The sequence below is a fragment of the Myotis myotis genome, unplaced genomic scaffold (assembly GCF_014108235.1).
Source record: "Myotis myotis isolate mMyoMyo1 unplaced genomic scaffold, mMyoMyo1.p scaffold_m19_p_13, whole genome shotgun sequence".
Taxonomy (NCBI): domain Eukaryota; kingdom Metazoa; phylum Chordata; class Mammalia; order Chiroptera; family Vespertilionidae; genus Myotis; species Myotis myotis.
In genome coordinates, this window is record NW_023416317.1 from 26035920 (window position 1) to 26108008 (window position 72089).

Genomic DNA, 72089 nt, shown 5'->3' on the forward strand with positions numbered 1-72089 from the left:
ATACGTCAGACAGAAAAGGACAAGAACCATATGATTTCACTCATGTGGCTTATAAAACAGAAAACAAACACCAACCTCACTGAAGCAGACAACAGAAGGCTGGTTACCAGAGGGGAAGGAGAGTGGGAGGAGGACAAAGAGGGTCAAGTACAAGGTGATGGGAGGAGACTAGACCTCAGGTGGTGAGTACACAATAACAGTACACAGATGCATTGCAAAATTGTACAGCTGACATTTATATAATGGTATCAACCAATTTACCCCAATTAATTTTAAATTGGAGAAAGGTTTTCTGTGCTGGAGACCTATGACTATATCTCTTTAAGGTCAATTTAGAACAGGGGTCCTCAAACTACGGCCTGCGGGCCACATGCAGCCCCGCCGGGTGTTTTTGCCGCCGCTGTGTGCATAGGAATTAGTTCATTGTTTCTTTTTAAACTATAGTCCGGCCCTCCAACGTTCTGAGGGACAGTGAACTGGCCCCGTTTAAAAAGTTTGAGGACCCCTGGTTTAGAAGATGACATCATAAAGAATAATGCTTTTACAATCCCAGAAACAGTTGACCTGGATAGATATTTCTAGGGAAGTTGCTTATCTTCCCTTTACACCAAACCAGCATCCAAGAGAACAGCTGAGGTGGTGAGTACAGGCCCCAAGCGGAATTTCACCTGCCTCGGGATCCCAGTGCTCCCTCGGCCTCTGCCCACGCCTTTCTGCCTGCCTGGGGAGAGGCGCAAGCCCCTGAAAGCACCCCCATCTCCCGTGTTCCAACGAGCAGAGCAGGGTGCTTCGTGGGCTCATGGGCCGTAAGAAGGAAGGTACTGAAGGGTTCGGAGCAATTTGGGGATCAGAAGGAGGTCAGGTCTTGAAGATACACTATGAAATGATTAAGGAAGGCATTTTCACATAAAGACTCTGTTGAGTTCAATAGGTAGGCCAGTAGGTGACGGTGATGGGGGTGGCGGTGATGGGGGTGGCGGTGATGGGGGTGGCGGTGATGGGGGTGGCGGTGATGGGGGTGGCGGTGATGGGGGTGGCGGTGATGGGGGTGGCGGTGATGGGGGTGGCGGTGATGGGGGTATGGCATGTGCAGTGTGGAAGTGAGGAGCCCGTGCCCAGCCCCGGATCCCAGGGATTTCCTGGAGCGATGTGCCCGAGCTGGGGCCGCGTCCCCTCTGTTCCTTCTGTCCCACAGTGCCATTTCTTAGTGCCATTGGGCCAATGCGTCTCAGCACCCATGGGCAGAACACTGAGTCACTGGGTCCTAAGCGAGTGCCTTTGCTCTTGTGACCATGTGGGAGACGGGAGGGACAGGTGGGAGTGTCGTTGCTCCCACCAACACAGCCACTGGGCACTCTGCCGGCCAGGGAGGCTGTCTGCGGAGCCCAGGAGTTGCCCACTTCAATGCCCAGCTTCCTGAGCTGGGCTCGGCGGAGGTGACGAAGCATCAGAGAGAAAACAGCCTCAACTAAGAGAGCCTCCCAGGAGACAGTCCCACTGACAACCAACTTTCAGTTCCCACTTCCAGAAGCTACTTTCCCCCTCCTTCGGGCAGATGGACGGCTGCTGTGGGGCCACCCGCCTCCCATTTCTGTCTTCACCGGAGCCCTGGCTCCTCTTACTGCTCCTGGCACACAACTCTCCCCGCTCCCCGTCCCCTCCCAGTTCTTGCCTGTAAGGAGGGCTCCTCCATCTGCTCTCACTGTGGCCGCTGCCAAATGCCCGGGAGCTCCCCATCGCTGCCAGCTCGACCTCCTTCCTGGGAGGCCCTCCCAGCTTCTTGCTGAAACTTGCTTTTAGGTGCTTGTCTCGATATGAAAGGCACCTGTGGTGAGGGAAGGCCTGCGTCAGGGAGGGCGAAACCCATCCCATTTAATGCAAAGCAGGGCTTGTCATAACCACCTTCTCACTTTCATGCAAATCACTTTCTGGAATTTCTGGCTCTGGCACAGTGGCTCTTACCCAGCCACTTCCTTCTCGGTGCTTACCGCCTGCCTTGCTCGAGGGGCCTCAAGTGCTTCGGCACCTACTGTCCTAAGCCCAGGATTTTGTTTTCTTCCTTCATGTCCTAGCACTTGACTGTGGGCCCCAGGGCCGATTAGAGTTCATGAGAAGAACGTGTCCTGAAGCCCGAATTGCACCGTCTCCGCAGGTTCTGCTAATGAATAAATAGGTGTGTTTTCAGCCCCCAGGGTTTGTGTTGGATCTTTTTAAAATCTTTATTGTTGAAAGTATTATAAATACTCCCCTTTCCCGCCCACCCCACCCCTTCTAGCCGACCCCACCCCCACCCCAGGCCTTCACCACCCTGTTGTCTGTGTCCGTGTGTTATGCATATAATTGTGTGGGATCTCGACTGTGAATATGACAAAAAGTGCTCTTACAGGGCGTGTTTTGAAAGCACCTGAGTCTTGTCCGTGGAGCTGAGGCCTTTTCGCCAGGAGAGCGGTTGTTCTGCAGGCGGGGCCCCCGCCCATCTGACCGTCATCTCACAGTGAACAGTTTCCCTCAAGTTTTATCAAAATTCAGTTAACAGTTAAAGATGGAAACAAACACGACAGATTTCTATTGCAGTAAATGCTTTGGGGAAATTATGTTTAAGAACAAAAGCCAAGATGAGCACATTGGACCTCTTGGAAGTCGGATAGAGGCATGTAAGTGACGCAGACCCGCAGCAGGCGGTCGCGTCCCCCCATCCTCCTCCCCTCAGACAGGCCAGGGCGAGCTGAGGGGACCTGCTACCCCGCCGAGTGGTGTTGACTCAGCCCCTGGCATGTGGGCGGAGGAGGCAGGAGGTGCAGTTCCCACACTCCTGGGCTCTGGCTCCGTGCTCACCTGGATCCCTGGAGACCGCCGCCCAGGAGAGGGATCTGTCCTCAGACATTTCTAACGCCAGGAGGCTCAGGGCCGCTGTTACCTCCCTGCTGGGCCCACACCAGGAAGCTTGTCTATATAGATTATGCCTGATTATGGCGATGAGAGAGGCCGGGCCAAGGGAATCAGATTGCCCGGGAACAAGGGCTCCTCCATATCCCCACCTCCCTGCTGAGTCCCTTCCAAAGGTTTCTCAGCGCCTGGAGGGCTAAAGCATGAGCTCACTGCAGGGTTGGGGGTTGGCCCAGAGGCAGGTTCCTGCTGGGGCATCTGGGACACCCCCCCCTCCCCCCAGTCACCCTGACAAGGGGCAGACAGAGAAGCAGATGGAGACAAGCTGGGGAGAAACACCACGGGCAGAGGGAGCTCGCAACTGAAAGCTTCGGCTCCGGGTAGCATCAGCCAGGTGGCATGGGGGCGCTGCAGGGCCAAAGGGCCTCAGGGCAGCTGCTGCGTCTTCCTCCGGGTGCCGAGGAGGACGGACACCCCAGCATCTGCTGCAGCTGCTGGTAACCAGAAGCACAATCTCTTGTGCGTTGTTGTGTCTTGTTTAGGTTTTGTTTGCAAGACTCAACAAGTACCAACTGACCCACCAGGAGTCCCTGATTCAATTAAAGTTCTGCTGGCGATAAATGGATGACTTCTACTAATTTGATAAACATGGATGAGCTGCCGTTTGAGGAATTTTAATCATATATATTCATTCTACCCATAAAATAATTCCTACGCATAATCCTATACCAAAATCCCAATTTTTCTGTAGGATGTTGTCGTGCTCAATAAGCAGTTTTAGAACACACTCTACCGTTGATAACTTTTATGACCAATTTTTAAGTGAAGAGAGACATCACCCTCAGTAGGAAAAAGGAGGGAGTGGGTGTACCATGCACACCTTTGCCTGCCTGCCTCCCTCCCGTGAGACACTGTGTGTGTGTGTGTGTGTGTGTGTGCGCGCACCCGCACAGACTGTGGGTGGGTGAACGCTCCTAGGCTCAGGCACCGAGAGTCGGCACCCATGTCACTTACCTGTCAGGAATTCTCAAGGTTCCCTGTCAGCTGTGAGGAAAACCAGTGAGAACCTCCTTTCATGGACATTAGAAATCCTATGAAAATAACCGACAGTCCGGAAGTTGTGATACATGGACTTCCATCTTTATAAATCCAGGGTCTGGTACAGTAGCGGATGGATAATGCTAGGTTCGCAGTGTTTATTGAAAGAATGAATGAGTGTGAACTAACCGTTCTCACTGCCGCCGGCTTTTTCCACACTCAAGTGTGGGCGGCTGCTAACAAGAGAACACTTGCCGGGAAGCCAGGGAGCATGGGAGGGAGGGAAAGAGCTTTCTCAAGGACAGATGAGTGAGAACTACGGCCAGAAGCCCATGAGTGGCGCTGGGATCGCTCCTCCCAGGAGAGGCTGACTGTAGAGGACAGTGAAACACCTCCAAGGTCACGGAGCCACCAAATCACTAGCAGAGAGAGGCTCTCACTCAGTTCTGGGGTCCCCGCCAGAGCTCCCCCACCCGATCCCTGTATCCAGGGAGGGAAATGCCCTAAAGACCGTGGCAGCCAACACCAGGCATCAGCTTGTGACCTTCACCCCCACCCTCTTAAGTTCAGAGATAGTCGTGTTTGAGATCCCGGTTTAAAAGGCGAAGAGACCAGGGACATTCGCTCAGAGCCGGGCACAGGCTGCTTCCCTCATCTGTACCCACAGGGGTAGTCACAGGCCAGGGATGCACCTCTCTTGGGGGAAAACTCGTCCAGCCATTGGTTTGTGAGTCGAACTGGCCACTAGTCTTTGAGCGAGATGCTTCCCCACTGGCTCCGGGAACTGCCGCAAACCTGAGCGGGACCCCATGCTGAAGAGCTGGCGGGCAGTGTGAGAGCAGGAACGGTGCTGGGCAAGTGAGGGCGCCTGTGGCCAGGGCATGAGCGCAGCGGGGAAGAGAGAAATACATTGTTCCCAATAACTAGTAATAAGTTCAACAATAGTAATAAGTTGCTGAAACGATTAGCGCTAATTTCCAGGCACTACTCCAAGCACTTCGCCCTATTTAACAAACACACACCTGAAAACAGAGAGGTTACGTTATTGTCCAAGGTTGCAAAGCTTGAGCAAGGGCAGAGGGAAGGATTTAAAACCAAGCAGTGTAGCTCCAGATGGTGCTCTTAAATAGAGTAGAGTTGATCCAAGCCCCTGGAAGGCAGTCTTCAAATCTGGTACATGAACGGCTTAAGTTTTATACAGACAAATCCAGGTGAAACGGGGTGTCTGTCATTCGGCGCAGAGTCGGTGGGAGGGGTGGGAGGTGGTCAGTTCTTTGGGTTTAAAGGAGGATGAAGATGACGAGGACCATGAAGAGGACTCAGAGGATGCAGGGGAGGTGCAGGGCATGGATGAGATGAGTCACCTGATGATGAAGAGGTTAAGGAGGTGGGCGTGAAAAGCAATGCACAGAACCAGGACGAGGGGATGATCTCGCACAGCTTTCTTCACTAAAGAGGTGCCCTCCAACATCTTACACGTTTTACTTAGCTGGAAGAAAGGAGGGGCTGGGAAGGACCTTGTTAATGGTCAGGCCTGCACCGTACTATCCTCAGAAAGTTGGACTCATGGCTGCTGGCTCTTGTCCTCCTACAGGGCCACAAAGACCATGACTACGCCCCCGTCCAGACTGGCTTGCGCTGCAGGGCTGCCTCATCTAGCTGCAGGCCAGGGGCCCACCAACAGAGGGCGCCACTCCTTCTCAACCTTTGGATGGTATTTCACAGCTGAGTAGAACCTGTCCCAGGCCTTAGTTCCCTCCGATTCCCATTTCCTGCAGCCTTTGCCCTGGCTCTGAATTCCAGGCCTGCACAGACCATGATGACAACAAGGGCCTTATGCTGAAATGTGGTCCTCCAAGCAGCAGCGCCTGGGGACTTGTTAGGGATGCAGAATCCTAGGCCCGACCCAAGCATTGCTGAATCAGATATGCAGTTTAAATGGGATCCCTTGAAGAGTCATAGACCTGCTAGGTTTGAGAACTACTGGGCTGGAGGATATAATCTTCATTGGGAAAGTGGCCATATTAGCTTTCTATTTGCTGCCATAACAAATGACCACAAATTTAGTGGCTTCAGACGGTACACTATAGATCTCCCATTTCTGTCAGCAGCCTGGGCTCAGTGTGGCTCTGTTGGGCTCCTCTGGAGCCTCAGGGACAGATATGACTTCCAGGATTCATTTCCTCTGGTTTTCCACACGGTGCCCTCCACCTGCAAGAGAGCAGGCGTATCCAGTCCTCCCCAGCTTCACCGGACTTCTGCTTCAGGCTCCTGGGATTGCATCAGGCTCCTGGGATTGCATCAGGCCTCTGGCAATGATATTTTCACCAGCACAATCTATCCCAAGGCCAGCTGATCAGTAAGCAACCTTAGCTTTATCTTCAAAGTCCCTCTTGCACCTGATATAACATAACCACAGGCATGACACCACAGGCAATGGGTCCAAATCAAGACTCTTCATCTCAGGAGGGGACTCCCAAGCACTTTGATTTTTTTTACTGTGAATTTTATAGGTCGTTTGTCAAGCTTTAAACCTCTACATCCCGTTGGCTTCTTCCTCCCGGGTCCTGAGTTTCACTCATTAGCCACTGCCCACCACCCACCCTGCTAGGCAGTATCTCTCAACACATCTGGGTTCCCTCTCACCCCAGGAGAGCTCTCATCAGAGGGGCACAGAATTCTGCAGGAAGTCCACCCCTCTCACACCATCCCCAGCCATCCTGTTCCCTGGAAGGATCACAGGGAACATGGCTAATAACAAAAAATATGATGCTTGGCCAGTGTGGCTCGGTGGTTGAACTTTAACCTATGAACTAGGGAGGTCATGGTTCGATTCCCAGTGTCGGGGATGCTGGAGGCAGCCAATCGATGATTCACTTTTATCACTGACTAGAGGCCCGATGCACAAAATTCATGCAAGAGTAGGCCTTCCTTTCCCTGGCTGCTGGCACCGGCTTCTCTCTGGCACCTGGGACTCGGGCTTCCCTTGCAGCCCCGGCTTTGTCCGGAAGGATGTCCAGCCTAATTAGCAGATTATGCTTTTATTATAAATGTTTCTTTTTCTCCTTCTCTCTTCCTCTCTGAAATCAATAAAAATATGGCAACTCATGCCTACTATTTCTTGTCACCCTCCCTCTTCCTCAGCTCCTACTGTGGGGCTGTGGCCTGCAGGGCAGGAGCACTGGGCAAGTGTGGCATCCCCCAGGCTCACCGGAGCTGGCACCCAGCCTAGCCTCCTGGGGTCGTTTGTCCCCAGCAGGACTGCACACGGCTCCAATTCCAGAGACTCACATTTGAGTAGACAGAGTGGTCAGATCTTCAAACAAATCCAGAGCTAATGACAGCCTGTCTCTAGCTGGTCCGTCACGTGTCAAATCCAATGGGTTCTCATGAAGGCTCTTCAGAGCGATGCCAAGGCCACACACGACCTGAAGAGCCTGATGTGGGAGACATCCTCTTATCGTGCTGTCTGTTTTCCATGCTTAAATACCAGCCCTCACCAGTCTTGACTCCCAAGTGAATTTTGTTTGTAAAAAGTCATCCTTAACGGACAGGTCCTGCCACTTCTGACCAGAGTTAAAACTATACTCCTGGCTCCTGAAAGTCAACCCAAAAGTCATTCCTGAAAAGCTCTGAAGGTTGAAACATGGTAGCACAGTTGTCTAAAGGGGCTTATTTGAAGGACAACAGTCACTGGGGTGTGAGAAAATTTGGTTTGTTAAAAAAGCAGACACACTGCCTTCTAGTCATGCCCGACACCCCTCCTTGCCAGCAAGGGCATGAATGAAGCCTTGCTGCACAGTCTGCCCTCTGGAAGCCGCGCGGGAGGCCCGCGGGCAGAGCGCGTGAGGATGCACCGCCAGAACAACTCCCCGTGTGGGGCTAGGCCAGTGGTCGGCAAACTCATTAGTCAACAGAGCCAAATATCAACAGTACTTCTTCAAAATAGACTCGCCCAGGCCGAAAACCGACTTCTGCGCATGGGCCACGAAGTTTCAATCGCACTGTACGCGCGCCCGCACATGGTATTTTGTGGAAGAGCCACACTCAAGGGGCCAAAGAGCCGCATGTGGCTGGCGAGCCACAGTTTGCCGACCACGGGACTAGGGGATTTGGAAAACTCAAATGAAAAAATTCCACATGGCCGAAACCGGTTTGGCTCAGTGGATAGAGCGTCGGCCTGAGGACTGAAAGGTCCCAGGTTCGATTCCGGTCAGGGGCATGTACCTGGGTTGCGGGCACATCCCCAGTAGGAGATGTGCAGGAGGCAGCTGATCGATGTTTCTCTCTCATCGATGTTTCTAACTCTCTATCTCTCTCCCTTCCTCTCTGTAAAAAATCAATAAAATATATTTAAAAAAAAAAGGAAAGGAAAAGAAAAAATTCCACATGGACCGTTTCGAATTCACGTCTGTGACTCCCTCTCATCTGAACCTGCTGCACGGGCTGTGGGCAGACAGCAGACTGCCAGCTCCTTTCACCACTCCCCTCCACTGGGGAAACAAGGGCTCCCGCGCAGCAGCCAAACTGGAAACACAGGAAAGCCAGGCTCCGGGAGTCTACTGGACCCTCAAGAGGAGGGCGAGCCCTTGGGAAGGGACGTGTACATGGACTACATGCTGGCACTGTGCGCACCTTTTCTCCTTCAATCCTTGCAGCTCTCAATATTCAGTGACGAGAACTGCTTAAGATTTATAAGCACCAAATGTACATCAGGATTTAAAGCCGACTCCTCCTCCCTCTGGCCCCAAATGAACGCCCGTGGGCAGGTCCTGTGGAAATTTCCCTTCCAGGCTGCACCTTCAGTCCTCCCAGGCTGCACCTCCCGGGACAGGCAGACAGTGCTAGACTCACTCCCTGAGGAGGCAAAGCTGCCTACCTTCAGCCCCTGGTCCAAGCTGTGGTCTATGAGTAAGCAGTAGACACCGCACTTACAGGTTGTTGGATATGCAAAAGCTCTCATCCGAATCAGAAGCTGCATTTAAGACACCCAGTGAAGCTCCAAGGAACACCTGAAATGGAGCAGAAATGGACTGCGACTGTCCAGGGCTCCCTTCGTCCCAGCCCACGCATCTGACTCAGACCCGGCTCCTTAACCATAACTGCCGTCACCGTGGTAACCACCGCAGGTCTCAGAGCCTGTTCCCTCCTAATTCAACATCTTCGAGAGACCATGTTTTTTCATCTCTGCAGCATCAGAGTCCAGCAAATCATCACCTGGCCCACAGCAGGCCTGTGATAGAGTTGTCGAACTCCCCTAATTTTAATAGAAAACAAACAGGAAGAGTTGGGTTGGTCAACCACGGTCAGACAGCAGTCTGAGCCACGGCGGAACCACGCAGGCACTACTATGATTCAGTGATTAGGTGCATTCCCATTTTCCCCTCCAAAACCCAACATTCCCCCACTTTGGATACTCTTGTCTGTCTTCAGTTGCTCAGACGTCGAAAGTGACAATCTGCTGTCACTGAGGTCTGAGTGACAGAGCTCCGGATGGGGCCGAGGGCCACTGCCCAGCGCGGAGGCACCTCGCCTCGGGACCCAGGCCCACAGGCCAGGCGCGGCCCAGAGCACTCGCGTTTTTCCCAGACAGCCATCCCCGAGCCAGCCAGCGGGGCCCCCTTCTCCTGAGTCGCATCAACACAAAGAAAACCTCGAAAATATCCGTTTTGCTTTTTAAGCAGAAAATAAAAAATAGGCTTAAAGAAAAAGCACGCCTTTTTCAGTAAAGGAGAAAGTCCCTCATATTGTGACAAAGGCTTGAGGAGGAGGGAAAATTTCAATGACACCAATCAAAGAATGCTGAAATAGAACTCTACTGTGTTGTTGGAAGTGTTTCCCCTCACAATTATAAAGTCCTTTTTATTAGTCAAAATCACAGTCACCTTGATTAAAAGGATGGGACACGCCATCCTCAGCAGAAAATGATAGTTTATAGACCCCCCCCCCCCCCATACAGTCCCAATTAAAAACTAGAAAAAAAATCTTCCCTCCTTCCCTACGATGTCATGGTAGGCTGGCTCCTTCAGTGGCACTGTAGCTCCAGAGGGGCCAGCTCACCACAGCACCCTCCACTTCACCTTGGGGAGAGGAGGGATGCTGGTGGCCAAGGAGGTTAAAACATTAGTTCCAGTAAGACCAGTTCCCAAACATGCATGTCCTTCCTATCCCCCAAGGCCTGGGACCATGGAGAATAGGGGACAGATATGAGCCCAGCTAAAAGGAACAATTTGAGGAGGTTAGGAGAAGTCCAACATACCTTCTCCCTTTTCCTTCTCAAAAAAAAAAAAAAGGAAAGAAAAGGCAGTTTTGGGTCTTTATCACTCCAAAAATGGTTCCCCTCAGACATGAGAAAAAGACCAAGAAGTCCAGTCTGGGGCGGGGAAAACTCAGAGCTCATCTAACCTTGCACCACCATTAATGTCACCTTCATGGCAATGGCTAAGCTAGGCCCCTTTTCTTGGCCACCTGCACTGTCCAGAACAGCAGATGGAAAAATACAGAGTGAGATCAGGGGATCACCCCAGGCACAGGGGTTCCCCCCCAAGGTTCCCTCAATCATCGGGTGGGATGTGCAGGGCAGAATACACCGTCACCTGACTGTCCTTCTGCTGTCGGCACGAGAGGCTGCGCTGGATACTTTGGAGGGACGCTCCAGCTGTAATAAAGGCCCAGAGCCCCATGGAAACAGTGACTGCATAGATGGGCAGCAGGCTGGCCTCGTACCATGGGTTCAGGAATGTCAGTAGATGACTTCCAACCCCCAGGCCCAAAGTCCAGTACCGTCTCCTCTCACAGGCATCAAAGAACACAACTCTCCAGAAGGTATGAAGCAGGATGATGGCTGCTGTCAGGAGAGCGATGCCAAGAAGTAATAGGGTGAATCTCCATGGATCCCAACCACACCTGGCCGAAGTGCATCGGCCAAAATATTGATAACAGAGAAGACACCACTGATGATACTGAAAGAAAGACCAGACGCATAGGCCATCTGGTGGATGGAGAAGGGTGATCTTCCATCCTCACTCAGCAATGCTAACCCCTCATCTGCCTTCTTAAGCAGCTTGTAGTAGGCAAAGCAGAACATCTCCTGTAGAAGGACAGAGACCACAGCACCAAAAATCAGGAGGCCATACTGGAGCTGGGCATCTGACGGGTTGGTCACATGGACCAAGATGAACCAGACCACAGAGACCAGGAGCAGAGAGACCTGCCAGAAAAATGCCCCTGCGACCAGGATGATGACACGAAGTGGGTCCCCAGGCACAGTGATCAAGAGTGCAAAGTCCAGGCCGAAAGCGACAAAAGTGCACCCGAAAAACACTGCGGCCCCTATTGCTGGTCAGCTGGGGGCAGGGTGGAGGCCTGGCCAAGAGAGGCAAATGGGAGGAGCACGCCCGCCAGAGTCCACGTGGGGTGGCGACCTGACCCGTAAGGGGCGAGGTGCAATGTCACCCTGGGGCCCCGGGGAAGGGGTGGTTGGAAGTTTTGAGTAAGTTTCATGTTTTATATTTCACCATTTATGTGGGGTTTTCTTGAATAAATCTTTATTGTTCAGATTATTACAGTGTTCCTCTCCCCCCTCCCCCCATAGCTTCCCTCCACCAGGTTTCCACCTACCCCATGCCCTTATCCCACCCCCATTGTCCTCGTCCATAGGTTTAAGATTTTTGTCCAATCTCTTCCCCCACCCCCGAGAATTGTCAGTCCACTCCCTTTCTATGCCCGATTCTATTATTTCACCAGTTTATTCCATTCTTCAGATTTTTTATTCACTTGATTTTTAGACTCACTTGTTGATAGATGTGTATTTGTTGTCACTTTGTTGTTCATAATTTTTATCTTTACCTTTTTCTTCCTCTTCTTAAAGAATACCTTTCAGCATTTCATATAATACTGGTTTGGTGGTGGTGAACTTTTTTAGTTTTTCTTGTCTGTGAAGCTCTTTATCTGACCTTCAATTCTGAATGATAGCTTTGCTGGGTAAAGTAATCTTGGTTGTAGGTTCTTGCTATTCATCATTTTGTATATTTCTTGCCACTCCCTTCTGGCCTGCATTTCTGTTGAGAAATCAGCTGACAGTTGTATGGGTACTCCCTTGTAGGTAACTGACTTTTTTTTTCTCTTGGCATTTTAATTATGATGTGGCTTGGTGTGGTCCTCTTTAGATTCCTCTTGTTTGGGGTTCTCTGTGCTTCCTGGACTTGTAAGTCTATTTCTTTCACCAGGTAGGGGAAGTTTTCTGTCATTATTTCTTCAAATGTTTTCAATATCTTGCTCTCTCTCTTCTTCTGGCACACCATAATTGGGATGTTGGTATGTTTTGAAGTTGTCCCAGAGGCTCCTTACACTATCTTCATATTTTTGAATTCTTTTTGCTTTTCTGGTTGTATGTTTTGCTTCTTCATATTTCAAATCTTTGACTTGATTCTTGGGATCCTTTTGTCTGCTGTTGGATCTCTGCATAATATCCTTTATTTCAGTCAGTGTATGCTTAATTTCTGATTGGTTCTTTTTCATATCCTTGAGGGTCTCACTAAATTTCTCTGAGGTTTCTAGAAGATTCTTGAGTAACCTTATAACCATTGTTTTGAACTCTATTTTCAGTATTTTGCTTTCATCCATTTCTTTCATTTGTGACTTCTTTGTGCATTTTTGCTGCTTCCCTGTGTTTGTTTTTATGTACTGGGTAGCTGTTCAGTCTCCTTGAGTTGATAGAGTGGCCTTATGTGGTTGGTGTCCTATTGGGCCCAGTGGCTCAGCCTCCCAGTCACCTGAGATGGACGCTCTTGGTGCACCCCTTTGTGGGCTGTGTGCACAGTTTTGTAATTAACCCTTGATTGCTGTTGGTATCACTAGGATTTGACCTCCAGGTCTATTGGCTGTGATGACCAGCTGTGTCTACACTGGAAGATCTGTTGCGCAGGAGACACCCTATGGGGCAGGACTTGCTTTCGTGGGGCTTTGGTGCTCACTGAGTCTGCCCCTTGAGTGTGTCTCTTATGGATGTGAGGAGTTGTAATCCAGTATAGTCTCACTCTGAACACTGGGTACACTGGCTCTTGGATCTCTGAAGAGGTGCAAGGTCAGCCACTGTCTGAGGCCACCCAGCAGGAGCTACAGAGGCATCTGCAGATTCTTTCTCTTTGTATGGGGTTTGGAAGTGCCCAGACAAGGCCCAGCTGTGAAGCAAGGCCGCTGTTGCTGCCAGGCCTTGGGCCTTCTTTTGGAATCTCTGGGGCTCTCTGACCCAGCTGCTGTTTGTTTTAGGCGAAAGGACAGGCCATTCATATGCAAAAGCCGATGCACACAGCTTGTGTGGCGCGGGGTCTCTGGGAATCACCAGCGTGGAGCAAACAGCAATGGCTGCCCTGAATCAAAGTCCCTGGTTCTCTGTGTCCCACACACCCATGCAGGAACAATGATCGCTGTGAGCACCTCTGTAAGCCGCTCTTGTGTTCCTGTCCCGATGCCAGACAGTCCGGTTTCTCCCCGTGTGTGTCTGGGTCCCCCAGAGTCTCGCTAGGAACTGGAGTTCAGAGCAAGCAGAAGCTTGTATGGACCTCCCGGTTTAAAGAACAGCACTTCCAGTGCCTCTGCACCTCTGACCGGTCTCAGTGAGCTTTCTTCACCTCTCCAGTTGTGGAACTTCCACTCAGCCAGCTTTCCCACGGTTCTGGGTGGTAGTTGTTCTGCCGTTTAGTTGTAATTTTGATATGGTTGTGAGAGGCAGCGAGTATAGGTGATTACCTATGTCGCCATCTTGGTGTTTTTTTTTTCCCTTCACAATTTATGTTTTTTATTAGAGACAACAGTCTACTAAATAAAAGTATTAACAAGATATTTCACAATTTAAATCTTAGGAATTTAATTCCATTAATAAAAGTGGGTGCATATTCGTACTGGGTAACCTAAAAATGCTGTTTCATCTATGGTCTAAAATACTTTTCATAAGAAATTTAGTCCCAGCACTAATAATTCCATCACTACTTTTTTTTTTTTTTTTACATGTTTTATAATGAACAGTTTGTGTTATTTTTTTAATAAAAGAGAGAAATACTGATTTGAGAGAACAAATCAATTGGTTCCCTCCTACACACACCCCGACAAAGGCCTGGGCCAGGGAGGAGCCTGCAACCAGAATTGTGCCCTTGACCAGGATCGAACCTGGGATCTTTAGGTCCACAGGCAGACACTCTATTCACTGAACCAAACCGGCTAGGGCAACAGTTGTTGTTCTTAATAGTAACTTTACAATAAACTCAAGACAACCTTTCAAATCTGCTTTTATTTTCTTTTTTCCTCCGCACACACAGAACTTCTCCCCACACATTTCTTGCAGCTGTAAAGTCACTTCATGCTGGTCAGGTACCATTTTACCTCTAAAACTTGGTTGGCATCAATATATGACAGTTAACCAGTGTTAAATCTATAAAATATTTACATGGCACAGCACATTAAGCTTTAGACACTTGGCAATTAAACCACATAAAAAAATAGGACAAGACCCACATGTTCAGAATCAGGTGTTCACAGTCCCCATCTGACGACTGTACAATGGTTCCAAAGGCAGCAGAGGCAACAGGCAGTTACTTCAGAGGACACCGAACACTACGATTGGGAAGCACATTACAATGTTACCGCAGTGTCATGTACCACCCCACCTCTTTCTCAGGTGGTCTCATAATTCTAGAATGTCAGGTCCGGCTGATACAAAATAAAGACAAACAACACAACATTTACTCTGTGGACATATTCTAACTCCTACTATGCACGCATTGTGATTTTGAAAGCAACTCGTCCTAAAAACTTGTCACGATCATCATAGTTTTTCAGGTTTTTTGATCCAACAATCTTGCACTCGACTGTTACTTCTTTTGGGGTACTGCTAGCAGTATAGTTGAGCTGGACAGCAACTAATGGCTGTAGATAACTCGCCTGGTAAATAAAGGAAAACATATCAATTCAAATTCAAAATAACTTCATCAAGAGTTAAGTTTATTCTGTAAAATTTTAAAACCAAAGTTTTAATCTATTAATTAGATCTATTATTTTCCATTCTCTACTTTTCCCCCTTAAAACTGGATGTTCATTTATTTTCACTTAATTTTTATTGATAAGAGTATTTATGACTATGAATTTCCCTGAGTACTGTTTTAAAAGCATCCCATGGGCTGTGATTATATTGCTTCATTGCCAGTATTTTTTAGATATCCTACAATTTTGGTTTGAATTTTCCCTTTCACTCAAGTTGTTTAATAAAAATGTTGACTCCCTCCCTCTTTTGAGAGGGGCCCTTTTATTAATTTCTTTGGCTAATCCTCACCTGAGGATATTTTTTCCACTGGTTTTTAGAGAGTGGAAAGTGGTGGGGGCACTGATGTGAGACACCAATGCCCTTGACGGGGAACTGAACCCATGACCCTCCAGTGCGTAGGGTGATGCTCTAATCACTGCGCCACTGGCCAGGGCTAGGATCTATTTTTTAACAATAAATTTTGCGACTGTTCTAGGTGTGCTTGAGGATTTGTATTGTATTACCTCCGTATTATTCTGTTTGATAAATGTGCATAAGATCCACCTTACTTGCCCTAGCTGGTTTGGCTCAGTGGATAGAGCGTCGGCCTGTGGACTCAAGGGTCCCAGGTTCGATTCCGGTCAAGGGCATGTACCTTGGTTGCGGGCACATCCCCAGTGGGGGATGTGCAGGAGGCAGCTGATCGATGTTTCTCTCTCATCGATGTTTCTAGCTCTCTATCCCTCTCCCTTCCTCTCTGTAGAAAATGAATAAAATATATTAAAAAAAAAAAAAAAAAGAGATCCACCTTACTCATTACGTTAGTTAGGTCTCCTGTATCCCTACTTACGATTCCTGTGTAATGTGGCACAAATATACTCAGTTGCTGTACTGTCATTATGATTTCTAAATACAATTCTTCACTGAAAGGCACTAGGGCCTGATTCCAGGGTTAGGAAAGGAAAGTAAGAAGTGCTCAAAGAATCCTGGGGGCATGTCAAAAGGACATAGAAGCCAGCCTGAATGTTTCCCACCAGCCAAATCTGGGTCTAGCACCCAAGTAAGTGATTATAACAGATTATATATAACCCCTGAATAAGAATCCATGAAAACATAATGATACACATAATAAAAGAGAAGAAAAAGTTCTTTCTTAGAGTAGAATGCCAACTAGTAAATGGAAAAAGGAGAGATAGAATTAGAAAAACATTTGGGCCCTAGCTGGTTTGGCTCAGTGACTAGAGTGTCAGCACGTGGATCAAAAGGTCCCAGGTTTGATTCCGGTAAAGGGCATATACCTCGGCTGCAGGCTCCTCCCTGGCCTGGGCCCTGGTCAGGGCATGAGCAGGAGGCAACCAATCAGTATGCCTCTCTCACATCGATGTTTCTCTCTGTCTTTCCCTCTCTCTAAAAATCAATGGAAAATTATCCTCAAGTGAGGATTTTAATAACTAAAAAGCAAATAAAACTTTGTTAAAAAAAAAAAAAAGAAAAACATTGGGAACAGCTCTATTAACTGATTTATGCAAGAATCAACAAATGCTAAGGCTATGAGAGAAACAATTTTACAGACTCCAAGTATTCTCCCCAGATAATATTTATTGATTACAGTGGAGAAACCTGGCCGACACCAGTTGGTAACCAGGAGTTCAAGGTTACTATCACCATTAATGGGACTAATCAATACCAAGTCTCTCCTGAGGAACATTTTTAAAAGGAAGTAACATTTCTTCTGAGGCATACCTGCCAAAAATGTACAACCTACATTTAATCATGAAGAACACCAGACAAGCTCAAACTGAGCAACACAAACAAAACAAGCCAAGAGAGGCCTGTACCGGTTTTTGAAGCGTACAAGGTTTGAGGAGTGCTCCAGGTCACAGGTGACTGAAGATGTTAACAGTGTGATATCCCGGGGCTGGAAAACACTTTTCTTTTCCAATGAAGGACATCACTGGAACAACCGCTGAAATCTCAACAAGGCCCAGCAACTGGACAATAGCCTCTAATAATGGTAACTTCCTTTGATGACTAGATTATGATTAGTAAGATGATGCCATTATTTTTAGGAAATAGCACTCAAGCATTTAGTGTAAAGTGGCATCATGTTTATAACTTTGTCCCAAATGGTTCAGGAAAAAAAAATTATATATAAATGGAGACTGATAAGACAACTGAGGTAAAATAGTAACATTTGGGAAATCTGGGCAAAAGGTCTATGGGAATTCTTTTTACTATTTTAACCACTTTATGTTTGAAATCATTTTAAAATAAAAGTTTTCTAAGTATATATACAGTATGATCCCAATTTTATAAAATGATTTATAAACATATACTTAAAAAATATGAAATAAATTAGGCCACAACATAGTTATCTCTGGGTAATAAGCTTTATTTATTTCTTGACTAATTCTTCTCTACATTCTCTAAATAAACACATCCTAAATAATTAAAGTGATAATGGTATTTTCTACTTGAATTTTTTGTTTTGAATTGTAGACAAGGAATCTTCATTTGCCATCACCACTTGTATTTAAAAACAAGAACAAATGATGCACAAGTTACACAAGACAGGTCTACCTGTCCCAGACAAGTGTCATTTTAATGCAGATGTGCCTGTTCCCACTTAAGAACTTCTAAATACTTACATGCAGTTTTTTCCCATAATATGGAAAATATTTTAAGTCTATGTTTCCCTCAGGAGGATAAGCTAGTAGAGTTGTTGTGTTTTCACCCTATAGTTGAAAACAAAAGAAACCCTCTTTAAGGTCACAAAAAAAGTGAATTTTGAAATGTATTTATTACACAGCAGTATCAGTTATGAACAGTATAGGGAAACTACAATGCTATTCCAAGGACATTAATCACAAGTGCAGTTTTGAGGAGACTTACTCATCTTGATTTAAACCCCCTGAAATAAACTGTCTTTACTTTTCTTACATTTCCGGTTGCGCTGTATGCTTTCCCATGAGTACCTCCTAACGTACAGCCAGATCTATCCACACACTGTCTGTGAAAGCTTACTTTTCCTCCGACCCCTAACTGCTCGTGCCTCGGCCACTTGGCAGCAGGAACACACCATAGATCTAGGACCAGTGCATTCCTGAAACGATAAAATGCTGTGCTTCCAGCTGGAAGGCAACAGCTGCCACAACCCAGAGTGTAGTGCTCAGGCCTGGGAAGCAGCAGGTCCCAAAGTTTCAGGTGATTAATAACCATGGTAACTGTAACCAGAGGGGGGAACTATGGTGACATGACAAAAACTATTAGGAAAAACATTAAGTAATCCAAGCAAAAAACCACACTTAACCAATTTAAATACCACATTTCCCTTAAATAAATTTATGAGCACATGTATATCAATTAAAAGTATTGAGTCGACTGGAATTATATTCCATGTATTTAAAAAACAGACGAACATACAAATCTAATCACCATCTATATATAAGCCAACTCATTCATGCTATTTATTAGCTAACTCTGGTATTCTTATTTTTAAAATATATTTTTATTCATTTCAGAGAGAAAGGGAGAGGGAGAGATAGAAACATCAATGATGAGGGAGAATCATTGATCGGCTGCCTCCTGCATGCCCTCTACTGGGGATCGAGCCCAAAACCTGGGCATGTGCCCCAACCGAGAATCAAACCATGACTTCCTGGTTCATAGGTCAACCGTCAACCACTGAGCCACACTGGCCAGACCAGTACCCTATCTAATAAAAGACAAATATGCAAATTGACCATACCTTTGCTATGCCCCAAGCCATGTCCACCAGCCAATCAGAGCGACTATATGCAAATTGACACAACCAAGATGGTGGCCAGCAGTCATGGAGCTGGAGCAAGCAGGAGGCTTGGTTGCCCCCGCGATGGAGGAAGCCAAGCTTCCTGCCTGCTCTGGCCTCTCCTAAAGGAGTGGCTGGGGGCCTGGGCCGCTGGGAGTGGGGTGGGAACTAAGCAGCCAGGAGAGGGGTCTGGGCCACCGGGAGCAGGGTGGGAACTTCCCGGGGTGGGCGTCAGGCTGCTGGGAGCGGGGCAGGAACTTCTGCCATGTCGCCATGGCAACGTGGCATAAGTTTCTGCCCCGTAGCTGCTTGCTCATTCACTTACTTGCTCATTCATTCACTCACTCACTCAGTAAACCCTCTCAGGTCCCTGGCACTAGGCCAGGCACTGAAGGTGAAGCAGGATAAGACAGAGCCATGTCCTCAAGATGTTAGTAATTCAGTAGGGCGAAGCATGCACATGAACGAGGCAGTTGTACGCACAGATGCACTGTACTGGGTTCGGGGAGGGCTGTAACTAATGCCAACTTTGTTCTCTTGATAAAATGGGGCCTCGGGAGCCAGGCTGCCCCAAGCCTGTAGGCCTGTGCCTAGGCCTGGAGCAGCCGGGGTCCCGGAACATGACAGAGGGTGCAGGTCGGGCTGAGGGGTCTGACCCCACCCCTCACTCCTCCACCCCTGTGCACAAATTTTGTGCATCGGGCTACTAGTTCTTAATAAATGACTTATAAATACCTCGTGTAACACATCCAAAATAGGTCTAATTTTAATGACTGTAATTTTAACACACTAGATAACAAATAGACAATTATTAAAATCAGTGGTAAGTTTACTTAATACAAATTAAAATAAAACCTTACTAAATGCTTCAATTCTAGATTTGAGTAGTAATTTCTATTTTTGAAAGCACATGAAACAATGAAGTGTAATTATTAACTGTCATGCAACACATGTGCATGGGGTGATCCAGGGAAGATGACACAAAGCAGTGACGATGCTCCACCGGAAGGGCAAGTTCTATGAGCCAGAGCGCAGGTGTGCGGGGAGAGCAGCGAGAACAAGGCTAAGAGAAGCAATTCCAACACCACCCTAGCATCTGTACTCCCTTAACATTAAAAAAAAAGAGTCTAAAATAGCATTTTATCTCAGAGAAAAAAATTATTGTTTGGTTATGAGTGCTTTTCTGCACTGCTTTGTATAACCTAATTCACAGAAACACATAGGTGGTCCCTAAAATATAAAAAGTTTCCTTTGGGTTACAGTTTATTGTGCACTTCAGTACGTATTTCCAGCCACATTTAGCTGATATTTACCTCATTTATTGATGCTAACAACCCTTAAGAGGGCAGGAGCCCCAGCTGGTTTAGCTCAGTGGATAGAGTGTTGGCCTGCGACTAAAGGGTCCTGGGTTTGATTCTGGTCAAGGGCATATGCCAGGGTTGTGGGCTTGATCCCCAGTGTGGAGCATGCAGGAGGCAGCTATTCAATGATTCTCTCTCATCACTGATGTTTCTATCTCTCTCTCGCTCTCCCAATTCAATAAAAAAAAAAAAGAAAGGAAGAAAAAAGAAAGAGGCAGGATCAATTACGGAGAGGGGAGCTAATGTCAGAGTTAAGGTCACAGGCTCAAGATTGCCCACCTGTGACAGACTCTTAATTGTTCTCTTGGTCTGTACCTAAATCATACTGTTGGCAGGCTTTTACTTAAACTTGATTTTATACCTTCTGTAAAAATAAACATTTAGAGATGATGAAATATTGAAATGCATATCTGAATGATGATGAGCTATTTTAGGGTAAAGCATCCATGTCATATTTTCTAAGCATATAAAATGGTACCATATTGGAAACTGTAAGTAACTAAGTACAAGAGTTTATTAATAGCCAATAAGTTCTACTGAAAACAAAATAAAGTTTTAAAATTAAAATTAATGTATTTTCTTTTATACAATCCTAACTCATAAGCTACTTAAAGAATACACATCAAATGTTCTAAGTAGCGATTATTTCTGGTTAGCAGTTACCAATTTTTTTCTTCTGCATTAAAAAAATTTCCTCAAATGAACATGATTCATTTTTGTAAGGAAATAAAATACCAAAAGAATGAGTGACACAAACATGTTAAAGACTACCTGTAAGAGCATGTTCTGTCACCAGTGTTTGTGCAGCAAATGTTTCCATCTGCCCCACAGAGACACTAAAATGTATGGACTCCTGATTGCGCTTCTCTGACTAGCCTAGGAGTAAAACGCAATTTTACCAGCATTTCTTCCAATTCCATGTGCTTTTACTCAAAACAAAAATATTTCACAACTACAAAAAGCAGTGCAAAAAATCCCATCTGTTTTGATTACTTTATGTACTTTACACATAACAAAAACCATCTGAAATCTGAGTCACTGGACCAGGATTTTTCATTGACATTTCCCCAAACTCTTCTAGAAGCAAAGGACACAGAATAGATAAACAAGGAGAAAAATCCATTTAAAACCCTAAGGGATGAGGTACATGGAGGTTTTTTATATTGGCCAAAGGTTCATAAAACTGAAACCTTAGGAATGGGTTCTATAAAGTTTGTTCTTCTGGACTAAATGTGTGTGTGTTTTCCCTTCTTGGTGGTGCTGGCTCTATAGACCACCATCCCAAGCTTATCTATGTTGTCTGCTCACATACAAAAGCAACAGGTCCTGCAGACACAGGTACACGGTCAGGAAATGAGCACTTCTACCTGGCTGAAGCCTAGCAACCCAGCCTCAAGAATTTCTACTAGAAAGATTTGCAAGAGTCACAAAGTACAGCTTTTCTTTTGTCTCGAGAGATGATGGTAAATTTTTAGAAGGACTTGTTTATCAGAAAAGCGTGGCTTCAATGTAGCATCTGGTTAAGTGAGATTCTGGCTTTTTATCCAGTTTCCTGCTGAGCTGAATATGGCATAAAGAGATAAAGTGAATTGCCTATGGTGATGTGTATACCTCCAACCTAGACGAGAAACCATGCGCTTCCCGATTTTTTATTGTACTCAAAAGGAGATAGTAAGGGTCCTCTAGTGCAGAGGTTCTCGAGTGTGGGCCCCAGACTGGCAGCATCACCTGGAAGCTTTAGGTAAAATGTCAATTTTGGGCCTAACTCCAGACCAATGGAGTCAAAAACTTCAAGAATGGAAATCAGCAAGCTCTCCAAGTAGTTCTGCTGGATGATTGAATTTGAGAACCACCGAGCAAGAAGTTTCTGCCCAAATACAATTCCATTCATGGTTAACAGGAATTACTATTTTTTCCATAAGCAACTTTAGAAATGATTTCAATGTAATGTTTCAAGTAAAATATTTCTGACACAACTGGAGTTAGAATGTCAATATTTTGCACAATGATATAATTAAATTTAGAACTTAAAAAGTTTCCCCTCAGAACTGTTACCCATTATTTACATATTTGTCTTCATTGCACTTGCAGCATAGAGAGAAAACAAAACAAAAAACTATGAGATGAAAACTGCACAGAACTCTTAAACAAACAAACCAACCCAAAACAATCACACACAAAGTCAGGACAGGAGAGAAAAGCAATGCCTCTACCATGTTGCATTAAATCTCAGGTGTCACTGATATACACCAATTGATGTACTATTAAGAAAAAAAAATACATGGTAAGACACCATTGATTGTAAAGCCAACCCCAATTTCAGTGTTATTAAACTGGAAAAAAGGTGAGTCTTAGTTAGCATCAATGAACTGTGGAATATGGTGCTGTAAAGCAATGCACGTGAAATCAAATTCACACGAAAAACAAGTCTTTCATCACAGAGAAGGGCTACCCACCAAGCTTGGTGAAATTCTATTCTTCTAAGAATGGCACTACAAGGACTTTTAAAATGTGACAGGGAGGGGGGATGACTAAAATTTATTCGACTTTTAAAGTGTTCAGACACACTAGAACTTTAACGAAAGTTGGGTTATTTCTTGAATACTAACCTTAGAATTACCAGTGCATTCTATCCTTGGTTGTCCTTGAGGCTTTAATCCAATTATCTAAGGTAAAAAAAATTTGTGATTAATTGAAACATCACAAATGTTTACCACAGGAACCAGGAGTGCAAGAGTTGAGATTAATAGTAATTCTGTGTATTGAAAACCCATTACCTGTGCCTTTTATGCTAATTTCATTTTAGAGGGCTAGAATGGACTTTTCAATATAATAATCTTACCAACTGGCTATCTTATTACTGTACTAGGGCAAGTCAGGAAATACATCAGTTACCAAAGAATTGACCAAAGCACAGTATTGCACTTGCTACCCTTAAATTAAGAAACAACCAAACAGACACCTTTAAATTTCATTATTTATATGAGCAAATAATGCAAATGATAAGAATTGTAGAGGCACAATATAATTACCTTTTTTCATGAAAATATGTTAGGTCACAATCCTCCCATTTAGATCATGCTTCCAGGGAGCCTGACCAGAGTCCACATCCATCTGTCCCACACAATGCACACACAGGGGATAATCCCATTTTAAGACTCTCAGCACCATTCAGTTCTATGGAATAAGGCTACCTGCATGTTTGTAGTTGACATAACTAGCTCTTGTATGAATGATAACAGATATTTATTCATCTATTTTGTGAGGATTTTGGCATTCTGAATTTATATGCATTTTATATGTGCCTATAAAATGTAAATATTTCTCACAGAAGACACTGCATTATGCTTACTTTGTTAACCTTAATTCTTAACACAGTTTTCCTGGAACACCCTCAATCATTTACTGGTGCCTACTATGTGTCAGGCAGTGTTTCAGAATGACCTCTGGAGTGCTGTGGGATGAACAGACGCTGTCACCACTGTCCTTTGGGGGAGGGGAAGGATGGAGCTGGAGGGTGTCAGCATGGGTGTGTTAGGATCTAGCTGGCTCTCCCTCCAGGGAAACTCCTTACTTAGTGCCAACTCTGGAAGACCTAAGCTGTACCTTTATTAGGGATGGTAGCAATTTGCTTATTGGGTGTGATATGTGAACTCAGGATCTTGAAGGGTCTACACCTATTTATGAATCTACCCTTTCTCTGAGTAAATGTCCAGGAATTACCTCACTTTTCAAGGGGAGACCTTGTGGGCCTCAACAGGGTAACTGAATCAGAACACAACTCTGCAGCACAACGTTCAGAGAGCAGCAGTGCACGGGGGTTAGGGATCACTTCATGGCAGAAGGGACGCAGCTTCCTTTGCACCATGACAGAGAGTGTGATCACTTACATGGGAGAGAACGTTAGCCTTTTAATTTGCTGATGGCTATACAATTCAGGCACCTCTTCTGCACAACATAGCAAAATGCTACAACTGAGCTCATTATAATGCAGCTTTATTTGTATTTCTATTATTTAATTGTACAGTATATTACAAAAATATGCTTTCCTACTAAATCTAAGTCAAAACTTCATATATTCCCCATGGGATTTTAAATTGCTTTACAACACAGTATTCAAAGATGATACTGAACATTAACAAAACCATGGTTGGGCATGACACCCAGAACACCTGCCCCTAGAAGCATTCATCTATGTCTGCGTGCATGCAACTCTCTCCAAAGGGGAAAAGCAGAAGTTGTTTTACTCCCTATACTATGATTAACTTGTGAACCAATCTTGTTTGCCTTTTGTATTAATTTTTCCAAAGGTCAATCAATATCACTGTTAGCCCTTTACACAAGCTATCCCAAATGAGACATTTAAAAAATACTTGCCAGTTTCTTAATAAGGGTATTAGAAAAAGCAGCAACAGCAGCAAAATATGTACATACTCTGTTCATTTTCACAAGAATACAAGGGTGTCCTTGGGAGTAGCCGAACTCAGGATCATTCTCCCCACTGCATGCTTCAAGTAAGTTAAGAGGAAACTGACATGCTTCATAAACTGGACCCTTCTGTTCAGAGAGGGCTCCATCGGTGCAGACTTTAAGATTCTTCTGTGCTTCCGAAGCATATGCTACAAAGGAAACATATGTGTGCACAGAACAGCCAAAAAAAAGATCTTCAACACATCTAGGAATATATGTCCTCCTTTGGACAACATTCTTGGAACACAAAAACAGCGAGGCTAATTACTAGATAATTTTAGGGGAAGAATATTAAGTTTGTTCCTTTAACTGTTAAGAGCTATCTAGTGCTCTGAAGTTTACTGCATTTCAACACTGATACACGCTGGATTATAGATCAATATCTTTTGTCATCATGAGGTGGTTCCAGCCATGGCTACAGCATTATCTGAATGACGCCTCTGTTCCTAGCCCAAGATATAACAGTGAGGACCTAAAAAGGTACTGTTGCTGCCCTTAAGGAGCTTACAGTGCAGTGGGGAAGATAGGTGTTAAGTATAAAATCATAATCGAAGGGTCTCAAGATAGACAGTGCTATGCAGTCTATACTAACAGGACCTGCAACAGAGCCGAGAGCTAATGTTAACTTAGAGAAAGGCACTGTAGCAGAGATGGAGGTAACTATTGACTCCACTGCTCTACTTTCCTCCACTACACTTACTACCTCCTAACCCACCCAGGGCAAGAGCGCCACAAAGACATTTTTCTTTTGTTTATTGATGGAACCTAGAAGCGTGCTTGACACAGAAAAGGCATTCATAAAAAGTATATGTTGAATGAACAGAACTGCAGCTAGAAAGGTGTAGCAGGAAACTACTGTTTTTATTACAGACCTTTCTTTATTATTGGGTTTTTAAACCATGGTCATATCTCACAAAAAATAAGTATATATCCTATCTAATAATAGACAAACATGGTAATTAACCATACCTCTGCTATGCTTCCCATTGGCTAATCAGCAGGATATGCAAATTAACTGCCAACAAAGATGGCGGCCAGCAGCCAACAGCTCAAGCGAACATGAGGTTTGGTTGCCCCGGCCGATGGAGGAAGCCAAGATTCCCCACCTGCCGCAGCCCAGCTCTGAGCTCCAGATGCAACACTGTTGCAATTATAGAAGCTAAACAAACCCCAGATACCAGATTTCAGCCAGCTGGCCTTGGAGCTGGAGCCGCAACAAAGTTTCAATTACAGAAGGCAAATAAATCCCAGAATTTTTTTAAAAAAAAAAAAAAGGAGAGACTGGGAGCTTCAGTTGGAGGCTTGGCCTGCCTGAAAACAGCCCTCAGCCCCTCATCCAGGCTGGCCAGGCACCCCAGTGGGGACCCCCACCCTGAAGGGGGTGTGGGCAGCCTGAAAACAGTTATCAGCCCCTCACCCAGGCTGGCCAGGCACCCCAGCGGGACCCCCACCCTGATCCGGGACACCCTTCAGGGCAAACCAGCCGGCCCCCACCCGTGCACCAGGCCTCTTTCCTCTATAGTAAAAGGGTAATATGCAAACTGACCCTACCAGCAGAAAGACTAGGAATGACTGGTCACTATGACACACACTGACCACCAGGGGGCAGATGCTCAATGCAGGAGCTGCCCTCTGGTGGTTAGGGCGCTTTCACATGGGGAGCTCTGCTCAGCCACAAGCCAGGCTGACGGCTGCCAGTACAGCAGTGGTGGTGGTGGGAGCCTCTCTTGCCTCCTCAGCAGCGCTAAGGATGTCCGACTGGTTTAGGCCTGCTCCCCGCTGGCAAGTGGACATCCCCCGAGGGCTGCCGGGCTGCCAGAGGGATGTCTGATTGCCATCTTAGGCCCAATCCCCCCGGGGAGCAGGCCTAAGCCAGCAAGTAGTCATCCCCTGAGGGGTCCCAGACTTCGAGAGGGCACAGGCCGGGCTGAGGGACCCCTCCCCCCCGCGAGTGCACAAATGCACCAGGCCTCTAGTTTAATTATAAAAGGAAAGAGACTTAGGAAGATAGCTAATGGAAGATGTGGGATTCAAGAGAGGATTTTGATTTAAAATAAGAGTTGAGGGCTTTTGCATGCTGACAGGAAAGATCAATGAGGCTAAATGTACAAAAGGACTGTAAGTAGCATATTTCTGAGACAGTGAGAGGGATGAGATCCAAGGCCTGGCTGGTACAGGTGAAAGGCAGCTTCCTCATCAGAGGAGGAGGAATACCAGACAAAATGGCTACAACTGTCAGTTTGTTTTACTAATAATGGGGAAACTGAGGGGAATTCCTATCTGACCCTCAATTTTCTCTTAAAGCAGGAATATGTTATTCTACCATGTGCCACTTAATGATGGGGGTCTGTTCTGAGAATGTTGCCTTAGGTGAGTTCACCACTGTGCAAACATCATAGAGTTCACTTATACAAACTTGGATGGTACAGTCTACTACACACCTAGGCTAGAGGGCATAGCCTATTGCTCTGTAGGGGAGAAAAAAACGATTTGTCCTGGTCTTCTGGGTTCTTGGCTGAAACATCCCTATAATAAAAGACAGATGAACAGGAGAAAAACAAACAAGGTTAAAAACATGTAATCTCCTATATACATGGAAAGACCCACGAAAACTGAGCAACTTGTCAAAATAGCCTGAAGCTACCACCTTAAATGCCATCATCAGTTGAAGACAAAGAAGATGCTGGGCTTGGGGGTGTCAGATATGGGAGGTCCCCTGGAAAAGCACCGTAAACAAGGGTAAGGTTGTTGCGCAGGTCTGCATCTCTGTCTTCTGCATCGATGAGAGTGCCCAGAGATAAGGTCAACCCCCTTACAAATGGGGATCATCTATACAAATGTAAAGGTCTTTTACTAAGGGCCACTTCTAGTTGGTTTGCAGAGCTGCTCCCATGGCTGCTGTTTCTCAAAATTAACCAGCCTAAAGTAATCCTATGCCAGAGACATTTTGGGGTGACAAATTCAGTTCCTCTATAGCTCCTGGCTACATATTTGCACAGCACATTGCTGTACTGAATACTGTTGGCAACTGTAACACAATAGTATTTGTATAATGTGTTGCCCTACGGCCTTATGATGGCTACTGTGTCACTAGGCAATAGGAAATTTTCGGCTCCATTACAATCTTATGAGACCACCATGGTAAATGCAGTCATTGACTGAACCATTGTTATGAGTTCTAAGGGAAAAGGCAGGAAAGTAGAGGTTGTAAATAATTATTCAGAGAAATTCTATAGCCCTGCCAAGTAGCAGAGCAAGTCCAAGAAGGTGACCAAGTATTCCAGTGCTAATTAGTCCTGCTGAAAATCTTCAGCCCTGCCCTTGTGGCTCAGTGTGTTGACCAGGTCATGGTTTGATTCCTGGTCAGGGCACATGCCCAGGTTGTGGGCTTGATCTCTAGTAGGGGGCATGCAGAAGGTAGCCGATCAATGATTCTCTCCATTATTGATGTTTCCATCCCTTTCTCCCTCTCTCTGAAATAATAAAAACCTATCTTAAAAAAAGAAAATATTCTTCAGCAGCACCTGGTGGCTCAGGGGGGCAGGCTCTAAGGAAGAGCTTCATCCATTTGCAATTTATGACCAATAGATTGAGAGAGACAAGAGGTTTTAGAGTAATGGCAAGAGTAAAAAACCATGGAACTAAGCTTGATAAAAGGGAAATAGGGGGATTGGCTGGGATAAAAGGGCTTGAAAGTCCCAAATGAGGCAGAAGAATAGTGAGGGAAAGTTAAATAAGCAAACTAGAAGAACAGAGGTTGTGGTAGGAAAGCCTCACAGTGATTTTGGCAATGGAGTCCTATATGCTTAAGGAGTGCCTGTAAGTGTGCAGCCAAGGAAGAGGTGAGGCAATCAAGAAACAAGAGGCCAGGGCATTTGATGATTATTCATGTGAATGTTAATACCATGAAATTAGGACAAGCAAACAGTAAGAAAAAAACTGGGCCAGGGCGGGAAAGATTTACAACTGGTTAACTCCAAAAAACTCAAAACTGATACATAGATTTCTTTTCTTTCTTTCTTTTTTTAATAATAAGCAACATTCCTAGTCCCCCACACAAGCACAACATTGGATGCAAAAGATCCAAATACTTAGAGGCATTATTTTATATAAGATAGCTTTGCTCTACTACTCAAATACTTTCCATATTAATGCAGATATAAATGTTATGTCTCAATGAACTTACTCACATACTTCTTATAGGATAAAAAAAAATTAAAAGCAACCGCTTGTTTGGCTTAGACCCTTATGTCTTTCCATAAGTTAGAATATTAGAATATCATGACTAATCATGAAATCTACTTACAAGTCCTTAGTTGACTGTTTGACAGACCAAAAAAAAGCAAAATAAACTCTAAGAATAATTTTCTCAATGTAATCATAATTTTGTATGTTTCCATAATCACTAAACACTTTTACCTCACTCTAAGAAAACACACTTACGCGTTAGAAACTTCTTAAGGTCTTCAATATACCCTTTATAGGACTCTGGTTCAGACACACTAAATGAATATTCCAACGCTGTCACTGGTTTTGGAAAAACCGTAAGTCCTATAAAGAGATAAAAGAGAAAGGGGTAAATTAACTGCAGAAATTCCTTCTCTCCTCTTACCCCTAAAAGGACAGATCTCAGTAAAGTACATGGAAATTTGTGTTCGCAGGTAGGTTGAAACTATCAAGAACCTCCCACTTCTGACTAGGAAGGTCAACATCTGTAATGAAGAGAATTCCAAATCCTCAAAGTCACCTCCGACCAACTAGATACCTCCCTAAATCTGATTGGCTACAGTTAATTACAATTGCTCTGTTCCTTAAAAGATGCAAGTTTTACTTTGTACTTTCTATATTCATTTTTCTATCAAATGTTTTTAGGTTTTGCCCACTTGTTATTAATATATGGAGAAAATTTTTAGCAAATTAAATCTAAACACTTTTGTCATTCAAATTACAGCTGCATGGGAACATTCATAAAGAAAACTTACCTTATTCAGTAAAAGAGGCCTATATAATTTTAACTCTAGGGTTAAATATTCTTCCTTTAATAATAAACATTGCTCTCTATAAAATGTTGTTTCTCATACTGAACTTGGAGTAGAAACACCAACAATTTATCAGGAGTCCATCCATGTGTATAGAACATGTTGCATGAGTTTATTAACAGAAAATGTAAGCATATTTATCTGTAAGCAATATAATCAAGCTTCTAACTTTAAGCTTTCCTCATTTAAAAAGCATTATATCGCAAGCCCTGTCCACTGTTTCTGTGCACCTAGTTAACACACCTTTCAAATGCCTCTAGAGCAATGGTTCTCAACCTTCTGGCCCTTTAAATACAGTTCCTCATGTTGTGACCCAACCATAAAATTATTTTCATTGCTACTTCATAACTGTAATGTTGCTACTGTTACGAATCGTAATGTAAACATCTGATATGCAGGGTGGTCTTAGGCGACCCCCTGTGAAAGGGTCGTTCGACTGCCAAAGGGGTCGCAACCCACAGGTTGAGAACCACTGCTCTATAGGGTAACCATCCTCAAGAAAACAAATAATTTTGTTAAAAATTTTGTTAACTATCCTGTAATCCAATCCCCGGAGCCTTGCTTTCTCTCCCCTTCTTGTAATCTTCCTTACATTCCCTCCTTAAACTGCAAACTATCATTCTGGGGAGCATCTGAGATCTTGCTTCCCAGCAATCCCATCAGTTTGGGCTAAAAGAAACTCTTACTAAAATTCTCTACAGGTTTGGATGTTTCTTAGGTCGACAGTAGAAATAAAACCTCTGACCATCCAATGTAGGAGAGGACAACCTGTGTATGTCGGATAGTTTGTTTTTCTTAAGGTTTTATAGCAGGAATGAGACATACTATACTGTAAGTAAAACACAGCTTGCATGTAACTATAAAAACACCTAACTTTTGCCCTGGCTGCTGTGGCTTAATGGTTAGAGCATCAGCCTGCAAACCTAAGGGTCTCAGGTTCAATTCCCAGTCAAGGGAAGGCATGTACCTGGGTTGCAGGTTTGTTCCCTGGCCCCCAGTTGGGGCAAGTTCTGGAAGCAAACAAGTGATGGGTCTCTCTCTCTAACCCCCTCCTTCCCTCTCTTCTATGCTCTCTGAAAATCAATGGCAAAAATATCCTTGGGTGAAGATGAACAATAAAAAACCCAAAAAAATTTTAAAACACTTAACTTTTAAGAAAACCCCAAAATAAAACATGCAGATTTCTAAATTAATTTTAAAGTAAAACATGAAGATATCTATGCTATTTTAAAACTGCATTATTTTACATGACTAATTTCTAAGAGAATTTTAAAAAATAATTCAACTTACAAAAACTCTGTATGAACATCTAAAACTGAATTTCTGATACCAGCTACTTCTGAAATTGCCTAGCAATGCTCTCAGAGTCCTAGTTCCTGCTATTTAACAACCCATCTGAAATTCTTAAGTAAAGAATCCACAGCAGGAGAGTGCACTACAGCTGTGTTTTTGACATAGTAAACTCCAAATAAAGATCTTAGTTTACCCCAAACCAAGAACAATAGAATGTGAGGTCTATAATAACTCTTCTCTCTTTCCAATATACACCACTGGGATATGAATGTGTGCATGTCTATAAGGGTGTGGCTAGGCAGTACGTGGTAACAAACATGCACACCAATTTGAAATTAGCGTTTTACTGGGTACAAACACATTGACATTGAAATGATGGTCATGGTTTAAAAAAACACACCACCACACAACTTAGAAAATACAAGTAGAAGAAAAACAAAAATTGCCCATAATCCCTTTATGAAGAGAAAATCATGTTTAGCAAATTAATGGATATCCACCTAATATTACACATACATATGAATGCGCGTGCATATACATACATACATTTATTTATTTATTTATTTACTTACTTACTGTAATGATACATTAAGTACTCTTGGTAAATAGTTTTAAGAAACTCAGTTTAAAACTGTGTACTTAAACTATATTAAACATATTTTACTGCTTATATTATTCATGCAATTATAAACAGAGTTTAATATTTCTGAAACAGATCAGATTGTATTCAATGGTAATTAACTTTAGCCAAAAAATAATAATTATCTTAGAATTAGTCTAGGTTTAAAGAAAACAGCTACAATGAGAGATGAGGAAAAATTTTAGCATGGAGCTCATCTGATACTCAGTCAAGTAAACTGAAAGGGTTAAGAGTTATTTATGATGTTTTAACAAATACCAGCTGCAAACAAAGGAAAAGCCATTAGAATAAATTGAAGAAAAAATAGTTGGGGAAATTGGTTCAGTATGGCTGCTGACATGGCTCAGAATCCATGCAGTCAGAGAGGATCTAGATCTGGGCTCCTGTCTTGGCACTACTAACATGCTAACTGGGTAATTTTTTGTTGTGGTGGGTGGTCCTGTGCATTGTAGGATGTTTATTTAGCAACATGCCTGACCTCTACTCAAAGCGGGACCACTCTGATGTGACAAACAAAAATGTCTCCATACATTGACGAATGGCCCCTGGAGGGCAAATGCCTGCTGGAAGAGAACCACTGCTCCAACACAGAAACCTCCAGCTAGATCCTCACGTTCCCGGGCCTGCCTGCCATCCAGATCCCACTCCTCCATTAGAATCTTCCATCTCTACTGTCTCTACAAGTTGTTCACATTTTAGGGAAGATACATTGGGATTCTGGCACATTAGTATTTTCTATAAAAATTGCCAGCACCTTGAAGACAAGGGCCATATCCAAGAAAGGCAGAGCCGGCATTCAAAGACTGTTTCAGCCCTAGCCAGGTAGCTCAGTTGGTTAGAGTGTTGTTCCGACACACCAAGGTTGCAGATTGGATCCCTGGTCATGGCACATACAAGGATCAACCAATGCCCTGCCCTGGCCAGTGTGGCTCAATTGTCTGGGCAACATCCCTTGCACTAAAAGGTTGCTGGTTGCAACATCCCGGTCAGGGCACATGTCTAGGTTATAGACTAGATTGTTGGTGGGGGGTGTGCAGGAGGCAGCAGATCAATGTTTCTCCCTCTCCCTTCCTCTCTCTCCAAGAATCAATTTAAAAATTAAAAAAACAAACAAACAAAAAAAATGATGCCCAGCCAGTGTGAGCATTGACCCATGAACCAGGACTGGGTCTGATTCCCAGTGTCGGGCACGAAGAAGGCAGCCAATCAATTATTCTCTCATTATTAATGCTTCTATCTCTTTCTCCCTCTTCCCTCCTCTCTGAAATCAATAAAATTTATATTTTTAAAAAGGATCAACCAATGAATGCATAAATAAGAGGAACAACAAACCATTCTTTCTCCCTCACTTCTCTCTAAAATCAATCAAAAAAAAAAAAAAAAAAAAAAGGAAGAAAAAGAGGGTTTAAAAATAACCAAAAAAAACCACAGGAAGACAACATGATTTAAACAATGTTTCAGTTAAGATTTTTTCTGTACTAAAGTATCCTGGAGTTTTCCCCCCTCTTAAGATTATTAATAAAGTAGAATCATTTTGTTCTCCATTGATGTATCATTATTTAATATTTACCACTTCCACACTAAGCAATTAAAACCATGAAGCATGTATTTTATAAGACCAAGGCTCTGACCTGAGTTGGAGCCAAAATATATACTTTATTAAGTAAATTAACTCAGGACAAAGTGCAACTGCCACACATATTCATAAAGGCCATTCATACTTAAAATTACATCAGTCAAGTTTGGCTTCACTCTAATTCTCAATATTTATTTCTGCTTACTCTGGCAAAGGATGCAAAATTTATCAGCCCAGGTCTTTGTATCAGTATGTAAATATTAAAGGTCTTTGTATCCGTATGTAAATATTATACAACAAACAAAAATCAAACGTTCTCATTACCTAAGGCCAAGGTTAAACTATCTTATCTGCTATGTAAAACATTTGATAGAGATAAAAGCCACAACAAGTGCAAGTTCATTACCTGGACTAGAAATCTGGTCTCGATATTTTGGAACTTCATCATTCAGAGTCTGAAGCATAACCCACATTGTGAATGTGAAGAGTGCAGCCAGGAACCCATAAAAGACTAGGTAGAAGAGCAAGATCAAACCTGTAAAAGAAAATAAAACTTATGAAATTTTGGAGATACACACATAATTGTGTGTGCATGTGTCCAGACTAAAACACCAAGCCAACCACGGCAAAGTCAGGATTCCAAGCTTGCCATGCACACAGCCAAAATGTCTCCATATTCAGAATATGAATTTGCCCAAGCAAGGAGTGTTTCAGCAGGTAGCACCCACCCATCCTGTGACCCCCTCCTCTCCGCTAATACATCCAAGTACAAGTAGCTTCTACAGAGCATTCTCTAGTTCAAGGTCAGAGCTTTAAATTCCAGCACAAAGGGGAATGTTTCCCAAACTGGAACTTGATGCCTTCCAGAACGATAAAAGATGATTTTAGGTGGGACAAACCCAATCTGTACATGTTCCAGTAAGTGGCAAACAGAAAAGAATTAGTACATCAACCCACATTTCACACAATAATTATTTGCATAAATTTAAGTGTTGAAAAGTGATTTAAAAGAATAGCCAGGAAATGTGTAGGAAGGCAAATCATGGAGACGGTATCTCAATGAATGAAGTTTAGGAAACACTGGTTGAATGGAAGGCTCATGCAAAACTGAAGAGGACAAGGCCAGAAACAAGCACCCCAACCAATGGGACGTCACTACTCTACTGCTGGGCACAAGCGAGAGAGAGCAGATGCAAGGCTCCACATCAAGGGCTTAATCTGTTTTCCTTCACAATCTGAAAGCACTATGATAGATCTATCCTAAACCAGTGATTTGTTTTGAGAACATCTAAAAATAATTATTTCTCTCAAATGTCTATATTTGAGGTTCTAACATCAGATGTGGTCACCATCAGAATTACATATTATAATATTAAAGTCACACATTTATAAACATTTAAAAATTGATCAAAAAATATTGAACAAAGCTTCAGGTATAGCAATAGTGAAGAACACTTAATTCCACACAGTTGATTAACATCAGCTTTATTTCCCACTCTTAATAACCTACTTTTTTGTTTTCTCACTCTATTATAGCAGAGGGGCTAGAGCAGGGGTTCCTAACCTGGAATCTATGGACTTCCTCACCCCCACTCTCCAGCAAGGATTAACTTCAGTGCTTCTGAAGTCTTCTGTAATAACATATTTCTAAATACCACCCCCCCCCTCCCCAGCAGCCTAAACATTCTTCTGATTCTCAAAAGACCCCATGACCTCAAAGCAGATTGTGGCAAAAGCTAGGTAACTTTTATTTCTGCAGGCCAGGAAACTGTCTCCCTTTCCCTCCCTTTTCAAGTAATGGTGAAATAGTTAACATACTTGCATTTTAATTTAGATTAGCATTCTCCCATCCCACCCTGCCCCAATTACCAGGAGGCCAAAATAGGGAGCGAGAGGACAGAAGGAAGAAAGGAGAAGAACATGTCACCTTCAGACAGCATCACTTCCCTACCACATGCAGCAATCCTGTTGTAGAAAAAAAAAAAAAGGGAAGACCAATCTCAATGAAGTGATCAGCGAAGTACAGAAGGAAAAGAAACACATACAAAGCCCAAAGGCTAGTTTAAGACACAGAGGAGAGAAATGAGTCTTTCAGATCTAGATGTTTGTTGGAGCCACCGATAAAATCCTCCACATTGCAGTCCAGAGTGGACAAATATAGAAATTTAACAAGTGTGGGCTGTGCTTCAATAAAATCTCATACAAAAACAGATTGAGGATATAGTAGTTTGTCAACTAATGCAGTGGATATTTAAACTGGAGACGTTCCAAACAAAAGTGATGAGTATAATTATTTAGCACCATTTTTAAGTCATCTCAAATATTTTTTTATCGTACCATTTTCAAAACTTGATTTTAAACTTCCAGGAAAAATACTGTAAATAAAATTTATAAACATGGTTTTGAGAACATTCTATTCACCTATGAGTGGAATTGCTAGGTAACTATGTGTAGTCTTTTGAGTAAGTGCCAGACTGTTTTTCAAAGCAGCTGAACCATTTTACATTCCCACCAGCAGGGTTCCAACTTCTCTATAACCTCACCAACACTTCATACTGTCTGTTTATACAACCATCCTAATGGGTGTGATCTGCATTTCTCCAATAGCAGGTGATATTGAGTATCTTTTCATGATCTTATTGGCTATTTCTATCTTCTTTGAATAATTGTCTATTCAGATCTTTGGCCCATTTTTAATTTGGGTTGTTTGCTTACTTGAGTTCTAAGATTTCTTTACATATTATAGATACAAGCCTCTTGTCAGATATAGGATGTACAATTATTTTCTCCCTTTCTGTGGATTGTCTTTCCACTTTCATGACAATGTCCTTTAAAGTCCAATTTATCCACTTATTCTTTGGTTGCTTGTGCTTTTGGTGTCACATCAAAGACACCATTGCCGAATTCAAAGTCACGAAGACTTGCACCTATGTTTTCTTAAAACTAATGAGCATGGCCCTAGCCATTTTGGCTTAGTGGATAGAGAGCGTCGGCCTGTGGACTAAAGGGTCCCTGGTTCAATTCCAGTCAACAGCACATGCTTGGGTTGTGGGCTCGATCCCCAGTAGGGGCGTGCAGAAGGCAGCCCATCAATGATTCTCTCTCATCATTGATGTTTCTATCTCTCCTCCCTTCCTCTCTGAAATCAATAAAAATATAAACACACACACCCCCCAGAAAAACTAATGAGCATGTATTATTTTAATAATATATACACACACATGCACTCAAATTTTATATATTTACTAAAATAAAATGATGGCGGCATAAAAAGATTAAACAAGATTAAATAACCTGCCCAAGAGTAACCTACCAGTAAGAGAAACACCCAGACCCCTGGCTCTCTATGTGGTATCCTACTTGGCCTGCTCTCCCTGGAATCCTCAGGTTGTTACTTTTTTGTAATAAAAACTCCTATTCTCTGAAAAATGTATCATTCAAGCAATCTGTGTTACTCAAGGTGATAGAGATTTGCATAGAATAAAACTGTTCCTTCCCTTCAAGAGTTCAGCTATCATATTGTGATAGACATGTAAACCAAGAATAACAGATATCAAGTGTTAGGGAGTAAAAAACCTCAGAAAGAATTAACTGTCCATAGTAAGGAAAGGGAGTTCACCAGGGAAGGCCTCCCAGGAATAAGCGCGTTGGCTCACCAAAGATGGAGAACAGGAGCTGTACACCTAATACAAAATAATATTGAATGTAAACTGTAATTTTAAAATTTTAATTAAATTCAATAAAAAATAAATGGAAAGCAATTATATGATTAAAAAATAAATAAAGAAGAACAGAGGAAGCTCTGTATCAAAAGCTACATGACCAGATGACTCCACAGCAGGAGCAGCCAGGTGAGTAAACTGTGCTCCTTCCTCCAAACATACATGCTCTCTGGTGCCAAGCAACTAGGAATAGTAGCAGCAACATCTACTCTGAAGTGGGAGCAGGGAACAAAGGTCTTAGGCTTAAAAAGTGAGCAATGTCCTAGATCAAGCATGTCAAACTCGCGGCCCACAATGAATATTTTTGCAGCCCAGCCAATACAATGGCATGTAATAAACGTTTTAATAAAAATTTCGTAACTTCATTTTTACAATATCCTGTTATACATAATTATTAATAACCAACTAAAACGTTCGCTAATGACTGATTACTATAATCGTGTTGCATTCATTTCCCTTATGCGCCTTACATGCAGGTGCACCATTTCTCTCCACTAATACTAATATAAAAAGTGAAGCTTTTGCTTTTTTTGCGGCCCACTAACAGCTAACTATATTTTAGCAGCCAATTGCCACGTCATTAGTCTTGTACTGACTTGTTTTGTGTGCACAACAGGAAATGTTTCGCTTTCAGAGTACAAGAAAAATAGGTTTATTTGCATTACAGTTATTAATTTGTGCAGTTATTCAGTGTCTGATAAGTTAATGTTCAAGAAAAAATATTAATTTTTTTAAACATATTTTTATTGATTTCAGAGAGGAAGGGAGAGGGAGAGAGAGATAGAAACATCAATGATGAGAGAGAATCACTGGTTGGCTGCCTCCTGAATGTCCCACACAGGGGATTGAGCCTGCAACCCGGGTACGTGCCTTTGGCTGGAATTGAACCTGAGACCCTTCAGTCCGTATCCACTGAGCCAAACAGGCTAGGGCAAGAAAAAAATATTAATTTTTATTAAAATGTTCTATTATGTTAACAATTATTCATTTATTTCAGCCCTTTGTATCCAGCATGTCTCTATCGAAATAAACCTACGTTTCTATAAAAAGTGAAGCTTTTGCTTTTTTTGCGGCCCACATAAACTTAAACCTTGTTTATTTGGCCCGTGTTAGTCTTTGAGTTTGACATGCTTGTCCTAGATGGATTGGTAAAACACCTAGGAGGACCACAGAACCAATAATTACAAAATATGTGAGGAAAAAAACTAATCCAGTGAAGTATCAAATTCAACAAGGAAAGTAACTAACACCTGAAAAAACTGGGTCATAACAGCAAATACAGCAGGGAGAGGAGAAGTGTAAATATAATGAAAATATAAACTAGAAGGTGAAAGAATGGTATTTTAAAAATTAGTTTTCATATTTTGATTAAAATAAAAAACTTAGTAGATAAGCTGAGGAGCAAGTGAAAACTACCCTGCATGTTCACCAGATGCTAGGAATTTTAAAGACTGTTCGGACCAAGTGATGGCCCAGGCTTGGACAACTGAAATTCTCATACACTCCTGGGGGGGATGTACCAAAACAAAACACAACACAAAGCTATTTTATAAAACACTCTGACAATTTTTCTAAAAGTGGGCAAACCATACCTATGATAAAATTCAGCCAATATATTCCTAGATGTTTGACCAAGAAAAATGAAAGCACATGTTCAGTATATACTCACAGATGCTTTATTTGTAATCACCAAAACCTGCCAACAACGCAACTGCACACACCAACAGATTAATACATTCTGCCTTATCCACAATGGAATACTATTCATAAACTACTTCTCAAAATTATGCTGAATGAAAGATGTCAGTCCACTCTCCCCAGAGTACACACACAATACATGATTCCATGCATTTAAAATTGGAGAAAGCACAAACCAAAGTGTTAAAAAGCAGATCTATTTTTGCCTGGAGACCGGGGGAGACACAAAGGGGCTAGAGGAAATCTGGGGGATATGAATATGTCAATTATCTGGATTAGAGTGAGTTTCATGAGCACAGTGTATGTATGTGCTTATATGTGAGTATATAACAAAACTCAAGTTGGACACTTTAAAGACCATATATCAATTACATGGAATAAATTTATTTTAGCTATGGGGAAAAACAAAAACTTGGAAGAGTTAATCTAGAGCAGTGGTTCTCAACCTCCTGGCCCTTTAAATACAGTTCCTCGTGTTGTGACCCAATCATAAAATTATTTTCGTTGCTACTTCATAACTGTAATGTTGCTACTGTTATGAATTGTAATGTAAACATCTGATATGCAGGATGGTCTTAGGCAACCCCTGTAAAAGGGTCATTTGACCGCCAAAGGGGTCGCGACCCACAGGTTGAGAACCAATGATCTAGAGAATTGACCAGACAAAGAAAAAAATCAGTGAGCTGAAGGATCAAGCCAAGGTATTCTACAACACTGGACAAAACAGCAGAGGGGGAATGTAAGTATGGAAATTGTTGAGATGTGGGAGCCAGAACCAGAATATCAACAAATCTAACAGGAATTCCACCAGAAAAGAGGAAAGGGAAGAATGCTCAAAAAAATAACAAATTTTGTATCTAGATTGGCAAAGATTAAAAAATACTGGAAAACATTCTGTATCTAGACACAAACCGGTAATATTTCAGGACACCAAAAATAAAGACAAAAATTCTTAAAGCTTCTAAAAAGATATAAAACAGCCCTGGCCGGCTTGGCTCAGTCAATAGAGCATCGTCCTGCGGATTGAAGGGTCCCAGGTTCGATTCTGGCCAGGGGCACATGCCTGGGTTGCGGGCTTGATCCCCAGTGGGGGGTGTGCAGGAGGCAGTCAGTCGATGATTCTCTCTCATCACTGATGTTTCTATCTTTCTCTCCTCCCTTCCTCTATGAAATCAATAAAGAAACATATATTTTTAAAAAAGATATAAAACAGGTTACCTAAGGCAGAGAAAGAGAACAGATATCAGATCTCACAAAGTAAAAATGAAACAATATGTTCCAAACTGAGGAAAAACGAATTGTGAACTAAAATATCAATCTACCAAGAAAACAAAAGAACATTTCTAGACATACAAGGACTCAGAATTACTACCCTCAAATCCTACATGAAAGAATCCTATATAATAAAGAACTAATATGCTAATTAGACCGGGAGGTGGAACAACCTTCTGGAACCACCAGTGGGCAGGGGGCGGGGCTGTGAGGCAGGCACGGCTGCAAGGGCCTACTCTTTGACAAATTTTGTATATCAGGCCTCAAGTTGGCCATATAATACAAAAAACCCTAAGTGGGAAACAGTACCTCAAAATGATACATACCACTTGCTTAAATTTAAAACACTCCGAGTTATGGAATTCTGTAAACGTATGTATAAAGAGTGGTTTTTAATGGATCATAAATGTACAAAGTAAATTCATAGTGATTACCTTCTGAATAAGGGAGGGATTGGAATTTCTTTCCTAACCAGGTCTAAGGAATAATTTACATACAATAACTTTCATTGATTTCAACTGCACAACCCTAGTGAATGTTGACTGTTGTATAACCTGTGAAACCACCACTATACTAAAAATGCAGAACACTTCCATCACCTCCAAAAGATTCTGTGTTCTCCTTGGCAATCCCTATACCTCCGAGTCAGTCAATGATTTCTTTGTCACTATATTAGTTTGGATTTTACATCAAGTTAAAAATTTAAATTTGTTTAAATTTAAAAACAAACTAAATTCCCCAAATAGTATAATAACAATAATTTAGTAGTCAAATAATAAAAACATTCTCAAAGTGGGTTTAAAAGATTCCAGTAAATGCTATTTATAGAAAATCTAAAATTAAAACATAATGGTTGAAAATAAAATGGCTCAAAAATAAATGAAGATGTGGTATTTTTACTGTAAGCAAACTAGAATTTAAGTCAAAAAGCATTAGTAAGGCAAAGATATTTTGTATCAATAAAATGTAAATAAAAATCAAGACAGCATAATAGCCATGAACCTTCATGATGCTAAGTGCTTAAAATATATAAAAAAGAATTACAAAATTCAACACTATCATAAGTAGAGATTTTAACATACCTTTAAAAAAAATCCTCACCTGAGAATGAATGAATGTTTATATACATATATACATATATATACATACATACATATATATATATATATATATACACACACACACACACACACACATCCCCCAGAAGATGTATTTTCCCACTAATTTTTAGGGGGGCAGGGTGAAGAGAGAGGGAAAGAAAGAGAAAAATGGGTGTGAAAGAGAACACTGACTGACTGGTGAACTACCCCCCCCCCCCCCCCCCCCCAAACACCGCAACAGACCAGGGCTGGGGATTCTGGAGATTGAACCTTCAACCTAGGTCCTGGGCCAATGCTCTGGCTTCAACAGCCCTAGGGCTTAACATACCTCTTGAAGATATCCACAGGGGAGCAAACAATACCAAAAGACCAATATTTTTTAAACACAACTAACAGTGTTCTAATATATGTAGAACATGATATCGATCAGAAAATTTATCAGAAACATTGTTTCAAATTGATCATAAATTACAAAAATGAAAACAAAAATAAAAAACTAAAGACACATTCACTAAATTCAAAGTAAATATAATTAAACATTTTTTTAAAAAAAATAAACTTCTAAATAATCCTTGGATTAAGAAGAAGAAAACCTGAAATACTAAAAATTCAAAACAATAATGTAGTCAGAGCAGAACAAAAAGGAAAATCCATACTCTTACAGGCACTCATCAAAAAACAAGTAAGACTAATATAAAAGCCAGGATTTTAATTCAAGATTAAAATAAATTCAAGGAAAGTGAGCGATTTAAGATAAAAGCACCATTTAATACAAACAAATGCAAAAAAAAAAATCAATTTTCAAAAAAATAGACTCTTTTCTACACATAAACCATCCTTCCTGTATGTTCATAAGTTATTTAAGTGTTTTTTAAAATATATATTTTTTTATTGATTTCAGAGAGGAAGGAAGAGGGGGAGAGAGGAAGAAACATTAATCGAGTGCCTCCTGCATTCACCTCACTGGACAATAAACCTGCAACATGGGCATGGCCTCCTGGTTCATAGGCTGACACTCAACCACTGAGCCACTTCGGTGGGGCACCTAGTTAGCATTATGCAAACACCAAAAGTGGACAGCACTCACACAAACCACACATTTATTCCAAACACTTACATAGAGCAATTAACGACACAGGACTGGAGATACAGATCAATAAAATATAATATCCAGGAAGGAATCCATGTAAAATGAATATTTGCATGTAACAAAGCTGGCATATCATTATCAGTGAGGAAATATTTTGGAGTAAGTGATTAGGAAAAGCCTTTAAAAAACTGTTAAAATTTGTGATGTTTATTTAAAACAAGGAGAATTTTAAAAATAAACAAATTAAGAGACAAATAGAGCAAAAAGATGAGTGAGTGACTGAAAAAAAATGGAAACTGAGTAAACATAAAAATATGCTAAGTTGAATTTTTAGAGAAATTGGAAATTAAATGAACCAGATACATACCAGCATCCCATAAAACTGGCAAAATTTTTAAAGAGTGATGATGTCCAAAGCTCAGAAAGTTGAAGGGAAACATGTTTTTTATCTGCTGCTGGTGGGAGTATAAACTAGTACACTTTTTTAGAGATAGTCTATTAATAATAAAAAATAAGCACATATATATGTATATAAATATATGCTACACACTGCTAATTCCATTTCTCAGTATCCAACCTAAATAAATAGTTGCACACTGCAGCAATTTTACGAGAAAAAATGGAAAAAATCTAAATATTCATCACAAAGAAACATACATGTATTTTGGATATATATTATGTATGTATGTATATATATATATATATATACACACACACACACACACACACACACACACATATATATAGATAGATATCTACAATGTGGAATATTATGCAACGATTCAAAGGAATAAGATAAATCTATGTTTATTGACATGGAAATATGGCCAACACATAGTAAGTGGAAAAAAACAAAGAGCAAATTCTAGAAGATACATTTTTCCTATTACTCGTGTAAACATGGAAAAGAAAATTATTCTTATATATTCTACACACAGATATACATATATAAATACATTGAAAAAGGACTGGTAGGAAAATTGATTAACAATCATCTTCAGAAGAGTCCACGATTGGGGGAAGGAAATCAAGAGAAACACAAATGTATTCATGTTTTCCTTTTTCTCCAAGATTCAGTTAGGAATATTTACAAATATTCATAAGAACTGAACAAAATGTAAAGACCCATAAACCCACCTAGATTCTCCAGTTTAACACTCTTATTAAACATATTCACCATTTATCTAATATTTTTATGCATTTTAAGTTGCAGATGTCAGTAGACTTCACCCCTAAACACTTTAGCACGCATATTAACTAAAATTGAGAGAGAAAAATTACATTAGTGAAACATACAATTCTCTAATGTACCAATAGGCGGCTTCTGACAAATGCATTCACTTATGGTTCAACCCCCTCCCAGTCAATCCCCATGCCTTAAAGGCAAACACCAATTTGGGCTTTTTTTCCATCATAGGTGTTACTTGTTTTAGAATTTCACAAGTGAAATCATATAGTATGCATTCTCTTTGGTAAAGCTTTTTTAAACTAAGTCGTCCAGGTTTTGTGTTATCTGTAGTTAGTTCCTTTTTACTGTTGAGTACTATTCTATTGTGTGGACATACCGGTTTGTCCATTCTTCTGCTGATTCAGGACACTTGGGCTGTTTCCAGTTTGGAGCTACTATGAATATTCCTATACAAGTATTTTAGTGGATACATGCTTTCATTTCTCTGTAGGAGTAGAGTTGCTGGGTCATGGAGTAGAGGTATATTTACTTTTGTATGAAACTGCGAGACCTCTATCCAAAGTGGATACTGCAAGTATTATATTTTAGAAAGTATTACAGTTAATTAACAGTGGTTACCAAGGGTAGAAACTGAGGATGTCAACAGACTTACTGATTATCCACATCTGTATTGTAAAAATCCAAACAATGGTATTACTTTTGTTATATGAAAAGAACAAAGCCAAGAGTCCACATCCCACGTAAGACCAGTTCAGGCTTCTGAGGTCAGCCCAGACCACTCTTAAGTTCTAAAGCAGAGGTCAGGAAACCATGGCTGCTGCTTGTTTTTGTAAATAAAATATTGAGAAACAGCTAGGCCTATTCGTTTATATACTGTCTGTGGCTACATTAAAGCTACAATAGCAGAGCTGAGCAGTTGCCACAGACACCATGTGGCTGGCAAAGCCTAAAATATTATGTGGTCCTTTAAAGAAAAAGTTTGTCATCTCTTGTTCTAAAGCATTTACATAAGTTTTGTTTTTCATTTCAAAGTGACATTTGAAACTGTCTCATGCAATTTTTCTCTTATAGAGGAAGCTAAGACCCAAAGATTTTAAATGAGTTATCTAAGCTAAGATGGAGATGTGGAACTAACATTTAGGTCTATATTCTGAGTCCTAATCAGATCATCTTCTTAGTATTTTGTGTACTTCTCTAAGATTCATAAGTAAAAAATGTATTTATCCCAACAGGCTCACTTTTACTATGAAGCCCTATCTGGAAATTTCTAAATGAATTAGAAGTTTAGTAGGACAGACTCATTGTGAGCTAAGGGGAATTATGCCTTCATGTACATGTATGTATACAAATAAGACTTTCAGTGTGTAGCTATACCAATTGACCCGCAATACTCCCAACTTTAGCCCAAGCAATAGGTGAATCACAAGCTGAAATTAGTTAAGTGACAATTTGCTCATTAAAAAAATAGTAAAGGGGAGCATTTGAAATTGTGCTCCTCAGCATATACCATCAGTTTGGCCCAAATAAATGCATGAAAATTCTCTTAAAAAATAAAAATAAGGGTGTACTATGCGCTAATTATTGTAGGGATATAAAATGCAGATGTATATCATACTGTGAGAACAACCAGTTAGTAGGAGCAATCCTAATAAATATGCTAATTAACCCCCATGCCATCGCAAAGATGGCGGCACCCACAGCCAATAAGGAATATGCTAATTGACTGCCACACCCTCAAAGATGGTGGTGCCCACAGCCACAAGATGGCACCGCCCAGTCCCCCCAACCCCCCAGGGCAGGCCTGAGGTGCAGGCAAGCCTCGGATGGCAGCTGCCCAGCTGCCCGAGGCTTGCACTGCTGGCAGTGGCAGCAGCAGAGGTGTGATGGGGGCGTCGCCTTCCTCCTGCCTGAGAGCTCCTGGACTGTTAGAGGGGGCAGGCTGGGCTGAGGCCCCCCCATTCCCTTCAATGCATGAATTTTCATGCACCGGGCCTCTAGCATAAGTAAATAAATAAATATAGATATAAGCAACTTTAACCCAGGATACAAATTTTTAGGTTCCATGTGAGATAAATGTGACATTATTTTCATCTGGGGATCATCAGAGACAGCTTAGGGCATGGCTGCTAATCAAGCTAGGTCTGAGTACGGAAGAATTTGTGATGCAGAGAATGGCCTGGGAGAGGGAATGAGTAGGGTATTCCAGACCAAGGGTCTTCATCTACACCCATCTGAGTAGAACATGTGGTGAATGGGAAATAAGGTGGGAAATGACAGGTTATAAGGCTGGAAATTGAGTTTTAAGACAGCCTGGAATGCCAGGCTGTCTGGAACTTATTTAAAACTTCTGAAAGCAGAAGGGATCCATAGTTTTGGGGTACAGGAAATAGCATAATCAAAGCTGCAGCCTTAGAAATAATCTGATAGCACTGGTTTAGGTCACAATGACTGCAACTGATTCCTTGGATCTTTTGGGGATGCAAATGGGTTAAGAGCCAACGTTCCTAGAGTCAACAACACTATTACTTTTTAAAAAGCTGGAAAGGCATTTGTCTATGTTAACTTGGAACAACTTTTAAAAAAGCTCTTTATCTGGTGCTTTAAGATTTTTAATCAGAGAATTTATAAGAAAAGGCACGACCAGATCTTGATAAAGGGGCAGAGTTTGGCGGAGTCTTAAAAGCTAAGAAATTTCTAACAGGTGGTTACTAATATGAAGCTAGAAAATGATCACTCAGGTTTATGGGATATGCACAAAGCGACTGGAATCTGAGAGATGTTAAACCAAGAAGTAAAATCTGTGAGTGGTCTTTGGAGTTGTTTTATGAGATTGCAAGGAAAGACCAAGAAGAGAAAACAAGGCCAAAGACAACACCTGGGAAATATATATTTAGGAAACAGAAGAAGAGCAAACAGGAAGGAATCAGGAAAGAAATGTGTAGAAAAGTATGGAGTTGGTTTAGGGTATATATACAAAGGGCCACATTTTATGTGCCAGTTGCTAGCCAAAGAAAAGTACCTTATGCTTTGGACAAGGGTCAGTTACAAAGTCACACCTTACCATGGCACCAGCAAAATACTAAAATTTAATAAGGGTCATAGATAAGCGCCAACTCCACAAATGACTCAGTAACAAGGTGACAGATATGTGGGAGGCTAAGTTAGAGAATTCTTTTCAGAAATATTAGTAATAGCTGAGTCTCTCCTGCAAGAGAGAAAATGATACTATTAATTACGCCCTCATTAAGTTTGAGAGCGAGTAAGCTTGAAAAAAAAAAAAAAAAAAAGCAATAAAGCAGGAGCTGGGAGACCCAAATAATATCCCTGGTTCTGTTACCCTAATCAGATGCAGGACCCAGGTCACAAGCTCAGCTAAGTCTCCAACAAGAAAGTTAAGGGGAAGCTTCTTCAGAACACTGAGCTTCTGTGAAAGCCATCAGTGCTATACCAAAAAAAAAAAAAAAAAGAGGGGCGATGTGCAAACCTTGGTGGAAGTGTTATACTATGATACACCAACACCACCCAGGACATTAAAAACATGTTGCAGAAGACTAACATGGGAACATTTCACAATAGTGTTCATTCATTCAATAGATTTTTATTACATTCCTAAATGCCAGGCAACAGGCTAGGTATTAGGGAATCAAGATGAGTAAGACATGAATAGTAGTTTATATATAGTCTAGTAAATGGGAAACAAGTCATATACGCTATAATAGAAAGTGGTGGTATGGGAGCACTTGATCCAGTCTTAAGGCAAAGAGGGTTTCAAAATGTTTTCCAGAGATCAGGCTATCTAAGCTGATACCTGAGTAGCCATACCAAGGTGAAGGAAAGAGGCTCAGGAGCTAGGAACCCATAGTTTCCTAAGAGAGAATTATGTGGAATGGTAAAGATGACAGGAGAGGAATAAGCCAGAGAGATTATAAAGAGAGCCTCTGAAGACAAGGGAGATTTACATGAAGAGGTGCTATGAAATGAAACATCCAACTAAAGATTTCTAACAGTTGGGAATCTTAATATTGGTTATAATATATAAAAAAGCATATGGACTAGAGGTGCAAATCTGGGAGTCCTAACACAGAGATAATACATAAATTCCAGCAGAAATGTGGACAGTGCCCACAGAGGTGATAAAGAGGGCCAAGGATACCCCCACCACATCAACCTCTAAAAAGGGGGCAGAGGAATAAAAACATTACCCTTAAACATTAAGTGATGGAACTAGGCATCTAATTGTTTATTTAAAATTTTTATGTATTATACATTTAAAAATTTTAATTTGTATGTAGAAAAAAAACTATTAAAATGTTAACAGTGACTATTCTAAGTGGTTAAAGACTACAGGTGATTTTATTTCAACACAATAAATGCATAATTAGAATATAATATAAATATATCTTTCAAAGTTAAATGGATTTGCCTTCCTCCTATTACACAATCAAGTAATAAATGACTCGTTCCTAGTCATTTATAATGATAAAGCAAGGACAAGATAGGAGGATTTTTTAAGTTCTTTTATTATAGCTAACTTAATTCTAGAGATATAAATTCAAATTTCAACTGCAAAGAAAATCAAATTATTTCAGGGGTTGGGAAATTGCTCTTTAATAACAGTAAAGCACATATAATAGTAATTGCAATGGTGTCTGGAACGCAACACATAAACTTACCCCCTCCCCCCCCTAGCACTACCGGTCCAGAAAGTACTGTTTCCTGCTGGGTGATGGCTTAGCATGCCTCTGCTGCTACCTCTGCCACACCCACCAATGACCTTCATTTATAGGCTGCACACAGGGTAAGGCAAGTTCTATTACTTTCCCAATGGTGCACAGTTCTGTAAAGTTTAATATGTCACACTCCACAGGACAAAGAACAATACCATACAAAACTAAGTGATACCGGGAAAATAAACACACTCGCCTCTGGGGACCTCTATAGTCAGACACCCAAGGTGAGATGGTGTCTGATATCCAAAGCAGAGCATTTACTGAGGCATGACCCATAATGGGAGCAGTTGACTGAGAAAATGCTACTTCATTGCTCTAAAATCATGAAAGAGAAGGCACATGAGCAAACTATAGGTGTTAAATAGTTTGGGTCCAGAATCCTGATTCTGCTTGTACATCAGTAACTCAAGTTTTAACTTAATCCCATATAATAAAGAGCTAATATGCTAATTAGACCAAACAGCAGAACGACCTTCTGAGCGACATTCCCGATGAAGCCGGGCTGGGAGGGCCAAGGCAACCAGGGCTGCAAGGGCTGAGCCCCTTGCACAAATTTTATACATTGGGCCTCTAGTAGTAATATAAAGCATCTATTAACAGATGATCTAAAGCTAATGAATTCCAAATAAGCCCACAAGCAGATGTCATTAGATGGGGTCATATAATGTCATAGTTTTTCTAGCCTTGGAGAGCCTCTGAAGGCCCAAAGATTCTGCCACTAACTCAGTGAATTTTGACAAGTCAGATCTGTGGGTTCAATTTTCTAGCCTATGAAATGATGGTACAGGGCTAGGTTAGTGGTTTTCAAGCTTTTCTGACTGAGCCACAATAAGAAATACATTTTACATTGGGGTATCTATATATACAAAATACAGAAAAGTTTCATGAAGTAGCATCTTTCCATAGACTCAACTTATTAGGTAGAATAAACTTTGGTATTTTTACCATTCTATTTTTTAAAAATGCCAATTGCAACACATGGTCCATTACCTACAGTTTAAATAACACTGAGTAAGTTCTAGGCCAGCCGTGGGCAAACTCCGGCCCGCTTGAAATGAATAAAACTAAAAAAAAAAGACCGTACCCTTTTATGTAATGATGTTTACTTTGAATTTATATTAGTTCACACAAACACTCCATCCATGCTTTTGTTCCGGCCCTCCGGTCCAGTTTAAGAACCCATTGTGGCCCTCGAGTCAAAAAGTTTGCCCACCCCTGTTCTAGGCTCTCTTTCACTATTTTCATTCTAATTGTATTTAATGCACTTAGGCTTAATATTAGCAACATCAGCCACAAAGGGCTAAATTTTCTCTGTCCTGTTTTCATAAAATAAAAAGTAGCACCTAAACAAACAAAAAAGGGAAAATGAAAGTGGCATCTATTTATTCCTGACGTGCCCTTACTCTTCTGCCTAAGAAACCAGCACTACGGCGTTCCCACCACGAAGGGCTGTTTTCTGACCATTGTGTGTTTTTCTGGGGGCGCCCATACCTTTGTACAAATGTGTAGGTTACACTTTCCACGGCTTCAGCTTGTGAATAAAAGATGCATCGATTGTTAAAAAACAAAACCCCCAGCTCTAAGCATACTTTGATCACCCACAAAGTGTGCTTTAGGAGGCTGTTGTGAATATCAAATAAAGTGATCATAAGTATTTAAGCATTTTAAATTGCTGTAACGGACCTAGCCAGTTTGGCTCAGTGGAGAGATCGTTGGCCTGCAGACTGAAAAGTCCCAGGTTCCATTCTGGTCAATGGCACATGCCTGGGTTGTGGGCTCAACCCCCCAGTAGGGGGCGTGCAGGAGGCAGCCAATCAATGAGTCTCTCTCATTGATGTTTTTGATCTCTCCCTTACTCTCTGAAATCAATAAAAATATATTTAAAAAATAAATAAATAAATTGCTGTAACCAAGTCAGGTATTCAAGTGGTTGGTTATTCAAAATCCTTACATCTAATACTTAAATAAAGCTATGTGATGTAACAACATGCAGTATTTTCACTGTATCTCAACTGTAAATGGCAAGCATGTGTGCTTTTAATATATCTAATGAACTTAAGAGAGGAACCTCAGATTACAGGACAAATGCACTGAAGACTGCAATATAAAAACTAAAATCAGGAGCATCTTAAATGAATGTCTTTATAAAATCCCTGGGGGTAGAAAAGAGGCCTTTCTTTACACAGCAGTAAACCCAACAACTTTACCAATATCAAAAAAAGATATTAACCACCCCATCACCCGTTACATTAAATTCAAAAGCAACTAGAAAAACTTTTACACAAATGGAGTTTTTTCCTTAAATAGTTTAACACGTTTTCAAAATGCAAAAGTTACATATATTATACTTGGCCTAGAAATTCTACCAATAGAAATATCTCAAGGAAATAAGTTTGTTAACATGTACACACAAAGATAAAGAGAATAGGAGGAAGGACCAGTACATACACTAATGCACTAGTTTAAATTTTTAGAAAATCAGGAGTCACTTATTTTCCCCTGGGTATCTCCTATGCATACATGATGTATACATATTAATAAACCTATTAAAAAAATCACAATACATCTAACTATACCAGGGGTGGGGAATGCCTGCCCCAAGAGCCGTTGTAAGCCCCATGAAATCATTTGGTCTAGCCCTGCCAAGGCATTAGGGGTGAGTTAATTAAATGTTTGACCAAATATAGAAGGCTAGTTTTTAAGTTGATAACTTTGTATGGCCCTCAAATGTTGTTATAAATACCCAGATGGCCCTTGGCAGAAAAAAGGTTCCCCACTCCTGAACTATACAATAGAACACTAGTTGGCTATTAAAAATGGTGATAAAGATCTTTATTAACATGGGAAGATGACCACAATATACTCAAAAGATTATAAAACACTGTATGGTGTTTTTTCGTTAAAAAAAAGTTACAAGCATTTCTCAACTCTGCCCAGTTACACACCTAAATACTAATAATGGGCATCTCTGGGGTGATGAGATCAGCTAGCTCACACAATGCCTTTCTGGAAATTAGAACAAGATACCTCCTTTCTCCAGGCAGACCCCATGCTCCAGGGTACATACTCAGCCTGGGGAGCTGAGTATGGACTTCAGCCTCCACACACCACTCCCCTTGGAGGGAGGCCCTTAGATTGAGATAACTGGTAATATGGATAATTTTCATCTATTTATGCCATTCTGCACTGGCATACTATTACTACAATCAACAGAAATTTGCTGTTTGTTGACCAACATAACACTTCAGTTTCAATTTTGAAAGAAGGTCATGCCCTCATCCTGTTAAAACTAATCCCAACTTGACTTGTACGGCCCTACCACTGCTCTTATAGAATGCCCTATCTTTTGATAATTTGTTCCTGTTATCTATTTAAGTGCACATACAAATAACTCTCTACCCAGTATCATATAATACAAAGGTTAGATATAAGGAGGAGAAAAGTCATGCTAACACAAAGTGAAGATACTTATCACTGGAAATGGGAAGGCGATGAGGAAAGGAGGAAGTTCATCTACAAAAACTAATCCCTCTCAAAAATTCCTTCAGCAAAAGTTACTAGCCTCTAGAAACAGTAATTGTTCACTTCCCCACCCCCATTGAACTCTAGATGCAAGATATATTTCCTCATAACACTACTGGGTTCCCAAAAGACAGCCATTTAAGTAAAAATTGTGAGCGATTACCATGCAGTTAGGCAAGGCATCTGTAAAATAATACAACCGCTGGACTGGGATTAGAGGAGAACTGGGTTCTTTTCCTGGCTCCGTGGAGTATGTAATTTTACTAGTACACAAAGCAAAATCACAACCTCTCCAGATCTCTTTTTTTTCCTTCTCCAACGTGGGGGTTGGGCTAAGGAAAAACCCTCCAAGGCCCCTCTCGGCTGGTGACAGGACCTAAGCCATCCTCCCATCCCCTCCGCAGGCGCCGGACTGCAGTCAGCAGCAAGTTTATTTTCTCAGCCCATGCCTAACTGACTCTCCATGCTTCTCTTAAAAATGGGCCCAAATAGTTCTCAACTCTAGAAATTTAGTCTCACTCAGGAAAAAAAAAAAAAAAAGATGTCAAGACCCACGGACAAAATATTTTTCAAAAGGCCCACAAAGAATGAAATTCGTTTACTGGATTCATTTTTCGAAAAAAAGAAAAAAAGAGAGGCACCCTACAGCAGCACGACCCTGGGGAATGGTTTAAATATTTCTTTTAAAACAAAGAACTCCGGCATAGAAAAAGTGCTAACATATACAACCATCACAGGTTTCAGAGGCACAGAAAAACATTGTGCTGTTCAGAGAGGATGTACTTTCCTCCCCCAAGAAACAGTTTTTCTAAGAAAAAACAAACCCCAAAAACCTGTAATTAAAAAGGAGTGAGTGTCTTTTCACGGCCCAAACTCAAGTGCATTTCCGGGGACGATGCACTTGTGCGATGAACTCGCTCACCGCGGCGTCCGTGCAACCCACACGCCGGGCACCCGCTCGCTCGCACGCCCGGTCGGGGCGGCCGCGTGGAGTCACAAGGCAGCGGCGGGAGCGAGTGGAAATTTCCTCTCCGCGGGCGCGGGGCAGGGTCTGGCTTCCCCGAGCCGCTCGGCGCCGCTGGCGCCTCCTCCAGGGCCGCCCCCGGCCGGCGCGCTCCGTACAAAGGAGGCCCGGGCGCTCGGCCGCCGCACGCTCCGGGCTCGGCTCCGGGCTGGGGTCCCCGGCTTCCGGCGCCGCTCGCGGCCGCAGGCCCGGGCAGCACGTGCGCTCCGGGCCGGGAGGAAGCAGCCGGCGCGGCCGGGCCGGGGCTGCCCGCGGTCCCACCAGCCTCGGCCGCGGGCCACGGCCCTCCCTCCCGTCCCGCGAGAAATGAATGGGCCCCGCGCTCCGCCCCGGCCCGGCGGAGAGTCCGGAGGCCCGAGGCGAAGACCGCGGCGGGCGGCGGAGGCGGCTCCCGGGGGCCCCCGCGCTGGAGCCGCCTCCCGCTTTTCCTTGCCCATCCGACCCCGCCCGGCACCTCCCGGACCGCGGCCGGCCCCGGGCGCCCCGCCGCCGCCCGCTCACCCCAGCTCTTGGCGGTGCGCCCCAGGAACGCTCCGGTGGTCGGGTTGTAGAGGAAGAGCTTCCACTCGGCCAGGCTCTGGTGGAAGGACTTCTTGTCTTTCTTCGTCATGGTGGGCGCGCCGAGGGCGAGGGGAGCGGCGGCCGCGGGGCTGGAGGCGGCGAGGAGCGCGGAGGCGCGTCCCGGCTCGAGCGGCGCAGCCCGGCGACAGCGGCAGAAGGTGGAACAGCCGAGGGCACCTCCTCACGGCCGCGGGCGCTCGAACCGACTGCGCCTCGCCGAGCCGGGCGGCCGCTGAGGCCGCGGGAGCCTGACGTCTCCGCCCGCCGCAGCCAATCCCCGCGCCGCTGCACCCGCGCCGCTGCCGCCGCCGCCGCCGCCGCCGCCTCCCGCCCGCGGCTGGCGCAGCCCCAGGCGGCGAGGAAGCCCCGCCCACTCCCGGGCCCCGCCCACGCCGCCCCGCCCGGCTCAGTGAGTCCCGGCCCGGCTCGGGACCGCTCCGGGGTCCCCCCACGCCGGCCGCTGAATGGGGAGTACGCAGAGCGGCTTAAAAACCTCCCGGGCTTCATAGGAAGCAAATGTGTAACCAGGAGCCAAAGGCGGCGTCCCCCGCTCGCCCGCTTCTCAGGAGGAGGCGTCGGGGGGGCTGCCGGGGCAGCCGTCCTCGCGGCATCGTGCGGGCGGCGGCGCGGGAGAGGCGAGCACGGAAACGACTCGACTCCGCCGGGGACGTCCTCGCCCAGTGGGGGCCCCCCGGTGCCTCCCGCGCCGCCGCCGGGCAGTGTCCTCCGGGCTCTGTGACGTGACTGGGACCGGCTGCTGTCCAGCCAGGACGCTGCCCACATGCTGCTGCCCAGAGAAGGGCCGTCCTCGCTCTTCTGACGGGCTTATTCCGGAATCTCGGGCGAATGGGCCTATTTCATCCCCAATGTGCCCGTCGTCTTCATGAAACGGGGTGCAGGGTTTCTCCGGAACCGATCACGGAAGTCAGCATATGCGACACATAACTTTCCCGAGGTTCCTGTCCACGAGAAGCCCTCTGGCTTTTCTCAGACACGGAGACTCAACCCGCAGGCAGCCAGGGCGTCGTTCAGTGTGGACGCCTCAGGGACGTGCCCGGCCTCTCCGGTTCTCCGCCGTCGCGGGTGCTCCCCAAGGCCGCAGCGGAGGGTGCAGTCCCCCTTCGCCGCCACGAGGCGGCGCTGAAGAGCCCCGCGCCCGGCGACGGCTGGGGCAGGAGGGGAAGCCTTGAGGAGTTTGGGCAGAAGGGGCAGAGGTTTGGGGAAAGGACATGCAGCGCTGCCTCTGTGCCTCCTTTTTCTCTATGAGCACATAAGAAAGTATGAATGGAGGAACGTAGCGCACGTCTTCATGTTGGGAACGGTGCGTTAAAATCCGTCTAGGAATGCCCACAGCCTGCAGATGCTAAAGGACTGACACTGCTCGTTTCCTCACTTTGCGTATCAAAACTAGGAGTTGGGAATGACGCCTCCCACACATGGGAAAGAGATAGAATACAATATTATAAAGTGATCCTCCCCCCACTCCCCGGAAATAGGAGAGCTAAATTTATCATTATGACCTTGGGAATAGCCAAAATCCAGTTACTTTTGAGCCAGGGACATCAAAAGATTTGCAGAAGCATTTTGTAAAAACTGGCATGAAATTAGAAGAAAGCTAATATTGATACAGTTGATAACAGGCCTTTTCGTTTTTGGTAAGCGGGAAGATACAGAGTCTATTTGGAATAAAATACAAAACCCATCTGCTTTATTTATGTGGGATGTGTGTGTGTGTGCACGCACTAATAAACACTGAGAAATAATTACTTGGCACACACAAAGAAAGCATGGTAAGCAAGAACATTATGAAATAGTGTTTCAAAGATAATGAATGCTGTCAGACATTTGTGATTTGTATATTTTTTAGTGGTGATTAATATGACTCCTATTTAGTGATTTGTGGTTTTCCAAATAAGGATTTAAATACAAATATAATTCAGTAATTTCAAAACCCGTGTCTAATTTAATATAGTAACTAGATCCAACAGATTCCAGTTGGGAGAAAATTTTACATTCTACTCCAAAACATGGGAACTATTTGTGTCTGACATCTGATACTTGAATGTTACCTGGAGAGAAAATACCAAGCTTATCAGGGGAGAGTGGACTCTGAAGTCTGAGCAGATTTAATATAAAATTTAATGAGAGCTTTATTCCCTACAGGTTTATTTCACTATCCCTAAATCTCCCTTTTAAAAAAGAAATGATTGTGGTCCCTGTGGCCCAGCTGGTTAGTGCGTTAGGCTGTTAATCGAAAGGTTGTTGACTCGAGCCCCCCAGGGACACATCTGGCATTGTTAAGAAGTAAAATCCTTTGTGACTCTCTCCTCTACACATTCTCTCTCAGCCATTACCTGTGAGAGGCCTCCTCCACTAAAAGAGAAATTATTTTGCCAGATAGATAATGGAATTTAATATAAATTTCAGTGTAAGTATATTCCATGCAATATCTGGAACATACTTAGACTAAAAAAATTATTCCTGTCCATCTCAAATTCAATTGGATATGCTGTATGTTTATGTGCTAAATCTGGCTATCCTACCTGTGGGGGATACCGATGAATCCCACTGTAATAATAGCAACAATCATTTATACATACTTAAGTCCTAGGCCAGTGATGGCGAACCTATGACATGCGTGTCAGAGGTGACACGCGAACTCATTTTTTTGGTTGATTTTTCTTTGTTAAATGGCATTTAAATATATAAAATAAATATCAAAAATATAAATCTTTGTTTTACTGTGGTTGCAAATATCAAAAAATCTCTATATGTGACACGGCACCAGAGTTAAGTTAGGGTTTTTCAAAATGCTGACACGCCGAGCTCAAAAGGTTCGCCATCACTGTCCTAGGCCCTGTGCCACTTGCTTAGTATCATTTCTTTTTTAATCTTCACAAATACCCTAAGGAAGGAGGTAGTTCCCTAATTATATAAACAAGGAAACTGAGGTTTAGTGAATTTAAGTAACTGGGCCCATGGTCAAAAACCGATCAAACCACAGCACAGGGTTCAATGCCCGTCTCCACCACCTCTGCAGTGGATGATGGCAGAGCTCGGGGACATGGCACAACGCTGAGGAGGCCGCATGGAAGAAACTGTTGTTGGCCAGTGATTGAGTGTGCTCCCCAGTGAGCAGAATACATTTTCTACTGTCTATGGGCACAAATAAGATATTTGGACTCTTACTTTGCTAAAACTCTTAGTTTATTCCTGAAGTTTAAACTCCTGTGTACAGAAAGAAGTATTTCAGTTCTTATAGCAGCATCTTATTTCTTACCTGGTGTTATAACTGATGTCACTATGCTACTGAATCACTAAAAGGCTATTAATTGTCTCTCAGAGAAGAGACATTAAGATGTCCTTAGAGCTCTAGCCAGTTTGGCTGAGTGGATAGTGCTGTCCTGCAGACTAAAGGGTCCCAGGTTCAATTCCGGTCAAGGGCATAAGCCCGGGTTGTGGGCTCGATCCCCAGTAGGGGGTGTGTAGGAAGCAGCCAATCAGTGATTCCCTCTCCCTTTCCCTTCCTCTCTGAAATCAATTAAAATTTATTTTTTTTTTTAAAAAGATGTCCTTCCTCACAAGCAGCAGCTATGATTATGTAGGCATGTTATTGTGCCTGAGAAACACAGTCATGAATACAGACTTCTCTCCACAGAAAATGTACTTTCCCACACATTGATCTTAATACATTTTTTACTAATCCTTGAACAAACAGCATCTCTATATCCTTTGCAGATTAAAGAGCACTCACTTGCATTATTATTATTTATTTATTATTATTATTATTTTTAATCCTCACCTGAGGATATTTTTCCATTGATTTTTAGGGAGAGTGAAAGAAAGAAAGATAATGTGAGAGAAACACATTGATTGGTTGCCTCCTGCACAGGCCCTGCTGGGGAGAAGCCTGCAACCGAGGTATGTGCCCTTGACTGGAATCGAACCTGGGACCTTCATCCCACAGGCTGATGCTCTATCCACTGAGCCAAACCTGCTAAGGCTCAAACACTTGCATTATTGATAATTTTAAGTTAAATAACCAATGTTTTGACCCTGGCCAGTGTGGTTCAGTTGGTTGAGCATCGTCCCAAGCACCAGAAGGTCACCGGTCAAACATTTAATTAACTCAACCCTAATGCCCTGGCAGGGCAAGACCAAATGATTTTGAGGACCTTGCCTGCGGGCGGGACGTTCCCCATCCATGGCCTAGAGCAGTGGTTCTCAGCCTTCCTAATGCCGCGACCCTTTAATACAGTTCCTCATGTTGTGGTGACCCCCAAACATAAAATTATTTTCGTTGCTACTTCATAACTGTAATTTGGCTACTGTTATGAATCGTAATGTAAATATCTGATATGCAGGATGTATTTTCATTGTTACAAATTGAACATAATTAAAGCATAGTGATTAATCACAAAAACAATATGTAATTATATATTCAATATGTGTTTTCCGATGGTCTTAGTCGACCCCCAAAGGGGTCTCGACCCACAGGTTGAGAACCGCTGGCCTAGAATGACAGCTGTACAGCAGGGCAAAAGAGCAACTAGTTGTGAATGGACAAGGATGTCTTCAAGTAGAAACTTGATTCCATGCCACAGAGAGGGATTAAGGTCCTGGATAAATTTAGTCATATGGTGAAGGCATACACTTTTGTTAAAAAGGAAAATGGAAAGCAATTGAAAGCATCAGAAAACTATGTTTCAAATATAAAGCAAACTAAAATGTGGTTTTATTTTGAGCAATTAATAAAGTGTTGGAAAATATCATTATTTGAGCTTGATGTTTGGAGCATTCTTATCTATTGGCACAAAGTTAGCGATATAGATTTACCTTTTCTATGCTAACTGAAGCATTTTGTTCAACAGTGAATACTCTTTACATAATCAAAATAGTGTAATTGCAGTGTATTGGCTTTCAGTACTTAGAATCAACTGAATGAGTATTCATAGAACAAATTTTTTTTGCCACTTTATTTTATTTATTTATTTTTATTGTCTATAGAACAAAATTTAAATGTTGTACACTGCCCTAACCAGTTTGGCTTAGTGGATAGAGCATGGCCCACAGACTGAAGGGTCCCGGTTTCAATTTCCATCAAGGGCATGTACCTGGGTTGCAGACTTGATCCCTGGCCCTTGTTGGGGTAAGTGTGGGAGGCAACCAATTCACATCGATGTTTCTCTCTCTGTGTCTCTCCCCTGCTCTTCCACTCTCTCTAAAAATCAATGAAAAAATGTCTTCCAGAGAGGATTAAAAAAAATTTTTTTAACCCCATAGAACTCTGTCAAAAACACAAAACTATTTTATTATTTTTATATTTATTGGTGTGACATTGGTTAATAAATGTATATAGGTTTCAGGTGTGCAATTCTGTAACACATCATCTGTATGTTGTATTGTGTGTTCACCATCCCAAGTCAAGTCTCCTTCCAGCATCATTTATCCTCTGTTTATCCTCTTCTACTTCCCCTCACCCCCCTTTCCCTACAAAACTATTTTTTAAAGGTTATTTATTGATTTAGAGGGAGAGGAAGAGAGAGAGAAACATGGATTTGTCGTTCCATTTATTTATACATTCATTGGTTGCTTCTTGTATGTGCCCTGACTAGGAATCAAACCTGCAACCTTGGTGTATTGGGACTATGCTGTAACCAACTGAGCTACCTGGCCAGGGCCAAAACTATTTTCAGTCATAGAAAGGGCTAAGCCCTTAATCAGTCTCCAGTGAGTTTTGGTATACTTTTGTTTGATATGTCTGTTACAAAGCAGCCTGCTAGTTTAATTCAAATTTGAAACTAAAAGGATGTCACATGAAACCATCCATTACCTAATCCGGCCCTCTGGACATGTAATATGCTGAAGTGATCCATACTACAATATTTCTAATCTTTCATGAATGGCACTAACTAAAGAGGGGAACAAAAAGAATTTCCTTGCACAAGGGCAAAAGAACTTACAAACAATGTGTCACACTTAGTCATATTACAGCACACTTGATAGTATCTGACTCTCAAAATTTTGCTCTAGGCCTTTACAAAAGAAGAAAACTCATGGTCCCGATAAATTTCCCTCCATTCAAATTTGAGGTATTTGATTTCCTACTCAAGAATCCTTCATGAGTATTCTTGTTCTAAACCTGACAATTTATTTCTGACTGTTACCATAGAGGACTAAAAACTATAGAGAACGCGTCGTTTCAAATTGTAGTTCTTGATATGACAGTAAGATAAGTATATTGCTCATGGACTCCAATATCTCTAGGGACGGGAACCTGGAGATGAGCTGGTTGAAGCTCCTCCGTCCGTCCGTCCGTCCGTTCACAGAGGCCTGGAGAGCCTGAGAACTTCAGCCCACCGAGAAAGTCAGTGAGCTCCATAGTGACTAAAGAGTGTCAGCTCCTGGTGAGACCGTCCTTCATACTCTGCAGCTTTCTTAACTCAGAAATCCGCTATAAGAAATATCAGTGTTGAAAAAACCTAATAAATCAGTTTAAAATGGGCTTTGTGTAAGCCTAGATTGAGTCTCCAGAAATGCTGTAAATAAAAAAATGTTGCCCTTCAGGGGTCGGGAATAATGACGGTAAACAAAATACTTTCCATATCCTGCAGTCTAGGGCATCCTCCTATGAATAAAGAAATGTGGTACAAAAGAATAGCAGATCCTATCTTTTCATATTCCATCTGTATTTGAACAAAGATATCTCACAAATAGTGATCAGGACTCATTTCCCTCCATTCAAATAAGCTATGGGTTTCTGGTGAGGTTTGCCAGACAACTCCTAGGGCAACGTTGGAGCAATTCAAAACTTCATTCCAGTTTTCTACTTGCCAGGACTGCATTCTCTGAGAGCATTAATAAATAACCGACATTATTTATTTTAAAAAGCTCTTTTCCTTTCAGTTCGATGTTTTACTTTCAGTGGAAACGAATTGTGTTAAGCGGGAACTGTCTGTCACAATCTGACTGAGAGGAACATGAGGGGAAATTTAAATACCACTTTAGGCAATAGCTCTACATTATTTCCTAAGGGACTTGATAATGTCTCCAGGGCCGTGGGAATTGAAGTGCCTTGAACTAATTATTGTGTTGCAACCGACTCACTGTATGACCACAGCTTAATTGCTTTTAGACAAATGCATTGTGTTCAAGGATACAACTCTGCCTTACTGGGAATATTATGAGGAAAATGGCCTTGTGGTTAAATACTGGTTTGGGAGTTCAGAAAGCTCTGTAAATACATATTGTGTTCCAACTTCCTGCAAATCACATAAGCTTATGTTAACTAATAATATTTCTGTGGCAAGAAACAGAAAACAAACTCAAGTGGATTTAATAAGGAGAATTTATAGGTGAACATCGCTTCAAGTCCAGCGGTCAAACCTTTGGAAAAGGCTTCACCCAGTGCCCATATAAAGTAAATAAATCCTGGATGCTTGCTCTCCATTTATTGGTTCCATTACCATAGGATTTGTTTTGGGCCTACTTCCAGGTTCGAATCCAGAAGAAAAGAGACTCAAACATGCTCAACAGCTTAAATAAAACTCCCAAATTGTCTCACTGGCCTCTTTGGCCTCCTGCTGGCCTGACTTGGGTTCTGTGTTTGTCCTAAACCAACCATGAAGGCCGGGAAAGGGAAACACTGATAGGGTCGTGATCAGGAAGGTCCACTCTTGCCTGGGGTCCCTTCAATCCTTCTCCAATACATGGTTCAGAAGTTTGGAATAGGGCTAGGAAAATGGAAGGGGAGGTAAATCCTGCAACCTTCCATATAAACGCCTTCTTTCCTTCGTTCATCTAACATTTCTTCAGGGCAACTGGAGGCGAGGTCTTAACTCCATTCTTTTTTACTCCATTTCCAGGCTCCTCTTTAAGAGCAGGCACCAGGAACTGGAGTTCAAACTGGGGGCAGAATTACGAGAGCAACTAGGAAGACTGGTCTCCCAAGAACGTCTACATTTTTAGGGCTCATTTTCTAGTTTCTGGGAAAGGCAGAGAAACAGCCATTTACACATTCTACCCAGGCACATCTTTTTTTTTTTTTTTTAATTTCTTTATTGATTTCAGAGAGGAAGAGAGAAGGACAGCGAGATAGAAACATCAATGATGAGAGAGAATCATCGATCGGCTGCCTCCTGCACCCCCCCCACTGGGGATTGAGCCGCAGCCCAAGCATGTGCCCTTGGCCGGAATCGAACCTGGGACCCTTCAGTCTGCAGGCTGATGCTCTATCCACTGAGCAAAGCCGGCTAGGGCCCCAGGCACATCTTACTCCTTGTACCAGTAACACTGTGGGGGGTTCAGAGACTGCTTCAAGTCCATTCACGGGCCCAGGTTAAGAACACTTGGGCTATCTAATCACTAAGATACATGAAGACCCACTTCTGGATATAAGATTTACAATAATATGATGACTTGGCAGTAACATTTGAAAACATAGTCTTACTTTTCTTAATGGCCAAGGAAAGATAAGCACCTTTCTTGGGAGAGGTCACCCCTTCCCTAACTTGAGGGGAGGAGCAGTTATAGCATTTAGTGGTTGGACTTAGGTTCCCAAATGCCACCCATGTCCTGGGCGGAGTTAAGGCAGAACACTTAATCTCTGTAGCATGTGGGTTATATAAAATAGGAAGGGACAGGAAGTGTTCATATATTTTGGATGTTCCCACTGTCTGAACAGGAAACAGTAAGAGTGATAATAGTTGATCAAGCCTTTCTCCCTTTGAGAAAGCAGCCTTTGGGAAAACAGGCATAGGAAACGTAAGACAAGTACAACTGAAATGTTCCCAACCATGCTATAACTGTGCACGCCCTGCTTACAAAGCGTTCTGAAATAATTAAATAAGTTGCTCCACATCTAGGACATCAGGAAAAGAGGGAGTTCCTGGTGATTGTACCATGGCCTGGTGTTAAGCACAGTGCTCATATTCTCTCTCTCTCTCTCTCTCTCTCTCTCTCTCTCTCTGTCAATCTGAGGACCCTGATATATCCTTTCCTACAGGGAAGACAGCTTTGGTGTTCAGCAGGATGCCCTGACCCTCCTGGTGTAGCCTCTGGAACTTGTTTGAGGGTGGACACACCTAGGGTAAACTTGGAAGGTAAGAGAGAAAACGGAAAAGAGAAGATAAATTTGAAAAGTAGAGAAAGACAACAGCAGGCCTTATGACCCACCTTGGCAAAATGGTAGAATGTAAGATGCTATTTGATTCTTACCAACATCTGACTCGCTATGTCTGTAATAAATGTGTTAGTTAGTAGAAGCCCTTTGAGGGTTGTTGTGGGAGAAAACGGCAGTGCAGTAGGAAGGTGGGGTCTTATTTCTAAGAGAAATGCATGTTGGTCAGGAGACTCAGATCCAGGCTTTACTCCCCATTTGGCCCCATGCTCTTCTTCTGCAGGACACCCCCCAGGGCATGGTTCTGAACTGGCACTTCCGCTCACCGCCCGTGGCCTTCAGGATGGACTCTCTCCAACAGGCTAACGCCAGCAGAGATGAGCTTCCTCTTGTGTCCCCCAGATTCACAAATAGCACCGATCCTCAGTTACCTCGGAAGCTACAGAAAGTGCTAACTCACAAGTCTCCGTAGGAGGAGCTTAGCTAGGTGCTATCTGTCAGGCACTTGGGACTTTTTGGATGAACCAGCCTTCTACAGTGAATGTATTTTGATTTCTGGAGCTAACCTGGGGATTGGAAAGGAGGTTACACACACTAAACATGATACTTATTATCTTTATAGTTTTTCCCCCCAGAGTCAACTCCTTTTAGACCGAGGAGATAAACGGGACTTCTCTTAGCAGTAGTCTGTCAGCCTTTTCGGACTGCAGTCGAGATTCTGAGGCAGGAGTTCATTTGCCTGGTGTAATGAACTTGTCTTGGCGCTTTCGCTTGGCTCCTCACTACCCTGCCTCCCACCTGCAAGGTCAGTGCTGCCTCCAACTCTAGGGACAATGCTTGCGGGCAGGGGGTCTCTAGAGCCCTGGTCAGACACTCCCTCGCTCAGGATACAGTTGGTCCTTCTCTTCCTGCCACTGCCTTCCCCTTGGTTTCGGGTTCCCAGAAATCAAGTATCTGCCTGCCGTGTGTTCCTGGCTGACCCTTGCTCTGCTCCAGAGTTCCTAGTGATTGTGTCTCCCTCCCAGTTCCTTAGTGAGGTGGTTGCCCTCTCTCCCCCTCAAATTCTCTAGATATGCCTGACCTTGAGTCCTAAACTTCTATGTCTGAGTCATCGGCATCCATTTCCCGCCTCCTGTCTCTGTTTTGTCATTGAAACAGTTCAGTAGCCCAATTGCAATAGAGGATTTAAAGGGAAGATTTCGTTTAGAAATGGTTTACCAAAGTATCTAGTTTTATTATCAGGATTATGCAAGACCAACCCATGCAAAATGAGCTGTTAAGCTCTTGAACTTTTTTGAACTCTGTAACTATTGCTATTATCTGGGGGCATTTATGTTGTAAAAATTTGATAGAGCGCACCTATTTTTGTTAGGGTGTTCTCAGCTTGTAGTAACACGTAAAAAAAAAAAATCAAAGAGAAATGCTTTATACAACAAGAATATCGTTTTCTCATGTAGGAGTCTCAGTTGGCTCGGCACTCAACAACATCGTAGAGAACCCAGATTCTTCCCATCTCATTCTCAGTGAGTCAATCACGTGTTCCCTTTGGTCACAAGAATGACTGCGGCAGATCCAAAGGGACACGTCCCCAGAGGGGGAGGGAGGAGCAGGGTCTCCTCACACATTTCTCTTTTTATTGGAGAAGAAAACCTTTCCCCAAAGCACATACCCTGCTCCCCTTTTCTTTCGTCTCATTGACCAGAACTTGGTCATATGGATCTTTAGCTGAAGAGTGACAATCTGCTATTGGTAAGTATTCCACCTTTTTCTAAGCCTTAGGACACTTCATATTATATGGGCTTTATCTCCTCCTTGAAGTCTTGGCAGTATTCAATCTTATGGGCCATTTGACTTTTCTTTTTTTTTGAAGGTAGATCTTTGACTGCCTATTTCTTCTGTTATTATTGGTAAGTTCAAGCTTTCTATTTCTTTTTATTATTATTTATTTCAGAGAGGAAGGGAGAGGAAGAGAGAGAGGAAAACATCAATGCTAAAAGAGAATCATTGATTGGCTGCCTCCTGCACGCCCCCTACTGGGGATCAAGCCTGCAACCCTGGCATGTGCCCCTGACTGGAATCGAACCCGGGATCCTTCAGTCCACAGGCGGACGCTCTATCCATTGAGCCAAACCAGCTAGGGCCAGCTTTCTATTTCTTGAGTCAATTTGGGTAACTTATACTTTTCTAGAAAGTCACTCCCCATGATCTGGATTTTTAAACTAATTGAAATAAAGTTGTACATAGCATTAAAAATAATTTTTTTTTTAAATCTCTACATCTGTTTTCAGTTCTACTGTTACTGTTTATTTCTTTTTTCTTTCTTTTCTGGATCACACTTGCCAAAAGCTTTCTATATTTTGATTTTGTAAAAACAGAATTTGAGTCTAGTTTTAGGGTTTCTATTTCATATTATCTATGTTAGGTTTGTTAATCCCATCCTTTTATCTTCTTTGGTTTATTGCTTTTCTAGTTTCTAGAATTGAAAGCTAAGTTCATTTATTTTCAACCTTTCTTACATCTGGATTTAACATTATAGTTTGCTACTTGAGAAACAATTTTGTTAGGACTCAGAGTTAAAGATGCTTTGTTCTCATTGTCACTGATATCTAAATAATTCTACTGCCCCACCCTGTGGGAGAATAATACCACTTTACTCCATTTTAGGCTTGGCCAGGGGACTTGCTTTAGCCAATACAAAGAGTGGAAATAATAGCCACATATTAAGAGTCACAGTGTGGTTCCATTGTCTTTATTTTCCTTCTGCAGCAATGTCCTAGACAGGACTGCCCCTTCCGCCTGCATACCAGGCTGAAGATGGTGAGCACAGTGGCAGCTGATCTGGGACGATGATGCAGTGTGAGTGAGAAATAAATCCTGGCCGTTCTAAACTCCTTAAATACTTTAGTATGCATTTCTAAAGAATAAGAACAGCCTCCTATGCAGCCCAAAAAGACATTTTACTAGTACATCTAACAAAACTAATGATGATTTCTTAATACTATCTAATACATACTACATATTCAAATTTCTTCATTTGGCCCCCAAATGTCCTTTACAGCTGGTTTGTACAAACCACAAACCAATCCGGAACCACAGATTCCATTTACTTACGTTTTTAAACGTTTAACCCAGAACAGTTTCTTTTCTCATTATAGTGATTTATTGAAGAGCCCAGACCATTTGTTCAAAAGAATGTGCTACCTTTTAGATTTATTTGACTCTCACCATTGTTGCTCAGGTTGTCCCTGTGAGGGGAAGCCCGGAACTTGGTTGGAATGTCTGTAGGAGGATTCTCCGAAAGGTCGGCGGCCTCTGGGGGGAACTGGCCCAAGGCGGCAGCCCCTACCTTGACTTTTCCAAACAAGTCCGATCTCCCGGGGTGTTTTACTGGAATCTCTATGTTTAGTCTTTAAAGACCCGACCTTACAGAAGCATATGCTTTCTCAAGGATACTTACCCTGCTAATTGTATCTAGAGGTTAATTTTAGTTCAAGCTGTTGTGACAATAAAAGCCTAAGAAGGCAGGTGAACAGGACTGTTTTACTTCTAAAGTAAAACAGTCCCTTAGCCCTCTCTTTCACAAAAAACGTGTGTCGGTGCAATCTGTTCTTCCATTGCTCAGGGTCTGCGGGTCAGCCCGGCATCCTTGTATCCCCTATATATTTCATTTATGTTAGATAGAAACATTTGGTTAGATTCAAGTTAAACATTTTGGCTAGACTACTATATCCATGATGAGGTGTATGTCATCTTGCATCACATCAGAAGACACATAATAACTGACCGCCGCACCATTACGATGCTGATGGAATAGATGACCACAAGATGAAGGTGGGAACAGCCTGGCCCCTCCATTATCTAGTTTTGCTTTTATTTCTGGATTCAGCAAATCCATGGAAAGATGGCTTCAAACAGGAGATATTTTGCTCCTCGGGGGTGTCTTGGCAATATCTGGAGACCTTTTTAGTTGTCACAATTATTTTCATGCTGTATTTAATATTGTAATAATTTAAAAGACTTATAGGAGCACCACATTTAAGATATAAGACACTGCTGCTGTAGCTGCATCACCCTGCTTGTTGACACTTTAGGGACCAATATCATGACGTTAGTTTTTTTAATTGGTGGACTAAATATTTCAGGAAAACTCTTCTATTGAGCATAGCTAAAACAGATGGTGAAATATAGAAATCATCTTCCAAAAAAAAAATAAATCATCAAATAGCTGGATGGTAAAGAATTAAAAGGCCAAGACACTGGAAAGGATGTGAATGAGAGATGTTAACATGGCAGATTGGGAACATTTAAAAATGAATGAACAAGTAAATAATAAATAAAAATAAAGACAACAGCCACAGGTCTCCATTTTCCTGAGACAGGTGCACCGTGCATGGCTGTCACCAAGAGGCACCATTGGCTCTCCGAAAGAATCACCTGGATGGCACCGCGGCGCCATGGTTTATCAGATATACCAAGACGGCCAAGCTGTGTTCACCAGCTCTTGCTCCTGAGCCAGGAGTGACAGACTCATCTCGGGAATGCAAACAGCAAACACCAGAGGGAAAGTCAGTCATCAGTCAATCATATCCCCTTCGAACACATACATTGTGCTGGTGAAATAAAGAACTAGTTCCATCCGTCCAGTGATTTACAGTCCATTGGTTAACAAATATTGACTGATGAGCTAAGGTGATGGGACAATAAATGTCAGGTATCAAACTCTCAGTACCACTGAGATTCCGAAGAGGGAGGGATGCCTGCTAGCTGTAGCGGTCAGGGGGCGTTCACCTGAAGAGGTGGGATTGGACGGAGGCCCTGAGGTCTGGGAGGAAGCTCATTGTCTGAAGTTATGGGTTGAGAGGGTGGGAAGCACCAGTGCAGAGAGCAGACCGTTTTACACAGGATTCAGGGAAATAAAACTTTGAATGGTGGGTCAGGACCCGGCTAGGTAGGCCCTTGAATTCTTGGCTAAAAATTTAGATGGGATTTTATAAATAATAGGAAACTACTATGAGGTTTTCAGCATAAGCGGGAAGAATTGACAACCAGGTTCTTGAATATTAGTGCTTAACGGTTAGGCCCCCAAATCTACCCCCTCCCATGATAAGTTCCTAATAACTAATATAAAGGGATCACTGAGAAGATATTAAGTGAAAAAACAGGTTCAGAGCGGCATGTGCAGTTTCTCGCCATTTGCGTCAGCCATGCAGGGCCTCAGATTTCACACATCTGAGACGGTCCCTGGGAGGACTCAGGAGCCACTTGCTGGTGGCTGTGCCTGCCGCCTAGTAGACAAAGTGGGTGCGTGATTGTGATAAAATTAGCCAAATGAGGAAGTCGTCCTTCACTTTAGTTTGGTTGGGTTTAGTTTTTAATCACAAGAGAGGGCGGCATTGTGCCAGAGGACGGAACTTGACCTCAGAGGGCCCGTGTGCCCCAGCCTCCGCCCCCTCTCTATCATCACGTGGCCTTAGGAAAGACACTGCTCCACGGCTCACCTCCCTCACCCGTGACACCTGGAGGTGCTGTGAGGCACCATGCAGCACCTGAAACTTCTGAAAAACTAACAAGTTAAAAATGTTTCTTGCCCGGCCGGTGCGGCTCAGTGGTTGAACATCGACCTATGAATCATTCCCAGTCATGATTCAATGCCTGCGTTGTGAGCTCGATCCCCAGTAGGGGGTGTGCAGGAGGCAGCTGATCAACGACTCTCTCTCATCATTGATGTTTCTCTCTCTCTCTCCCCCCTTTCCCTTCCTCTCTGATATCAATAAAAATATATTTGAAAGAAAATGTTTCTTGTGCTGGAAATGCTCGGAACTTTGGGATTCAATTCAGATTTTTGAAATGGGGACTTGCCTGTGGCTTGCTGGTGTGGAGCAGTGCGGATGGATGAAACAGGCCGCGCAGACCCACCCCCTACTCCCCAGAGCACCTGCCTGGGCGGGCCGGACGTGGTGGCAAAAACAAACAAAACCATCACAAAGGGTCGGTTCCCCCTCTCCCAGACCAAGTCACTGATAGGAGACTTTTAACAATTAAGGCACAGGATGATGCTTTGTAACTGACAGGCTGGGTCGTGCCATTCTTATGGAGTCACGTGGAGAAGAATCACCTACCTCTTTTCCTAGGCAGCGGACCCCTGGCACAGTCACATTTCAGGGGAAGGTCGATGGAGCTCTTTAGTTTCTGGTGTGCGATTGGAAAAGTGATATGTAGGATCTCCCCTCTGGAAAGCAAACAGCAACACAGAGCACTAATTTAATGCCTGTGTCCAGGAGGCTCTGCTCGGGCATCTTATTCTGACAACATCAATGGAAGCCGTCGATTCTCCGGGCCCTGCTTGGAAATGGGGTGGAAAAAATGGAACATCAGAAGGACCGCCCAACACCCCTCCTCATTTTGGCGTTTATGTACGAGTCCTTATTAGGCAACAGGAAAGAAGTCTGTGTCATTTCAACTGTGATGGGGAAAGTAACCACACCCTCTTCCCAGGACTTCCCTCTGCACACACAAAGCTTTTTTCCTCTTGAAAAGGAGACTTCTATTCTATTCGTAGAAGAATAATTATATCATAAAAGAGGACTCACAGAATGTGCGCTCCTTTCTCAAACTACGGCCTAAGATTAAGTCGATTTCACATCAAAGCTGACCCTTTCTGCCGAATGGCAAAGTACATTTCTAGAAAACTGGTGATTTTTCTTCCTGCTATGAATCATGTCCGAGAACAGGGCAGAAGTAAGAGATTGCTTTCATTTATCTGAGGGGCAGGCCAGATGAGGGCACACACAAAGGGAAGTAAATTCACAAAGGGAGAAGATATAAACAAAGGAGAAACGGGGCAGCGCTAGTACAATGCTAGGAAACCACTTAATAGTCATTTCTACATGCTAAACACTTAACCGCGAGAAAAACAGAATTCAACCTGATTGGCTTAGTCAAGCAATTGGTGAATTGGGCAGCATCCCATCAGATGGGCGCTCCAAGGGCTTTACAAAATGGAAGGTTTTATAGGAAGAAGGGTGGGGCAAGGGGGCTGTTAACAAAAGAAAAGAGTATTTTTAGACCTGGACAACTTCTTTTGGGGGAAAGAAAACAGCAAGGATTTTTTTTTTTTTTAATGCAGCAGATTGCCTCTTCTTTTTATGGGGTGGGGAGGGAGATAGGGAGGGCCATAAACATGACAGATTACTTTACTAGTGCCTGACCAAGAAATTCCAGACTGGTTAATTAAGATTACATTTCTGGCCCGGCCAGTGTGGCTCAGTGGTTGAGCATCAACCTAAGAACCAGGAGGCTAGGGTTTGATTCCTGATCAGGGCTCATGCCTGGGTTGTGGGCTCAATCCTCAGGGGGCATGATTCTCTCTCATCATTGAAGTTTTTATCCCTTTCTCCCTCTTCCTTCTTCTCTGAAATAAATAAAAATGTATTTTAAAAAGTTGCATATCTGGGAGAGGTTGGAACTGCCATTAGATCAGATAGTAAATCGAGGTTTGGTATCATAGGCTTTTAGCACAAGTGACACCATTTTGGGCCAGTGATTTTCTCTTTAATAACAACAACCCTATAAGATAAGTATTATTATTATCCCTCTTTTGAGATAAGGAAACCTCAAACAGAAAGGTCAGCTAACTTGCTTAAGGTTGCACACCCCCCACCGGGGATGTGCCCTCAACCCAGGCACATGCCCTTGACCGGAATCGAACCTGGGACCTTTCAGTCCGCAGGCCGACACTCCATCCACCGAGCCAAACTGGCTTCGGCACACACTGCACCTTTTAGGAGAGATTTTTTCCTGCCCGCCACACACTTCCGAGCTCTGGGCCCGGGGGTGGGGAGGTGTCTGATTGCCGCTTCAAGCTCATTATTTCTCTCCTCAAAAGCTCTTAGCTTCGAAGCACATATTACCAGACTCTATTTACTAAATATTCCTTGTTGTTGAATCAGCTGTAAACACTGAAAGTCTTGAAGACTTGTGTTCCCTGTCACTCTTTCCAAACGCATGGCCATTTCAAACCCATACGGACGATCTTGCCAATACCTGCACCTCAACCACCTCTTTTGGTGATCCTGCCCACCTGTGCCAGAAGCCAGCTTGTTGCTCACCAGGTCTGTTTGCTCCCCTTCTGGGCAGGCCGTGTCTCCCCTCCTTTGTCCTTAGGTGTGACGTCGGGACTGACTTCCACGCAAAGGAATATGGAAGCCGCTGTGCAGCCCTCCGCCTGCTCTCGCTCATTCATCACCTGCCAGCCAGATGGAGGCATCCAGCCGAGGGTTCCCAGGCCCTGGAACAGCGCTATTCAGTGGAAGCAATTCAGACCACATGTACTTTTAACTTTTCTAGTCGCTGCTTTAAAAACACACAAAACAAAACAGATAAACTTAATTTTATAATACATTTTCTTTAACCTAATATATCAAAAATATTATCATTTCAACATGTAATGAGGATAAAAATGGTTAAAGGGGTATTGTAGACTCCTTTTTTATACGAAGTCTTTAAAATCTGGTATGTCATCTACATTTCTGGCACAAATCAATTCCGATGCTAAGTTTTGATCAAAAATACTTGTTCTGTATATAATTCCATACAGTAGATGCACATACCGAAGTCGTTCCAAACATTCTTTCAAGATTTTCAATAGCATAAATAAAATTTTAAATTGCTTGTTAGCTGTACAAGTCACATTCCAAATGCTCAGTATTGGAGAGTGTGGCCCTAGAGTCCGAGCTGCCATGGAGGATCCCAGTGTCCCCGCAAAACCAGCTCACACCGGTCCTAGGTTTCCGAGAAGACCTAGAACCAAAGTTTACACCTTGGATACACCCCATGAGTAACCCTTGTAAAGCCTTAACTGCTACCCCTTAAGACCCCGCCCTGAGCCCTGGACTGGGAAGACAGATTTGGGTCTTGCCTCCTGTCTCCTTGCCAGTGGACTCGCAAATAAAAGCCCTTTCTTCTCTCAGCCTTGGTTTGCGTGTGTGTCTGGCAGCAGACCTTTGTTAGGTAACGTCAGGACCCTGAATGACAGCAGAGAGCCGACCTTCACCCCCACCCCATGGACAAACCTGGGGCTGTGGTGTGAGCAAGAGGTAAAACTTGCCTGGCTGATGTGGCTTTGTGGTTGAGCATTGACCTATGAACCAGGAAGTCAGGGCACATGCCCGGGGTGCGGGCTCGATCCCCAGTGGGTGTGTGCGCAGGAGGCAGCCAATCAATGATTCTTTCTCTTTGTTGATGTTTCTATCTGTCTCTTCCTCTCCCTTCCTCTCTGAAATAAATACAAATATATTTTTTTTAAAAAGAGGTAAACTTTGTGTGCCCACCACTAAGATTTAGGGGTTGTTTGTTACAGCAGTTAGCCTGACCAATACACAGTCTCAGCCACCCACCATGTTTAGACAGTGTTGTTACCAAAAGCTCCGTCTCCTCTGTAACCTCCAATTCAATCTTCCTCCTCCCCTCACTTGCTATAGTTTCAGCTCCTTTCCTCTAATGCTGCGACTCCAACCATTTGTCAGCTTTCCTCCTCACCATGGACCCTCATCTTCTGGGTCTTACTCCCTTGCATTTATCCTCAGCACCCTTGTCCCTGCCGCCATCCACTGTTCTTTCCTAGCAAAACCCACTCGGGAGTGAAATCTACCTCCCTGCCTGCGTTCAGTGAAATGGGTGCCATGCCGACTTGCCTCACTTTAAATGAATGACCAAATGCTTCAATGGGGTGTTTAGTACTTAACACTGCAGCAATCCTCCTACATGTCCATTCCAGGCTGCTCTTTTCCACTGTTTCTTCTCATCAGTCCTTCACTTCTTTTTTATTTTTATTTTTAAATATATTTTATTGATTTTTTTACAGAGAGGGAGAGGGATAGAGAGTTAGAAACATCGATGAGAGAGAAACATCGATCAGCTGCCTCCTGCACACCCCCTACTGGGGATGTGCCCGCAAC

At 42.9% G+C, this 72089-nt stretch overlaps 1 protein-coding gene and 1 pseudogene across 3 annotated transcripts; both read right to left on the reverse strand.

Moving 5' to 3' along the window:
• Nucleotides 1-9769: 9769 nt before the first annotated feature.
• Nucleotides 9770-11266, reverse strand: LOC118668106 (annotated as a pseudogene).
• A 2927-nt stretch (nt 11267-14193) lies between these two features.
• On the reverse strand, nt 14194-53206 carry ATP1B3 (ATPase Na+/K+ transporting subunit beta 3). Of its 3 annotated transcripts, XM_036332350.1 has the most exons (7): nt 52956-53206; nt 33514-33642; nt 29003-29110; nt 24524-24708; nt 22699-22755; nt 17590-17676; nt 14194-14862 (listed from the first exon to the last, which is right to left on the reverse strand). In XM_036332350.1, the coding sequence occupies exons 1-7, from the start codon at nt 53062-53064 to the stop codon at nt 14692-14694; spliced, it is 846 nt and encodes a 281-aa protein (XP_036188243.1). In that variant the 5' UTR covers nt 53065-53206; the 3' UTR covers nt 14194-14691. The 3 variants fall into 3 exon arrangements, with proteins under 3 accessions (XP_036188243.1, XP_036188244.1, XP_036188245.1); XM_036332351.1 differs by lacking the exon at nt 22699-22755; XM_036332352.1 differs by lacking the exon at nt 17590-17676.
• Between the last annotated feature and the right edge of the window lie 18883 nt (nt 53207-72089).

Coding starts and splice junctions, on each gene's coding strand:
- ATP1B3 (XM_036332350.1), bottom strand. CDS start 53,064: ATGACGAAGAAAGACAAGAAGTCCTTCCACCAGAGCCTGGCCGAGTGG. Junction 24,709..29,002: donor CCTTAAGAAGTTTCTAACGC/GTAAGTGTGTTT, acceptor TTTCCTTTGTAG/CATATGCTTCGGAAGCACAG. Junction 17,677..22,698: donor AATGCACTGGTAATTCTAAG/GTTAGTATTCAA, acceptor TTTCAACTATAG/GGTGAAAACACAACAACTCT.